Consider the following 72,089-nt stretch of genomic DNA (forward strand, 5'->3'; position numbering starts at 1 on the left):
AAGAAAACATAGCACAATAAAATATAGGAGGATGAATTTTCATTTGCATCTTATACTGTATTCTTTTAAAAGCAAAATAGTAGAGAGGAAAATCCAGCCAAATGAGTGAAGACTCCTTAATAAGGTTCTGGTAGCCAAATTAACAGTTAGTGAAAAACAACTGCTATTCAAATTCTCTAAGAATATGATCAAATAAGTAAAGACTCATTTAAGACAAATCAAAAATTTCAATGCCTTAACGGACAATGCTCGAACAATTTGTAACTGTCACGTGAAAACCATTCTTTGGTCAGATACAATTTGTCAAAATCAAATGTTAGTATAGTTTAAAAATTAATTAATATGATAAAGACACATTTGAAAAATATTGAAAAAATTAAATATAAAAAAAAAATATAGATACTATTTTGAACACTTTTTTTAGATTGTACCAAATTCATTTTTTCAACAATTTTATTTTTTACGTTTTTAATTGTTTATAGTTTAAAATATGAATATGATAAGCTGATTTTTTTAATTTGCTAACGTGGAAATGCCTTGTCATTTATTGGTGACGAAATTTTGATTTTCTCTTGAGTTGTACTTTCTAATTTACACATAGTTCTATTATATTAATAACATAAAAATAGGGGTGTTCAGGAAAACCGAAAAATCAAACCAAACTGAAAATCGAATCAAACCGAAGAAAAAAAACCCAACACTTTTTGGTTTGATTTGATTTCGGTTTTTCTTTATAAACCATTTTTTTTTTATTTTAAGCAAAAAATAACCGAACCAAACCGATAATATAAATATCTATCTAAAAATTATAGATGCACACACACACACACACACACACACACACACACATATATATATATATATATATATATATATATATATATATATATATATATATATATATATATATATATATATATATATATATATGTATGTATGTATATTTTTATAGAAGTTTTTTGAAATTTTACGATATTAATCTTTTGGACTCTTGATTCATAATCTAGGTTTTTGCCTTTATATTAATCCAATTTTTGTATTTACTTTCCAGTTTGATTTGTTATTTTTATTTTTATAATTCTAATAAAATATTTCATGTTCAAAGTAACTTATTTTTGAGCCCTTTAATTATTCATCAAGATATCTTGGTATATCAAAATTAGATCATTAATTTATTGCACAAAAATAAATTCATTGTAAGAACTTTTTTTTTTATGTTCCTTGAAAATGGCTAAATTCTGAGATGACGCATACAAATTTTTGGAGAAAGTACATATATAATTTGATTAGGTTTATATTTCTTTCCTTTCTCAGATAGGAGTAATTGATTTGGTAGTGTTATTCTAGAAAATAGTCAATTTAATATGTGCCTGAACATATATTGTCATATATTTAAATAAAAACCAACAAAAAATCAAAAAATCCGACAAAACCGACAAAAACCGAAGCAATGAAAAACCGACTTAATTGATTTGATTTGATTCTAACATTTGAAAAACCGACTAAGTTGATTTGATCATTTTTAGAGGATAACCGACTCAAATTGAGCCATGAACACCCCTATATAAAAATAAAATTTGTAGCTTTCCTAACACAAACGGCAAAGTTCAAAATTTTAATGAGAAAAAAAAAAAGCTTTCAACTTTATTAAAAGATAAACTCTAGCGACTTTAATTTAATAACACAAAAATATATAGTTGTGTGATACAACGGGTTAAGTTCAATTTCTACTATTCACTACTTCGCTATGTTTGAGCCAACAACACCCAACTCTAGCTTCATTCTACACATGCTATCACACATACATTAATATATGATACACCTTTTTAATCATTACTATTACTTGCTATTAGTTTTCCTTCTAAATTAAAGTCAATTAAATTATATTTGTCAAAGAAATATTGGTCCACACTATGTGGAAGTCTTATTAGAAATATAAATAGAAGCGATGCTGATATTAATTTTTAAAGGAAATTAATTGTTTTTAGAAAGAAATAGTAAATGTATTGGCGACTTATTTTCTCTAATTATTGTTCCTTAATCAGTCCAATTTCACATGTTGGATTGTGTAGAAACTATACAATCTTGACTTGTTCCATTCATTCACCAAGAGAGAATATATATAGGATACAGTCTTGAACCCTAGTGAAATAAGGAAACTAAGATCCTAGTGAAACAAGGAAACTAACTAATATATGGTAATTAGTGAAACAAGGAAACTAACTAATATATGGTAATTATCTCCCTACAAATATGCTACCAAATAATATCAAATAATATAAAGATATTATACCGCAATACCCCCCCTCAAGTTGGAGCATGAGAATAAAAAATGTCCAACTTGGAAAGCAAGAAGTCAAACTGAGTTTTGCTGAGAGCTTTGGTAAAAATGTCTGCCAATTGTGAAGATGTTGAAACGTGTGACGGAGAAATCAAACCTTCATTAATTGCATCACGAACAAAGTGACAATCTACCTCAATGTGCTTTGTTCGTTCATGGAAAACCGGATTTTTTGCGATGTGTAAAGCGGACTGACTATCACAAAACAATTTGATCGCCTTGGGATGTTGTATACCTAAACTCAACAACAGACCTCTCAGCCACTTCAACTCACAAGTGACCTCAGCCATGGACCTATATTCAGTCTCTGCAGAAGATCTAGAAACTGTGTGTTGCTTCTTTGTCTTCCAAGAGATGGGAGATTGACCTAGAAATACTAGCCAACCTGTCAACGAACGACGAGTAAGCGGACAAGCCGCCCAATCAGAATCACACCATCCCTGCAAAGTCAACTCACTGTCGGCACGTAACAAAATACCCTGTCCTGGTGTGTCTTTCAAATAACGGACCACTCGTAAAGCCGTTTCCCAATGTTCAATCCGGGGTTCTTGCATGAATTGAGACAAAATATGAACAGAATATGCCAAGTCCGGTCGAGTGACCCCCAAATAAATCAAACGCCCGACTAATCTACGGTAGACCTCCGAATCCGACAACAAATCTCCATTTGCAAGGCCAAGTTTATGATTTTGCTCAATAGGGAACCCACTTGGCTTTGCACCTAACAATCCTGCTTCAGAGATAATATCAAGAGTATACTTGCGTTGACACAAAAACAACCCTGATGAACTACGAGCTACTTCAATACCCAAAAAATATTTGAGAGACCCAAGGTCTTTCATTTTGAAACAATCACTCAAATAGGCTTTGAAAGTTGCAAGTGCAGCGGAATCATTCCCAGAAATAATAAGATCATCAACATAAACCAAGATATTAATCTGAATATTCCCTGTAGTAAATGTAAAAAGAGAATAATCAGCATAAGATTGAAGGAAACCGTACCCTTTCAAAGCAGTTACCAATTTCGCAAACCAACATCTAGGGGCTTGTTTCAACCCATACAACGATTTGCGCAAACGACACACCAACGTAGGATCTGGACTTTCAAACCCGGGAGGGAGCTTCATATACACCTCCTCATCAAGGTCACCATGTAAAAAGGCATTATGAACATCCATTTGGTGAAGTTCCCAATTTTTGGATGCTGCAATGGCTAGGAAGGCTCGAACAATAGTCATCTTGGCGACCGGAGAAAAAATTTCATTGTAGTCAATCCCCGCTTGTTGATGATTTCCCAACACAACCAAGCGCGATTTGAGCCGTTCCACATCTCCATTTGATAAAAACTTGGTCTTGTACACCCACTGATTATCAAGTGCTTTCTTACCCGGAGGAAGATGTTCCAAAGTCCATGTACCATTGTCTTCCAATGCATGTATCTCTTCTTTCATTGAATGTCTCCAACCTTCGTGTTTCATGGCTTCTTTGAAGGTCTTAGGATCCTTACCCGAAATAATAGCTGCAAGAAACTTTCGATAATTTACAGAAAAATTGTCACAATTAATATAGTGTGCCAAAGGATAGGGAGTACCTGAGGATTGATTGGTAACAGGAGTTGTAGGGGACGGACTATTAGCAAAAACTGAGTGTGTCACATAATCACGAAGCACAACAGAGGAAAATTTCTCCCGAAAACCATGCTCCAAGCCACCTTCCATATTCGTGACTGGGGTATGGTGTTGCTGCCCCCCCCCCTAGCTGCCAGCGGGCGCTGGGTTCCCAGCGGGCTGTGCAGTGGCTGTTGGCAGCCGCTCAGCCTCGCTGCCAGCTGGCGCTGGGTTCCCAGCGGGCTGGACAGTGGTCGCTGGCTGCAGCTCGGCCTGGCTGCCAGTAGGCGCTTGTTGGGCAGTGATTTGCGGCTGCTGTTCGGCAGCCTCCGAACTATCAACTTCACCCCCTAATTCATCCCCGTACACCATAAAATCACGATCAATTTCGGCATCCTCATCAAAAATACTAGACGAAATATTAACATCTTTCGGACAAGCAAAAGGAAACACATCCTCCACAAACTTTACATCACAAGAGACAAAAAATTCCTTCGTATCAAGATCAAACAACCGCCACCCCTTCTTACCAAATGGATATCCCACAAACAAACACTTTCTGCTCCGACTAGCAAATTTGTCACCTTGAGTTTTTTGATTATGAGCAAAGCACAAACACCCAAAAGTACGAATAGCATCAAAAGAAGGAGGTTTATTGAATAAAATTTCAAAAGGTGTTTTATTTTCCAATTTGGGTGTGGGGGTACGATTTATGAGATGAGATGCAGCAAGAACACATTTACCCCAGAAAAAAATAGGCAAATTGGCCCGAAATCTGAGAGCCCTCGCAACATTCAACACATGTTTATGCTTCCTCTCTACCCTCCCATTCTGTTGCGGAGTACCCACACAAGAGGTTTGAAACAAAATACCAGTGGCGAAAAAATAATCGATCAAACAATTAAATTCTGTACCATTATCACTTTGTACAACTTTAATTGTTTGATTAAATTGTCGATCAACCATAGTAACAAAAGCCATAAACATCGAAAACACTTCTGTTTTATCAACCAACAAGTAAATCCAAACAGCTCGGGAAAAATCATCAACAATTGTTAAAAAATAACGAGGTCCGCACGACGAAACATGGCGATATGGGCCCCACAAATCACAATGTATTTTCTCAAATATTCTAGATGCATTATTATCACTTAAAGGAAATTTGTCTCTAGGATGCTTAGCACGTAAACATACTTCACAATCCTTTGCTAAACTACTCTTATCACTACTGACATGAGGAAGCAACTTAACTACTCTCTCGGAAGGATGCCCCAATCGTCGATGCCACAATTCCAATGCGGACGTTGCCACGACAGTAGACACATGTTGCACCACGTCCGGTTTGCTAAAATAGTATAGTCCGTCCCTCCTAACTCCCGTTCCAATCAGTTCCTTCAGTGGGTCATGAATAGCACACATATAAGAATTAAAAGAGACAATAGTATGTAAATTATCAGTAAGTTGGGGGACGGAGAGTAAGTTGCAACGTAAATAAGGCACATAAAGGACATGATGTAAGGTGATTTTATCTGACAGTCGAACAGAACCTTCCAAAGAAGCAAGCACCTTTTCACCATTAGGCAAACCAATAGGACAATCAACAGTATGGACATCAAACAACCAAGATTTCTCACCGGTAACATGATGAGTAGCACCAGTGTCAATAATGCAAGAAAAAACATCAAACTTACCATTCAAGCGATTTTCGGGAATTGTAGCATTACCAAAAAATCCCGTAATAGCCTTCCATTGTTAGGAAGTAAAGTGCTGACCGACGGCAACGTTATTTGATGCGCCCTTAAAACGAGTAGGCGTGATATAGTCCTCGGGTCGATCTTGAGGACCGAGAAAATAGGGAGAATTAGACTCAATGTTGGGTGGTGGTGGAGGAGGTACGGCGTCACCGGCCATGGAAATTTACGATGAAGAGAAGAAAAAACCGTGTGGCTCTGATTCGATGTAGAAACTATACAATCTTGACTTGTTCCATTCATTCACCAAGAGAGAATATATATAGGATACAGTCTTGAACCCTAGTGAAACAAGGAAACTAAGATCCTAGTGAAACAAGGAAACTAAGATCCTAGTGAAACAAGGAAACTAACTAATATATGGTAATTATCTCCCTACAAATATGCTACCAAATAATATCAAATAATATAAAGATATATATCGCAATAGATTGTTAGCGACTTAGCATTAAACGAAAAAAAAAAAAAAAAAAACCGGGATAGATCACAATATTTTGTGTTACCAATGTACTGGTTCTGATCCTCCTTCTGACTTAAATTTTTAATTTTTCGGTTGGACCAACCTAACTTCAATAAGATGTTAAGGATTGCTGGAAGAAGCAGAGTCCGAAAAACGCAATGTATTCTCTTTATAGAAAACTCAAGAAACTCACTCATTGTCTTGGTATATGATCCAGTGAAAGCAATAAAATGTTTATGATAAAGTGGAGAAGGTTAAAAAGAAAGTAGAAGAGCTTGAGAACACTGATATCAGGATGACTCTAATTTTAATAGAATTTTAAAATCGGCTTAATGCATATGCGCCTCCTAAACTTGTCCCTTTTTTCCATTTTGGCATCTCAACTATGTGTTGTTCCTATTGAACCCCTGAATTTGTTCTCAAGTGTGTCTATCAAACCCTCTAAATCTGATTTTTATTAGAAGCAAAAATTAAATTGTGGTAATGAAGGTGAAGTAATATTTTAGACGTGTGGTAAGTTATTCTTTAGGTCGTGGATGTGTCGGTTTCTGCTGGTTCTACTCTTCCACTGCCAACTTAATTAAGAGCTTATTCTTTTTTTCCCTCTCAATTGCTGCTAATCTTAGCTAAAAGATAGCATAATTAAATTAGAATATATATTAGCATGTTGCTACATTAAAGATAGAATACTATGTAAGTCAGCTTGTGTTTGATACACACTTGAAAACGAGTTCAGGAGTTCATTAGGAACAACACTTAATTAAGGTGTCAAAATGAAAAAAAGAGACAAGTTCAGGGGGCTGCATGCGCATTAAGCCTTTAAAATGAGTGAATATACAAGATACTATCCTCAAACAGAAAGTCAATGACTCTAATAGTATTCTATTGTTTAGTACGTAGGGGAGATGCTGGTTCTGTTCAACTTCTATATGTCTGCTCCAGGAAGTTCTCAGCATCCTCATGACTAATAGCAAATGAGGGGAAGAGCTCAGTCTTTTTTAGAGGAGTTGATCCATTGGTGCAGCTGGAAATTGTGGGTATACTGGAATTTGCTAGAGGAGATCTCCCTATTAGATATCTAGGAGTCTCATTGATTAGTAAGAGACTCACCACACCAGCATGCAATGTAAGTCCCTTATTGAGAAGATGATAGGCAGAATTACCATTTGAACATCAAAGTTACTTTCATATGCAGCTTGATTACAATTAATAAAAAATGTCATCTTTAGTATATTAAGTATTTGGGTCCCAATTTTCTGTATTGTCAAAGAAAATAGTCTAAATGATTGAAACCATATGTACGACATTTGTATGAACAGGAGACACGTGAACTTCAAGGAAAGCTACACTAGCCTGAGAAACACTTTGTTTTCCGAAAGCTGCAGGAGGCTTAATTGTATTAATTGGATATACTGGAATTGAGTAGCAATATAAGCTTTAGAATGTATGCAAGAAAAAACAAAAAGACAAGTTATTCTATGGATTCATGAGTACTATGGGAAGAAAGGCCTTCCATGGGTAGATATAACCCTAAGCAGACATCTTGGATGTTAGGAAAATACTCAATGCTAAACAATATGTTATTCAAGCAGGGAGTAGCATGGAGGAACTACAAAGCAGACAACATTCTCTATTCATGATATGTACAAAAATCTGAGAGGTGTATTTAGTAAAGTATTTTAGAGGCCGTTTATTTGTAACATCATGGAAGTCCAAAATGAATTTCATCCTACTCTTAGCTGCACATAAAAGACTAAATACATACACTACTCAACTGAAAATAATTGATCACTTTTTTTTGACTTGTTCTTGGACTAGCAGGGTATGTGCAAAGATGCTGTAATGGATGGGAATTGATAGGCCTGTAGATTAGACGCAGAAGTTGATATGGGCTGTAATTCATATAAGGGCAAGGATGCAACTACTAATATCTATAGAATGGCATTGGCATGCACAATTTACCATATGTTGCTCACAAGAAATGAGAAGATTTTCCAAGGGGAGTTGAAAGAACCAAGACTATTAATCAGTCAGATCATATAGGAAATTACTTTCAGGGGTTTTCAGAAGATAGAACTAAGAAGCAAGATATTGAAACTGATTTTTTATCCTAACTGAAGCTGTGTCGAGGATTGACAGATGGTTGTACTGATGTTTTCAGGTGCCTAGGGAGCTTATAGATCAGATTAGGTGTTTAGTTTCTTTTAGATGTATCTTAGCATCGGGATTGTCTAGTGCTAATAATAATTCTACTAATATCTGTAGATAACGTTTAATTGGTAATAAAAAAAATTATTTACCGAAAGAAACATTTTTAAAAAGAAAGATGTCTTACTCGTACAGGACAAAAGATGAGCATGGATAATGAATTCAAGTTCATGATAAGATTGTTTAGGCTACTATTTCCCCACTTCAGTAAGTTGTTTTCACAACTTTCTCTAACATTTTTATGACGAGAATAGTTAGAGTTAGCACTAAGGATGATAATGCGTTCATCTTATAACGTCCCTCAAATGAAGAGGTTAAGAATGCTACTTCATCCTGATAGTGCAGTCAATTTGGATGAATATAATGATAAGTTTTATCGGGCATGTTACCATATTATATCTTAGGACGTATATAAAAATGAATAGAGAACTTTTTGGTGGTAGCAGCATCTCTAAAATTTTCATCATTACATATTTGGTCTTAATTGTAAAGTTGATTCTTCATCTACTTTCTCTCCAACTCACCTATCAATTTGAGTAGTATATCAAAGAAGATCATTTTAAATATTGTTTGTAACAATTGATTTGTTCAAAATTATTTCGAAATATTGAATTAGCTTTTATTAAAAGGGAGACTCATCACTAAAAATATCATGTTAACAAAAGAAATTATCTGTGATATCAAGTATAAAAATTAGAAAGATAATGTGATGATTACATTGGACATGACTAAGACTTATGATAAAGTATCAGGTTCTTTCTCACATTTGTCTTAGATGTCTTAACTTAAATAAGTTATTTATCGTCATGATTTATAGGCTCATTTATAATATTTGGTATTTAATTTTTATCGATAATACTAGATATATTTTCTTTCTCACCTCTAGAGGACTGAAACAAGGAGATCTTTTATCCTCATGTATCTTTATTATTACTGCAGAAGCTCTTACAAAGCTTTGAATCTATCTTCATGATAAAAGAAAATATATTAGATACTCTATCGTTAATAGAAGGTATATAATTAATCATCTAGCTTATGATTATGACCTAATTTTTTTTTTTTTTTAATAAAAGTCCACTAGGCTTTTGGCCTAGGGCTAATTTTATAAATTTTATCAAAAAATCCAGAAGTTTGTACAACTCTAGCCAAAAGGCTAATGAAAATACAAAATTTAAACTAATGATCAAATTAAGACTTATAACTTGTCTTAATTTGATATTACAAATTGTTAAAAAAAATTACTAATAGAATGAAATTTGAAATAATTGCTCCATAAAGAACTTCTGTTTCTATATCTCACATGCTCTATATTTGGCCTTCTCTATGCACCAAGGCAGTACATTTTCTAACTAATGACCAGTTCTCAGTAGGATGAGCATCCCGGGGTGCTAATACCACCAACTAAGAAACAACCACTAACTAGAAACTGTATGCCCATGTGTACTCAAGAGGTCTGTTGTGTTCCATGTGCTCAATCATTTGGAGCAGTAATTCCACTTCATGTCATTTGTCAAAAGTGCCTCCAACCAGTTGCAATTTATGCTGGTAAAACTTCTCAACATCCTGATTACATTGTGTTTCGCTGCTTGTTGGTATTCCTTCAGTGTGGTTGTTCTGTGGTACCTGTTGAATTAAAATCCTCCATTTATGTTAGTTTGTGTACCTGCAACCATTAGCAAACAGTTAGTGTAAACCAAATCCTTCACATTCTCCTCCCAAAGGATTTGAGTGTGAGGACCTCCTTTTCTCCCACCTTCCCCCTATATTCAGTCTCCTTAACATGATCTAATTCTTAGACAGGGCAGCTGTAATTTGTCACTGTTCACAATTCTTTTACAGTGGCTCTCCATGTCATGAAAGGAATTGAATTGTATGTCCCCTGTGTCCAAAGCTAAATTAGCCAAGTGATCTGCTAATTTGTTTCCTTCCCTATAAATATGCTCTATCACCACCACTTTTTCCTCACTTATTCTCCAAATTTCTTCCACCATAGTAATGATTTGCCAAGGAATTTCCCATGTCCTTTGAATAGAGTTCTTCAGCAAAAGTGAATCTGTCTCTATCCTTATTTGATCCCATTGACTGTCTTTTAAATACCTGAGAGCCTGTAAAATGGCTAGGGCCTCTGCCTCGGTGTTGGTGCTTTGAAGATCCTCTATTTCTCTAGCCTGTGCTTGTATCACATCTCCCCTTTCATCCCTTACACAAAAGGCCCATGAACTCCTACCCGGGTTTCCTCTTGAGGCTCCATCAGTATTGACTTTTATCCATCCAATATCTGGAGTTCTCCAAGTCACCGGTGTTACTCTTATCTTTGGAGAATATCTCTGTAATGCCTCAACAATCACACTCCAACTATATGGTGCATACCTAAAATTTCTCCTTCTCACCTTCATGAATTGAATCAAAGTATGCATCACCTGGTAAATGAGTTTTGTGATTGACACCTTCCCTTCATGTCTCATAGTGTTTCTCCTCTTCCAGAGTTCCCAAATAATAATAGCAGGGACAGCTTGGTTGATGCATTTGGCATGTAGTCTACTAGGCATATCCCACCATCTGTTAATTATTTGGGTAACTTGCAAATTCTCAGTATTTATTCCCACTGGTTCACAAAAATACTTCCAGATGGCTTGAGCTGTTGGTGAGTGTAAAAAGACATGGGAGGTATCTTCCACTTTTGGATGTTGACAACAATAGCATCTGGAAGGGAATTGGTGTCCCCATTTCTTCAACTTATCATCCAATGGTAGCTTGAACTTCCAAAATCTCCACATAAAAAAAGATATCTTTATTGGTAGTCCTTTGATCCACATCTGCTTATACAAATTACTGGGGTCTTTTCTTTGTCTGAGCAATTGAAATGCAGACCCAACTGTGAATTTCCCCCTCGAATCTAATTTCCAGAAAGCCTTATCTGCTTGGCCATTTTCATTTGGTGGATTAATGTGCTGCACAATATGGTCTGCTAGATCCTCAGGAAGGATTCTTCTTAGCAACTGTTCATCCCATTGCCCCACTTCTGCAGTTTCTTTTACAAGGATGATTGTGGGATCACACTCAAAATCTGGTGGAGTAATATGGTATAGGGCTCCCAGTCCTGTCCAATTATCAAACCAAAAATAAGAATTACCTTGTTGAAGCTTCCACCATATCTCATGTTCCATCTCATCTCGGTATTTAATCATCTTCTTCCACACATAAGTACCTGATCCGCTAGGGGCTATCACAGCATGAAACTTCTTTAAGTACTTATTACTCATGAAAGTTCTCCATAAGGATTGTTTGGTTCTCATGTTCCACCACAGTTTAGCAAAGAGGGCTTTAAATATATCTTGTAGGCTTCTAAACCCCATGCCACCTTCTTCTTGTGGGTGACATAAGGTTGTCCAAGTTGCCCAATGCTTACTTGAATTTCCCACAGAGTTGCTCCAAAAGAACTTAGCAAACAATCTATGAATCTGAGCAAGTATAGCACTAGGAGGGTCACAAGCGGATAGTAGGTGTATAGGCATGCTCTGTAAAACATGTTTAATCAGTGTTGTCCTTCCTCCAATAGATAACAGCTTACCAGTCCATGAACTCAGTCTATTCTGAATCTTTTCTATTATCTCCTTGTAGTGAATGTTCCTTCTTCTCCCATAGTAGATTGGTACACCCAAATATGTGAATGGAAAATCCTTTTTAGGAATCTGGGTGACAGAAAATACCAGCTCCTTAATGTTATGAGATGTCAAATGATGCATATAAACAGCACTTTTCTGCTTGTTGATCTTCTGACCACTCACCTTCTCATAATTACTCAAAGTCTTCATCACTAATCTCATAGACTGTTCATTAGTAGAGGTGAAAATGATAGTATCATCTGCATATGCCAAATGATTGACATATGGACTCCATTTTGGCATCCCATATTCCTTGTACTCATCCTCAGTATGCAGTGTATTGAGAGCCCTAGACAAACATTCTGCAGCCAAAATGAATAAAGTAGGGGACAGTGGATCTCCTTGCTTTACTCCTCTAGATGATTTGAAGAATCCATGAGGTTGCCCATTAATCAGAATGGAATACCAATTATTTGAGATAACTCTAAACACCAGATCAATAGTAAATTCACCAAACCCCATTCTCCTCAGGACTTTAGTTAGAAATAACCATGATACTCTGTCATAAGCCTTTTCCATGTCAAGCTTAATGACAACATTTGCAGGCTTTCCTCTAATCCTAATATCATGTACAATTTCCTGAGCCAACAGAATGTTTTCTACAATACTCCTGCCTTTAACAAATCCTGATTGCTGAGGTGAAATGATCTCAGGTAGCAGATATATCAGTCTTTCATGAATGATTCTTGAAATAACTTTGCTAGTGATGTTACTCAAGCTGATTGGCCTCATATCAGAAAATGTATTAATTTCTTTCTTCTTTGGTATCAAAACCAAATTGGTACAAGTTACATACCTTGGGAGTTCATGCCCACAGAAGAATGATCTCACCATGGTCACCAAGTCATTTGCAATAATTTCCTAACAAGCTTGGAAAAATCTTCCTGTGAAACCATCAGGACCCCCTGCACTGTCTCCATTTAAACCAAAAACTGCTCTTTTCACCTCTGCTTCATCTGGCATTTCATAGAGTTGTTGATTTTGTTCTTCTGTAACCATTTTAGGAATCTTATCAAGCATAGAGAAATCTGTAGGGATATTTTCCTCTTTGAATTGGTCTGAGAAAAATCTGATTGCTTCCTGTGCAATCTCCTCTTCAGTGTCCAGCCATGTACCTGTATGATCTTGAATTCTCTGTAATTGTAGCTTTCTTCTCTTTCCATTGACATGAGCATGAAAGAATTTTGTGTTCCTATCTCCATCCTGAAACCACAACATCCCTGCTTTTTGTCTCCAAAATTTTTCTTCAATAGCATAAAACCTTATCAGATCAGCTTGTACCCTTTGTAGCCTTTCCCTGTTAAGCCCTGTAGGATTCTGTTCAAATTCTTGCTCATGCACCTGTACCACTTCCTCCAGAGTTGCAATTTGCTTGAAGATATCACCATAAGTGTCCCTACTCCACTTAGAGAGAGCTCTTCCCACCTTTTTTAACTTATTATGGAAGTTAAAGAAGGGGTTTGAGCCATAAGATTCCACCCAATTTTCTTTGATTACATCTAGAAAAGATTCATGCTCCACCCAAAAATTAAGAAACCTGAAAGATTTCCTAATTGGTCTACTATCTGCTCTCATATTTACCAGCAAGGGTGAGTGGTCAGAACCTTGTTTAATGAGATGCTCTACCTCCAAATTAGGAAAACAATTCTGCAGAGCCTGATTTCCCAAACATCTGTCCAGTCTTTTAAATATACAAGCCTCATCCGATCTCCCATTCCACCATGTGAACATACTTCCAGTAAAACCAAGATCCATCAGTTGACAAATGTCTATACATTGTCTAAAATCCTCTGTTTCTGCAAACTGTACAGGAAGACCCCCAAATTTCTCAATGTCATCTGTAATGACATTAAAATCCCCACCCACAAGCCATGGGATGGTGATGTGTGAAGACATGTCATATAGATCCTCCCATAGAGCTATTCTCCCAGTTCTATCAGTACTCGCATAAACAACTGTAAGCACCAACTCTTGCCCATCACCCAAATGAGTGAATCTACAGGATAACAGTTGTTCTGTATCTCTCATTATTTCTACTTGAATTTCTGCATCCACAAAAATCCAAATCTTCCCATTCACATTATGCCATGATGTCCCCATATTTAACCACAATTTGTACATGTCAATATGTCTAACATGCTGGAAAGGCTCTAGTAAGGCAACATAATTAAAATGTTTCTGTCTATGCAATAGTACTACCCTCTCAAAGGCCTGTTGAGTGTTTACAGACCTTATATTCCATATTAATGAGCTATTCATTGAGAAACTCCTTTAGAACATGCCATCCTTGTTTGTACTCCTCCCATTGTCTTGGGAGGAACACTTTTATCTCTTGGCTTGTGACCTTTTTTAGTTTTTGTCAAGTGTTTAGGGGAAATATCTCCTTTATTGTTGCCCTCCATTAAATCAGAACTAATAGTTTCACCTGCTTCCTCCTCTCCAATATCTATTTTATTCTGATTCACTTCTTCTTGTGTTGTGTTTTCATGATCTTTGGCTACCAGTTGATACTTATGATTTCCTGAAATTTCCTGCATTTCTATGGCTGTATCTCTGTTGTTTTGATCTCTCTGATCCCTTGCTTGTGTTTCTCTTTCATTATTTTGTTCCTTATTTGCAGATGATGCTGTATCTCCTTCACCCATATTGTTTGTATGAGGAGGCTCTTCCGGTAAGTCCTTAATTTGATCCACTTGTTGTCTAGCTGATTCCACTTGCTGATATGAGCTTGAATTAACACTGTCATGTACTTATATGGGTTGAAGTACGTCTTGGCCTTCAGTAATCTGTTTGTTATCATCTTCTTTTTTGTTATCATTTTCCACGATATCTGTAATTGTTCTTTCTGAATCTTGTATGGCTATCTCCTCTGACTGATTATCCCCTACCCCTTTCTCATTCTTATTATCTTGCTCTTGTCTGCTATCTATCTTTCCCTGCTCTTTCATAACTTTGTTATTTTCTGTTTGTTTCCCAAAGGCAGCATCCACCCATGGCCTAGCTGTCTCTTTAACAGGATTACTACTATGTGTGCTTCCTTCTTGTGTTTCATTTTGTTTTTCTTGTTCCTCCTCCAAGTCCACCAAAGTGTTAAATTTGTTGCATGTAGCAGTGACTGTTGTCTCTTTCTGTTTGCTATGATTTGCACTTCCCTTCTCAGCATTGAAGTTTCTGTTGTCTTTGATGGGATTCCAATTTCCCGAATTTCCTAACACTCTTCCACCTGCCAACACTCTAGCAGAATAATTGTATAAATTATTGTATCCTCTATAATTGTATTTTCCATAATTCTTTTTCCCTTCATATCCTTGTTGGTTTCCATCCTCTTGCTTTTGTTTGCCTTTGTCATTAGTCTGCTTTTTATTATGTTGTTCCTCTGCTTGTAATCTCTTGGCCTTTTTTGCTTCAATTTCTTTATCCTCTTGGAGATCTTTATTGCTTTCCTTACTATTGTGCACTTCATCAGAGCTTTTATGAGGTTTTGTCTTGCCATTCTCCTTTGGCATTTCCTCCCTTTCATTGTCATACTGAACACGCTCTGGATTTATAATTCTACAATCATATTCATCATGTCCCTGTAATTTACATTCCTTGCAATACTTAGGGAGGTAATCATAATGAATCTGAACATTAACAGTCCTTATTGCTCCTGTTTTTTCATTTTCAATATCCATCCTCACCGTTTTGGGTAAATCCGCTACCAGATCTACTAAAACCTTGACCCTAGCACAACTAGGTCTAGTCTTGTTAATCGTAGCCATATCCAATTGTATAGGAATACCCACTGCAGATGCAATTGAAAAAAGAGTTTCCTTCACAAAGTATGTAGGCAATAACTTTGGGAAGGAAATCCATGCCATTGTCTTTGATGTTTCTTCATCAACCTTGAAATTCGAATCATAGATCAGTGTTCTCATTTGGTACGAGTATCCCTCTCTATCTTGAATGTAGTATACAGGCTTTGATGTGAAATTCACAAAGTCTTCAAAAAGACTTAATCTGATAAGCATATGGCGGTTTCTTAGAAAACCTGTTCTACACTCACCTTTTATTTCACATTGTGTAGGGATTATGAGACGAAGTTGTTCAATATCTGGTTGGCCATATGAGAACTTTCCTACCACAGCATACTGAAGATTTTCAATGATATTCATCTGATCAACTTCTACTTCAGTGTATTTAATGTATGGCACCCCGTGTAGGTAAGTTACTGGTTTCATTGAAATTTGGGGCAGTGATTGGATCTGACTATGTAATGTATCATTCAAGGTTGTTGGTTTGAACAGATTTGAATATTGTAATGGATTAGGATTGGTTTTTGGAATAGTCGTATTTAGTGAGGGTTGGCCAGCCTCCATTGTGGACTGGCCACCGGCCATCACTTATTCCACAATTGAGACGGAAAGTGATGCAAAGTACCAATCTTTAAGGGTAAAATTGATTCAGATCTTGAGTAAATCTAAAAATAAAAATTGATTGCACAAGAGAAATAGCTAAAGAATTGTACCACTAAACAGAGAAAGAGTCAGATCTGATAAATTTGCAAATAATCTAAAAGAAAGAAGGTAGGTGTACCTTCAGATCTGTTTTTTCGGACAGTTTGAATTTTTAGTAATCCATTTTGCTTTGAATTTTCAACTTCATGAATAGACTTCTTTTCCAAGACCTTAAGGATCTGAATTCCAGCTTTCCAAATCTCAAATAGCAGATAGCACAAAATCTGTTAATGCATCAGAGACAGGGACGAAGCATATCTCAGAGGTTGGTGAGAAATCTTCTCCAAATGCTAAACTCAGATATCGATGAACATCATAACTGAAATCAGCCTGCTTTTAGCTGAAATCGAGCTTGTACTGCTATTGCGAAGGAATTTCAGCTGGATCTTTCAATGAGGAGGACGATCGGGCTTTTCTTGTAAATACTACTGATTATGACCTAATTAACTTCACCTCAGAAAAAAGAAAATAAATACATTTTTAATCAGGTTATGAAGATCTTGACACAGCATGAGAATGCTTCAGGGCAGGAGATTATTAAGGATAAAATTTTCTTCTTTACTTTTAGCCATTATGCCGAGAATAGGAAAAATATGCTGAATAAAAAAAATTGGTTATCACTATTACTCGTTCCCTTAAAGCATTTCTTTTTGCTCTAACAGAAAAATACATTCTATTACTCTGATTTGGTTAAAAGAGACATGTCTAAAATTAGTGGCTCGCATTGTTATTTATTATCTTCAGAAGGTAAAGCCATTTAAATTAAGCATGTTTTTCAAGTTCATGAGTGAAATGAATTGAAGGTACTATGAGTGAAATGCAATGGATAAATTATCAAAGTTCATACATATTTATCCTGCCAAACTTAGATAAAAATGTTTGAAGTTTGGAACTGTCAAACCAAACTTCAGATAAATGTCCGAAGCTTAATTGCACAAGAGATATGTCAAACTTCAGACATTTATCTAAAGTTAGGCTTTGACAAGCCTAACTTCAAACGCTAGACACTGAATTTTTCAACTTGAGTCTTGTAAGTCTGAAGTCGATTCTGAAGCGATTAAACTTACAAATATTTATGAACCTCGCCTATGTCTTAAATAACGGTCCTCAAATCTGCTACTCGCGCACTTGTTCCAACAAATATGTGGTTGAGGCCCAATGCACAAAGCCCAAAAAGAAAGCCCATTATCATAAGGCGAAGCGTCAAAGGTGGTCTGATGTTGTGTATACTACGTTGTTTTCCCCAAAAACAGCTCCTTCCTTCCAAGAAACTATAAACATTTGTTTCTATAAAAAAAATACAGAAAGCTCTTTTTTTTTTTTCTTTTTCTTTCTTCCTTTTATATTTCAATTTGTGTCAGTTTCAAAGTTTCTCTGCTATTTCAAGAAAATGCAAGTAATACATAGATGGCGTAACGTTTTGATGGTGAAGGATGCACTTATTCAATCAACAAGAATTGTTGCTTCTACACAATCACAAAATACCCATTTGGCTTCTTTCCATTCTACTTCAATTTGCTCCCAAAAATGGAAAAACAAGTTTAATTCTGTGAGTTCTCTTTGCCTTTTACTTTTTTTTTTTTTGTTTTTTTTTTTGTTTTGTTGCTAGTATTCTTTGGACCATAGTTTTTGCAGAGAACAATGAAACTAAGGGTTGTTTGCTTGTTTTTTAGGCAGCATTGTAGGTTCTTGGTTCTGTAATTGTTGTTTAAATTTAGATATGAGACACTAATGGATAAAAGTTTGATCTTTAATTGTTGTAACTAATAGCTGCACAAGTATTTGTTTATTTGAATTGTTGTTGCCTCATAAATATATTAAAAGTAGCCTATTGATTGAAGTTGATATAATTGGAGTATAATGTGAGGGAAAGTGGGGTTTCATCTTTTTCCACTATTGGTCAAAGTATTTACTAATTGACTAATGAATCTTGAATTGAGGAAAGAAGGAAGATATATAGGTTCCGAATAGTGAAAAAGAGATTAACTTGTTGGTTTCTTGATTATTTTGTTGGAAACTATTTTCATTTTTTTATGACAAGGGAACACACCGGGTAAACCCCGCTCATGTGCAATATCCCGCAAATCACACAAGAAAGATAACCTTCACTAGGTAAGCCCCGTGCGACGAGCTCGACCTATAAGGCAAATCTGTAGAGAAATATAGCAGAAGAAAACTAAATCGAAGAAACCTTCTGCTAGCCCAAGATCGTTAACTAAGATCGGAAGATTCAACTAAAGAAGAGGAAGCTTTGGAAAGGAGAACTTTTTAATGGAAGAAGACTCTCTTGAATTGGCTTGAATGACTTACAATTAGGTTAGGTTGGCTTGGCTTGATTACAAATGTTCAAGGTCACCCCTATTTATACTTGTCTAGGGATGGTTTTAGATATTAATCTGGATACATCCATAACAAAAATCTAGTTACTCTTATCTCCTACCACTATTCTAGACTATCATGATATTATTTTAGATACAAAAGGATCTAGATAATTCTACCCTCAACTACAAATATCTAAGTGTCTAGAATTTCTAGACATTTCCTAAGTATATATATCAAAGATATTACAATATAACTTTCTAGAAACTCTTCTAAATATCTATGATATTTATTCTTCCAAAAAATATTTCTAGACATTTCCTAAGTATATATATCAAAGATATTACAATATAACTTTCTAGAAACTCTTCTAAATATCTATGATATTTATTCTTCTAAAAAATTAACTTTAATTTTTCACACTCCCCCTTAAAGTAATTTTTTGGAAGCTATCCTGAACTCGTCGTGGAAGAACTCAGACAAAACTTTTGAGCGCGCCATGGTGAAGATCTCAACAATATTTTGTCAACACTTCTTCCTTCTTCAAATGATGATGATTTTCCGCTAATAATTGGGCCTCCAAAGAAACATGAATATGTCTTGATAAAATTTTCATGTCTATAGCGGACAAACTTGCCACTATTTCTTTTTGGCCTTTGTGAACCACGTGAATCATCTTCATGTTGAATTTCACATTCTTGAGTTTCTAGACTCCCCCTTTCTCTTAGCTCCTTAACAATTGTGTTATCTGGAGAAGCACCTGAGTCGGTGACGATCTGACCACGAATTTCCTTCAAAGCCTCAATACCAGCATAGGATCCACCACTAGATTCCCTTTCCAACTCCTCGATAAACTGTTTGGCAGCTTCAGAGCTTTCAAAAATCATACTGCTTGTATCTTCATATGAAATTGAGCCTTCAAGGTCAATCTCTTCATTTATTTGACCGTCGGATTTTCCATCTGCTTCCAGTATTACGGCAGATGATTGATTAGAGACTTCAACTTCCACTACAACTCCCTCAATGCTTTCTCCGGAATGGTCACCATTACTATATATAGTTTCAGACACTGCCTGCTCAGGTTCTACTTCAACATCCCTCACGTCCAGACTTTTATTACCAGCTTCAGGATCTGCTTCGTTGATTTCCTCGATAGCAGTTACCGTGTCACTAGTCTGAAAGTCTTTGGAATCTGCTTGCTTTTTGTTGATGACACCAATGCCTTCCTTCTCCACGTAATGGACTGTATTATCTCTTGAATCCACGATCCGGTCTTTTTTGAAATTGAGGGAGGCTAAGGCATCTACTGCTCGAGTCTCAGCTACGAAGCACCTTCCCCAGTCTTCTTCTTCTTCAGCAACTTTCTCAGTTTGAGCCATGTTGCTTTTTTTGGCTCGGCAAAATCTTTTTATGTGTCCTACTTCACCACATCGGTAACATTTAATAGACTTCTTACCATAATGATTAGAAGAATCCTCCTTTTGTCTTGACGAGCTTGGACCCTCATGGAATTGAGAATGTGTCATATCTCTTGAGCCACTTCGCTTTTGTCTTCCTTTAAATTTCCTCTTGTTAGCTATAAGAGCATTTCCTTCCCTTTCTTTAAAACATACACTAGCCATCTGTTTGGCTAGTAGCTCCTGTGATGACAATAAATTCTCAAACTCCTCCAAGGATGGTTGTTGAGCCCATCCTTGATGTAACAAAAGGAATATATTCTGACTTCAAACCACGAATGATAGTTCTTCTCATTCGTGTTTCGGAGATAGCCTCATCCGGATTTATTAAAGAGATCTCTGAACATGAATTCTTAATCCTCAAAAAGTACTCGGCAATAGAAAGATTACCTTGAGTGGTGTTCGCCAATTCATTCTCCAATATTTGTAGCCGGGCTTCATCCTTCTTGTTGAACAAACGATCAAGAGTCCTCCAAATTTCATGAGCTGATTTGCACCTTATAATATGATCAAACAAGTTGTGCGAGATGGACCTCTTTAGGATGAACTCCGCCTTCGCATTAATCTGCTTCCACTTCTTGTATGCGCTGCTATTTTTCGGTCCGTCAGTAGGAGGACTTGTGTAACTACCATTAACAACATCCCACAAATCCTCTCCCACAAGGTATGACTCCATGCATGTCTTCCATACCTTGTAATTGGACTGATTCAACAACTCCATCCCAAGTCCATTAACACAGCCGCTCAAATCCATTTAGAGAAACCAGTTGAATCTACCACTAACTCGATCTTGAAATAAAATTCAAAAGCCAACTACGGCTATGGCTCTGATACCATGTAGAGAAATATAGCAGAAGAAAACTAAATCGGAGAAACCTTCTGCTAGCCCAAGATCGTTAACTAAAATCGAAAGAGTCAACTAAAGAAGAGGAAGCTTTGGAAAGGAGAACTTTTTAATGGAAGAAGACTCTTGAATTGGTTTGAATGACTTACAATTGGGTTGGCTTGACTTGATTACAAATGTTCAAGGTCACCCCTATTTATACTTGTCTAGGGATGGTTCTAGATATTATTCTAGATACATCCATAAGAAAAATCTAGTTACTCTTATCTCCTACCACTATTCTAGACTATCATGATATTATTCTAGATACAAAAGAATCTAGATAATTCTACCCTCAACTACAAATATCTAAGTGTCTAGAATTTCTAGACATTTCCTAAATATATATATCAAAGATATTACAATGTAACTTTCTAGAAACTCTTCTAAATATCTATGATATTTATTCTTCCAAAAAATTAACTTTAATTTTTCACAAAATTCCCTCCTGTCGTAGGCGGGAGATTTCGAACCTGAGACTTCCATTATGGAAGCCCCATGCTTATTTTGTTAGCCCAATGATTGATAAATTACTAAATCGAAGAGGATTAATTGGCAATAGCTTTAGCCATTTCTATCTAGTCCCGTCTCTCGATTGGAAGTAGGATTTGCAAATTTGTGTAATTGTATATGGGGTTCAATAGTGTATACATACTGGAAAACAGGTGCTTGAGGGTCATTTAGTGTAGCTGTTCCGCATTATATGCTTATCCTAATATTATGTGACAAAGTGAGATTTCAAAGCGAGTAGTTTCCTTCTGTTAGCACTTTCGTGGACGGTGCCATTCGTGCTTATAAATTTTCATTTGCAAAAAGACAGTAACTTTTTCAGCCTGTGTGTCCTGTACGTGTACAATACTTTTTTCCATTTTAATTTAGATAACCATTATTCAGAAGTTTTGGAGTGCGCATAAGCTCTTACTTCTTAACAGGTTTAGACCTAGGAAATGAGCAATTAAACAGTTTATTTTCACGTGAAGGTATCCTAAGATGACTTGAGAGTTAACGGCTTGTAGTGGAAGTAGTTAATGAAGTTTTTCTAGTCTTCAAAAGTGTTCTTTTGGAACGACTTCAGCAGGATCTGAAATTTTTGTCTGTAAAAAGCAGTTAAATATATTTGAAATAGTTCAGTATTTGACATGCTACATATGCCTTTCTTTCACCACTCATCTTTAGTGGCTTTACCCACACCTCTTAGCCAGAGGCGGATCCAGAATTTGAATTTTAGGGGTTCTGGATTGTAGGAGAACAAACTCAAGTGCTAAGTAACTGGTTCTGAATTTAATTTTTGTATATATTTAGTGTATTTCTTAATACATGCAGTGTGTATGCCAAAGCTATTGGGTTCTATCAAACCCAGTAGTGGAGGCAAGATTTTTGCCAAGGAGATCCAAAAAAAAAAAAAGTTAAGCATACACCTAAAGATAAAAAGACTAGAAACTGTGGTTTGCAAGAATTGAACTTGTGTCCTCTAAGAGAATTTGTTTGAACTCCCTTTACTGTTGTGCTGAGCTTTTAGCTTGTGTCAAGGAGATTCAACATTTAATATATATACATAAAACAAAAATTTAACCCTATATACACAGTGTAATTTTCCGAGGAAGGGGATTCGGACCACTTCCTTCTTCGTAGATCCACCCATGGTCAAACCCATATCTTAATGCCTACATCCGCCCCTGCACTTAGCCATTAAATATCTACCAGGTTGGATCCAATTGATCTTCTTATAGATAATAATTGTCTGATTCTATTCCTGCACCAACAGACAAGCCCTGCTACGTGCGAGCAAAGATATGGAGGTCTAAGCATCTGCATAAAATTTAGAAATATTTTTATGAAATTCCAGAATATTTTATGCATGCCACAAAGGAAAAGGCCTTGGGAACGGTCTATGAATCTGCCTATTTTCCTTCTCTTAAGTCAACAATGCCTATGGTGTCAATTTATCATGGTCTAGACAATCTGTTTGTTACCTTGGTAGGCGTAGTGGTTTAAGAAAAATCTGCTTAAAATTCCACCAAGAATTGAGAGCATACTTCTTCCTCCTCTATGTTTCCTTGAGTTTGGGGGGAGGATGGTGTTTATGTTCTGTGTTTGCTTGTATATTAAGTGTCAATGTGCTCCCTTATCCTCCCAAAAAAAAGTTCCAATACTCTCGTTCATCGAGACTGGTAAATATAAGGAATTTATTGTGTTTCTGCACTCAGTTTTAGCATTCTTTTCTCATTCACAATGTATTTCCAGCTTGTTACTTCAAAATTCAAGCAATATCTTTCTACAGTTTGCATTTGTGACTTTCATAAATTGTTCTTGCAGGAATTTAGAGGAAGTCAGCCGCCAACTAAGGTAAATATCTTTACCAGTTTCCAGTATTATAGTGAGTGAAATTGCCTAGGATTGGAGATATCCTCGTGAATTTTTTTGCTTAGTTTTCTCTGGTCAGTTAGGTATTCTTTTTTCCTGTTCATTTCTTTTTCTTTCCATGTAATATATCTATTAACTTCTCTTTTCCTCCTCTTTTTCTTATTTATCATCCAACATTTCCATTATTTTTCAGGATTATATCAGATATGCAACACGTCAAAAGCGTGCTGACTCAAAAAAAGCTTTGAAAAATCTTCTTTTTTATGGGGCATCTGGAAACTCTTTTGAGGTAAATATTTAATCCTCTTTCCTTTCATAGATGAGGTAAATCTTAATCTTAGTCATAACAGATCAACTATTACTGTCTTTGACTTAGTTTTTCTTTCTTGTTATGGAGTGACAAAAAATGCTTTTCATTTAAAGTAATTTCTTCGGATTAGTTTGCATCTTGAATTATTTTCCGGTGTTTGGTTGGACATAAGGTAGGTGACCTGAGGCAACAATAGAAGTGGTACAGGGTGTCATTTTGGTAATCGTCTTGGGTATTGAAGGTTGAGAGTAATATTTACTTGGTAGTTGAAGCAAGTGATATGAAATAAAGTTGAAATATTTGCACATGAGACGACATACGCTCTCATTTTCCCGTTTTGGTGTATGTTAATTTTCTTTGTTGAAAAACAGTTTTAGCATAAGAAAATAACCAAACGCTACAAGTTTATCAAGGACAACATCTTCCAAAAAGACATGAATACATCCTAGATTGCTATTACAGACCTCAATCATTGAATGCAAGGTCATTTTTGTATCTTGGGAACACTGAAAATTAGTTCTGTTATTTTTATGTTTCTTGTCCCTCCTTTATCTGCCTGTCCTTTTCCAATCGGAGTTTCTATGTTTTCCATCTTTTACCAAAGGCAGGCTAATAGATTGTATATATTGATAGATAAAATTTGTGATATTATTAGCTTATCACCAAGGTTGCATTCGCATGTGTGCCGGTGTTGTATGAAATAAACAATTACTACCACAGTGCAATGCTAGGAGCCAGTTCCTCCAAAAAGTGAACTAAAGCAAAAGTCAACTGAGAGAATCAACTAAAGAAAGAAATGTCTTCCAAGAAGCTAATGGCATCATCATATAAGGAAGAAACTTCTTTGCACCAAACAAAGTGTTCTCACAACCAGAAAAATACTATGCTTCAATCGCGAGCTAGTCGGATCGGCTATATGAATCCTCATTATCCATTCTTTGCCATTTGGACCGATTTCTTTCCATTATTCAATAACTTAAGAGGTTCTCCAACACTAGAGGTCTAAACTGACTAAAAGGACTCCTAACAAACATTGAACCTAATGCGCCTGCTTGGCCAAACTTCTAAAATCTGCTTATTTTAAGTAGTGTTTTTTATCTAAAGTATCTTTCAAGTAAGTACTTTTGAAGAGTGACAGTTTGTGTTTGAGTAATCTAGTTCAAGAGCACTTTTTCCAATATTATAGAAATACTTTGTGCTTGATCAAGTTTCCAAAAGTGCTTCCCGGGAGAAGCTACTTTTTAGCTTCTGAAAAATAGCTTTTGCTACTACTCAAAAAGTACTTATTTTTTCATAAAAGCTTGGCCAAACACCTCAACTATCTAAACTAAGTTTTTTTTTTTTTTTTTTTTAAAAAAAAAAAAAATGAGCACATTTGGCTTCCCTGAACTTTAGCCAAACAGGCCTTAATCCATTGATATGTCCTATTTCTTTCCAGCTATATACTCCAAACGTGAATTTAGAAATTTTCCCCTCTTCCTTTGTGGTATCGGCTCCAGTAGCAAATAACTTATCACTAGTAAAAGGTGTCAGTGGTGCAATTCCGCAACTGTCAAAAGAAAAATTGAGCAAGCAGCAGCCCTGCCCCGGCACATTCTCTTTCCAATTATCCCCATGAAAATACTAACCTACTTTCCAAATGAACTGAGGGAGAAGTCCGAGACCTATTCATATGTGTTCCTTTTATTTCTTCTCTTTTCTTCTTCTAGAACGTATCCGCTTCCCCGCCCCACCCCAACCCAACCCAACGAAAGCTGCTTTATGTCTGCTTCCCAATGTGACACTTGAAGTCTCTGTTCATGTAGCCTAAGAGCCTCTGCTAATCAACCACAGAAACTTCAGTCTTTGTCAAGGATCCTCACTTGTCCTATGTCAGCTTTGAAGTGAATGAGTAATCTCTTAGAAGGATAAAAGGAAGATCTATTCAGAAACTCCTTATTTGTGCAATTTTAGCATCTACTGATATAATGATTAAAGAATAAAGGTATCAAGGCTTAACTAGGATAGAACAAGTTCAGTTTAGCAAGATGAATAACCTAGTAAATAGAGGAAAAGATGGAGAAAACATAAGCAGTGATGAAATTTTCACTTATACCTATCCCATGTATACTTTTGTCGTAGTTCTTTATTGCTTCGTCTTTCTCCCCCATTGCATCTTATCTCTGTTCAAAAGTACCTGATCAATTCCATGCAAGTTCTCTGTTTATATTAAATTCTATTCTAATGTCACCATTTTTCACCTCAAGTTTATTATACTTATTGACAATATGCTATTTTCCTGTTGAATAATTTACTAGAGTGAATCTTCAACAATAGATGATAGATGGGATGTGGATCGAGATGATCGTTCAGAGAAGAAAAGTGAATATAAGTCTGCTGCTCGTCGTAGAGATCGCTTAAGGAGAAGGATGCGTAAGTTTGTACTCTCATTTGACTATTGGTTTCTCTACTTCAACTAGCACTGTCTAATGAAAATTCTTATGTCATGCTGAAAAATATCAGTGTGTTTCAACCTTTGGCCCCTAGAAAACTCCAGATGTAACTGAATCATATATTGCTATTTGATTTTGGTGGTTTGACCTAATTTGTTAGGTTCCTTTTTGGAGCTGGGTTAGTATTTTCTATAGCTCTGTTATTGCTCACCAGCTAGCTGGACTAGTGGGGTGCCTATCAGGAATCATACTGAAAACAATGCCTTAAAAAAGGTTTATTGGCTGTGAGTTGGTAGCTATAGTGCTGCCTAAATGGGATGAACGTGCCTTGCTTTGCGTTTAATCCATGTAGGAGTTGTATTGCAAGGCTTTGAGCCACTCAAAGTAACATTTGAATTAATGCTTCTGTAAAGAATGGAAATTGGACTTGTTATGCCTGTCACAAAGTTACAAATGTCATAACTTCAGATAATCTTCTGCTATGCTTTGTGATTGTTAATCTCTACTCTTTAAATGGCTGATGGTGATACGATACAGAGCTTATTTACTAAAGGATGCAGGTAACCTCTATTGACCTGCTAATTATATTTTTTTAGGAAAAATGAAGAAACGGAGATTATCGGAAGACTTCGAGGAATATCCCGAGACAGTATTCCAAGCAACTTTTGGTAATAAGCGGTACACTTGGTGTTCTAGGCCTGGTAAATCGTCTCCTTTTGAAGATCTATTCTCCCGAAGACAAGAAACAGACTGGTCAGAACAAAGGCATTGCAGATGGGATAATGAAACTGAAAACGAGACACAGACAGAATCCAACTACGAATCTTTTAATGTAGGGTCTTACTCTGAAAGAACAATTCTTGGTTTACCCCCAAGGGGTCCTCTGAAGATTGAGGATGTCAAGAATGCGTAAGTTCTAGAAGTTTTGTGTTGTCCATACTCTATATATATATATATATTGAAGACTAATGTGAGACACTATGATTGTCCTTGCAGTTTCCGTTTATCAGCTCTGAAGTGGCATCCTGATAAGCATCAAGGCCCTTCACAGGTTAGCCTGTAGTTATTCCTTTGTTTGTCCGCTTAGCATTTGTCAAGTGAGAAGCATTGATTAGGAGATAGGAAGTATATTTTGAAAATGTATAAAATGGTCATAAAAATCATCTTGCTGTTCATGGTTCTGGCTAGTAAAAACCCCTAGGGTGAGCCATAGAATGCGTTCTTTCTGTCTTTTAGTTTCAAGATATGCTAGTCGGGTTCATTGATAGAGAAACATGTCATTAGGATCTAGCAACATATATAGCAGCTATTTGACACTCCGTGGCCGATGGTGGATCTGAGTAAAAGACAATCTGGAAGGGAGTTACTCTGTTGTTCCTTTGTCTTAATTATGGTGAGAGTGGGCTACAGAGCTCATCCCGATGTCTCTCTAGTTCAAGGAAGAATCAGATTTGACATGTGAACAGAGACATTAGCATGGTTGGTATTTCTAATAAATTTACTCTTGTAAATACTTGAAATAAGTATTGACATTTTCGACATATAAGCAATTGTAAGCCAGAGGAAAGGAGGAAGTCGACACTGTTGATTTTGGATGTGATTTGATTTGTATGAAAGATTTATCTTCTACAGTGGCAATACATTAGCCTATCCTTCTCTTTCGGTGTCAATGCCTTTATTGAAACTCTGTGTTCTGGAATTCTATGTTACTCGGACTTTCCAAAATGCTTTTGTTCCCATGTCGGGTCCTCCAAAAATGCACTACTTTTGGAGGATTTGACACGCACCCGGCAGCATTCTTGAAGAGTCCGAGCAACATAGCTGGAATTTAGCTACTCATATTTGTATTCTAGGAGCCCTCCTCACCAGATGAGTCGTTGTATCTGTGCAGGCAGCAGCAGAAGAGAAATTCAAATCCTGCGTCACTGCATACAAGTCATTGTGCAACGTGCTCTCCCCAGCTTAACCTTTATCTGTTCTTACTCTTCTTGTATCTGACGTATCCATGGCTTCTTTTGTTCGAGTTTCAGAAGCCAAAATCATCATTCATATTAATAATAAATAGCTCAGTCTTATGTATTTTAATTTAGTTCTGTATCATAACTTCCTTCAGTCTGGTGAATGGCGATAGAGGGCCCTGTCTTTCCTATCAGAGCCATGAAAATGGACTTAATAAAACTTTGTCTTAGTATACATACAATCAAATAAAACTTTCCTAATCTGGTTGCTTAGTTTCTGATAGGAAGAAAGATACCAAGTAAGATCATTTATAATTTACCAACTTTTCTTACGCCGTGTCTCCTAAAGATAGTTTTTTGTCCTGTGTTTGCTTGGTTGCTTTGCATTCTTATTATGGTTATTTTTTTGGCTTTATTTATTGATTGCATGGTTACAGCAAGGACACGAGACTTATGGCCAGATTATCATAGACAAAACATACAACTTTATTAAAATTTAGTTTTTTTTTTTTTTTTTTTTTAAAGGATTCTATACGAACTTGGACTGATATAGGCTTAAATGGTAAAAAACACATGACTAGTGAGGATTTATATGCGTAATTGATTTTAACTTGCGATTGAGACATGAGTGTTCTTGTCAGATATAATAATTACTTTGTTTTTATATATATGAGGATGAGGATCTTTGTTTTATTACACAGATTTTAGATGTTTTTTTCAGGTATAATAATTATTTTGTTTTTACATATGAGGATCATTGTTTTATTACACAAAGATTTTTAGAAAAAAGTCTGGCTTATCTTTGAAATTATTTTGAATGACACAATCCTCGGGTTCAAAATCTTTGGATTCTCTAGAGTGGTGGGAAAGGGTTATTACTTTAATAATTGTGAAAGTCATAGATGGCTTGGATGTAATGATGCTTCAGTTCTTCTTTAAGACGAAGAAATTCCAGAATTATAATGGCGCACGGTTTGGAATTGGATGACTAATGAATTTCGGAAATACTCTCTCTATCTCCGCCAGGTAAAGTATAAAGGTAAGGTTTGCATACATAGTCTCTCCAAATCTCATTTGTGCGATTACACTGGTATATTGTTCTTTTTTACACAATAATATAAAAAAATAATGATTAAAAACACACCTCAAGCATCACTTTTTTATGAGTTTCCTACCCGAACTATCAGTGTTTGTGTTTCCTACCTAAACTATCATCAATAGTTTATCAAAACATACCTCGACTAGTATCTGATAGTGCGTGGTGTACATTCTCTTTTTTCTGTGTTTAAAAATGGTGTCAAATGACACTCCACGCAGATAATTAAAGGAAATAATTGAAAAATTAAGGGATAATGGTAAAAAAACACATCTGAAGTATCACATTTTTTTTGCAAGTTTCCAGCACCATCAAATACTAGTCGAGATGTTATATGATAAATAGTTGGTGATAATTCAGGTAGAAAACGCAAACACTTGATAGTTCATATGTGTTTTAATAAATAGTTGTTGATAGTTCAATAGAAAACTCAAAAAACTGATGCTTAGAAGTGTGTTTTTTACCATTATCTCTTACATAAATTGGTAACGGAAAAGGGCCTAAAATACCCTTGAACTATTGAATTTGGTGCAAAAATACCCTTCATCCACCTTTTGGGGTCTAAAATACCCTTGACGTTAACCTTTGAGCCCTAAAATACCCCTGACGTTAACCTTTGGGGCCTAAAATACTCTTATTTTTTAACGGACCCATTTCATTTATTACGTGGCGCCCTTTGATTGGTTGACAATTTAATTAACTTAAACTAATTAATCTCCGCATCTAACCCGATCCAACAAATAAAACTCGACCAGCCCCAATTAAATCCCCATTCCACTGTATAAAAAAAACATACAAACCCAGGTCATTACAAACCATATAAATAAAACCACGAACCCATTCCATCACAAATCATGAATTGTGGTGCTTCAATTATGATGGTTCATTTTTTATCTAAATTATTTATGATTTTCGGCATTTCACTCTGCATATCAGTTGTATTCTTGATCGGCCTTGTTATTTATGTGACTCTGATATATATATTTTTGCTGATGATACCACATCACCCAAAATTATGTGAATTTTCAGTTCCATGACTTTTATCTTCATCTTCTGTTACTGCTTATGATGAGTTGTGATATTGTGAAGCCAATTACCATACCCGTGTACCCTATGAAGTAAGGTTTTAATAAACGTCATGAATGTGGACATTATTGAGCTTAACATGTCAAAATTTGAGTAGAAATTATGGTTTGCTCTCTTTGGGTTCACGATTTGTAATGAAATGGGTTCGTGGATTTTTTTGATATAGTTTGTAATGACCTGGGTTCGTATATTTTTTTTGATACGGCTGAATAGGGATTTAATTGGGGCGGGTTGGGTTTTATTTGTTGGATCGGGTTAAATCGGGGGATTAATTAGTTTAAGTTAATTAAATTGTCAACCAATCAAAGGGTGTCATGTAATAAATGAAATGGATCCGTTAAAAATAAGGGTATTTTAGGCCCCAAAGGTTAACGTTAGGGATATTTTAAACCCCAAAGGTTAACGTCAAGGGTATTCTAGATCCCAAAGATGAATGAAGGGTATTTTTGCACCAAATTCAATAGTTCAAGGATATTTTAGGCCTTTTTCCGAATTGGTAAACAGTTACTTTACTTCTTTTGCACAAATATAATTCGGTAAACAGTCACTACTTTTTATTAAATGCATTAACTTGCCTTACCAATAATAAGAAGGTCATGAAAGAGACTGAAAGGGAGATTCTTCTACAAGGAGAAATAAGGAGCACATTCTGGCTGGCCTTTATTGTAGCTAGACTAGAAATGGAACTAACGGAAATGTGTTAATCTGTCACCTCGCAGCTTTCATCACTAAATTCATTTCCTTTCGCATTTAACCGTGTATTGAATAAAGCTACCTAAAAAGAATGTACACATTGATTACATATTCAAAAAGACTAAAAAGAATAGACAGAATAAAGTACTGGCAAACGTTGGAAAACACATCCAATTAGATATCCAAAAATTAAACAAAATTTAGCAAGTTGGGTTAAACTTCAACATTTAATTATTTTAAAAGTGTATTTTATCGGATGTATTTTAAAAAAAAATACGTTTCAAGAGGAGAGGTTTGCATTTGACTAATGAATTTGAAAATAACTTTCATCTGTTTGGTCAAGATTTCAAAAGTAATCCCAGTGAAAAACTTTTTTTAATTTTTTTTATTACATACGGGCAGGGGAAGAGAAAATGCGGAAGAGCATATCTAAGGCAGAGAATTGAACTTTCACCCATTACGGTGGAATCGGTGAAACTCTAAAAGGCAGTCAACAGAGCTACTAAGATTTTTTATTTTTATTGCCTAGAGTGGATTTTTTCAACTTCTATATTGCTCAAAAACACTTAATTTTTTCCTATAAAATACTTGATTAAACACCTCATTCTCTAAAATAAATATTGTTTTAAAAAAAAATGATTCCTCAAATGTTCGGACAAATAGGTTAAATGTAATGTAAAATGCAACAATAGACAAACATAACAAAATTCCCCTTCACCATTTGTTTCTCTTCTTATATTGGAATTCAAATTTTCAGACGATTTTAATAATATTTATACGATCATTTTATTTATATAATAAATTACATGCAAATCTCTTTGTTAAATATATGGTAATATGATTAAGAAAAAAGTAACCAAACCTATAACGTAGTATGCTATCCTGATGTCACGAGAGAAAATCCAGAAATACAAACATAAAAAGCAAAAATGTACATGTACAGTTGTACACATCCACAATTTTGAATGAACATACCGAAAGAATCAAAAACCATAACTTCAACCAATTTTGCTAAGTTCCAAAAATATTTTCCAATTAAATCCTCAAAATGGGTCCTCCCAACCTAACAAAATATTTCAACAAATCTACCCTAGAAAATTGAGTGGAGTTCACTCTTACAGATCTCAACAAAAAACCCCTTTAGAAACAAAGGATTACAACAGATGAAGAAATCATAAAACCATAAATAAAAATCAAGAACCCAAAATGCAAAGCCCAATTCCTCTTAAACTTACCAAAATAACTCTCTGGTGGTTCTTGATAATGTATCTCAAATTCATCACCAATTTCTTCAACCCCACCATTACCAATTCTCATTTTCAATTGCCTAAGTCTCTCAGTAGCCAAACCTAATGTCAACTTATGACATCTCCTTTGATACTTAAAACCATTAATACATCTCAAAGTTTGTGCCACAGATAGATAAAAAATTAAATGGGCTAAAGAAAGAAGCCCAATGGGTATCCAACAATGTCTACATTGAAGCTTAGGTGAAAGAGCTTGGCCTAAAAAGATTAATGATAAGAAAAGAAAGAAATGTTGGAACATTTTCCATAGTTCTTTTTTTTGAAAGTCTATAGCTCTTTTTTTCTCTAGGGTTTTTTCGAAATGGAGTTGGATTATGGTGTTGATGGCTTGTAAAGCTGTTTCTTTTTGGATTAGATTTGGGTGGTTGGTTGGGCCATCGTAATCTGCCATTGGAGAAAGCTTGGAAGAGTTTAGAGGAAAAAATATATAAAAAAGTGGGGGGTTTGGCTTTAATGTTGTTTTTTGTGACTGTGACAGCACGGGGTACAGTGGTCACTTGTTTTAATGTTTAGAATATCAAGGTGGTGAGAGGTATTATCTGATACTGATATTTCTGCTTATTGTTACAGCGGCAGGGAAACGGAGTCCGAAATTTTTTTAATCTAAAAAATAACATTTGGAACCAAATTAACTTTTAAAAAAACAATCAAACTTAAACTTAAATATAACAAGTTTTCAAACTTACTTCGAAGCACTTTACAACCCCTAAAACGGTGATCCAAATGTATATGTATACTTCATGTAATGAGCCGATATTATTGTACGCTAAAAAAAATATTAAGTTTTATATAAAATATTTATATTCCGACGTTTTGAAACGTGACTAATCTTCAGTCAAAGTACGAAAAAAAACTTAAAAATAATAAGTTTCTAAACTTACTTTGAGGCACTTTGCAACCCCTAAAATGATGATTCAAACATATATGTATACTTGATGTAATGAGCCGAGATTATTTTACGCTAAAAAAATATTTAGTTCTATATAAAATATTTATATTCCGGTGTTTTGAAATGTGACTAATCTTCGGTCAAAGTACGGAGAAAAGCTTAATTTAGAGTTTGATTTCCAAAGAATAAAGGTTGGGGTCAGGGGAAAGAGGATTTCACGCACAGATTCTGTGCGTGAAGCCTAGTTTGGCTCTTTTTTTTTTTTTTTAAAGGATTAATTTAGTTCCAAAAGTTATTTTTTGGGTTAAAAAAGTTCCGGGCTCCAGGGAAACGTGATGGGGTGGGCTTCGGGGGCGAATTTATATGCTAAATTTAGGGCATGTGAACTCAGAGTCTTCTTCGTAAAATTAAGACTGAAGGTGCACTTTGTTGAAGATTAAGTTATTTACTTAGAGCATTAAGGATCAATTTACACTTAATACATTTTTAAGTGTATTAAGTAAGAAAGAGAAAAAGAAAGAAGAAAGAAAAAATATAAGCAAAAATGAATTAACACGTGTCAAGCAAATATTGGTGTGTGGTTAATAAATTTTTCAAAAAATTAGAGTTGATCGAAAAAGGAGATAATAATATCGGTTTGAAGTTGTATGATCCCCACAAAGTTTAAGTATCTTATTGGAAAAAGGTGTCAAATTGAGGGGGGGTCCGATGTATTCTCTCATTTTTATATATACCAAATTTTTTGTCCTATAAATTTTGATTCATTTTCTCAAACACCAAGGCCATATTCAGGAATGCTACCAAATTAAAGTATTTATTAAAAAAATATATATAAAATTTAAAATTATATTAAAAAAATTATTACTCCTATTAATTTTGGTTTTACTCCATATCAAAGTGGAAAACTGGATTTGAAAATATTAACCAAAAGCTATTTAGACAACTTCCAAGAAACGAAAAATATTACTGTACCGTTTCATAACAATGGGAACATTGTAGTACAGTTATATTGTAATCGTGAAGTGATCCGTGACTTAAACACAAGCCCGGGGGGGGGGTTGAATTGTAGTTCTTTTTAAATTAAGTTAGTCGACTGTTTGAATAGTTAGTCGACTGTCTGAATAGTTAGTCAACTTCCCTGCAAAGACTGAAACACTGGTTAGCGAACAAATAATAGTAAACAGTAGAGAACAGAAAGTAATGAGACACAGATTTTTATACTACTTCGGATCACCGGTGTGGTGCCTAATCCAGTCCCCTTGGGTTATAAGGGTTTCCTTAGAGCCTTGGTGGTAACTTGATTACAGCAGTGGTTCGTTTTGAACCGCAGATCCTATTTTGGACAGTTTTCCAATTGTCCTCTAGTGACAGTCTCTACCTGTATAGCTATCTATTCTCTTTTTTTTTTTTCTAACACTCACAGACTTTTAGAAGTTATTATGCTTTTTACAAGATGAAGAATGAATAGATGTTTTTGCTCAAGTGAAGTTGTGATCATCTTTGGCTTGTGATGTCTCTCTTTATAGTTGGCTTCTCGTCTGGAGATTTTGGCAATGAATCAATCTTTCTTTGGATTGATTTTGATTTGGCTCGCTCTAAGGTAACCCAAGGCAGTTTATCCTCAATTAGGGATTTGAGTGATTTCCAGATTGATCTTCGGATCTTCTTTGTTGGTCTTCTTTCCTTTGTGTCCGCGATGTGAATCTGCTCTGCCTGTCTTCTTTCCTTTGTAACAATTATGTGATTTGCCTTGAAATCTTGCTGGTCTTCTTTCCTTTGTGTCCGAGATTTGAATCTGCTCTGCTGGTCTTCTTTCCTTTGTGACAGTGATGTAACTTGCAGTAAAATCTTGCTGACCTTCTTTCCTTGTGACCGAGATAAATCTTCCTTTGTTAACCTTCAGATCTTGTATAGTATTGTCTTGTTGATTTTACTTCTTTCCATATACGTCTTTTTGATTGGCTAGATTAGATCTTGACCCACGTATACTTCTTCTCTGATTGATGTCTTGGAATATATTTTCCTTTTTTGTGATCTCGATTGGTATGGCTGAGTTAGTCCTTCACAGCTTTCGATTTCCTTTTTGGTTCCTGCATAATACAATGTCATCATTAAAACAATTACTTGCTTTTAACCTTCAGGGCTAACACGTGCTTCGCGCAATAGTGAAAAACTTAGGTAAAACGATGAAATAATGCCTCATATACTAATTGAACAAAATATATTTTCGATTGCAAATAAAAATATTTTCGTTGTAATTGCGTGACACATTGGCTTCCGAAAAAATTACAGTTCGATCAGATTGTATGGTCTGGTGTGCGAAACGTAAACTAATGAGTTAAGATGTCCATACTCAATATTACGAATATAAAACTCACCTTTCTCTATTCTCTTATGGGCAAGAAATCCAATTAAATACATTACCAAGATCATAACATCAATCAGTTTCTTTCACTTGAATGGGATTATCTCATTTCTAATCACTTTGTCCTATCTCATAGAAGTGACTAATTCTTTATTTAAGGAGATCTGGTATTTTTCTCTAAAGCCTAAAGGTGAAAATTTGCATATTTCTCTTTGTTTTGTTCACATGTAGTTTCTTCATAACAATGATGTTTTCATTTTCCAACAAACCCAGATTCCGTTTTCACTTGGAAATCTTGTAAAGTGTAAAAAAAAAAAAAAAAAAAAAAAAAAAAAAGGTCGTGATTCCTTTTTTATTTTTTTGGACTTAACATTACAAAACAGCTTAATAGAGACTAAAAGATAATCTAATCTATATCTTTCAAAACTCTAGTCAGCATGCAATGTGTAATGTATACAATATGTGTTTATACTGATCATACTTTAGTTATACACTCCGCATACACCAACAACAGCTACAAGTCATTACAACTAGGCAGGCAAAAACTTTTTTAGCCGGCTGGCTAAAATTATTGTCCTTATTTTTAAGTAGAAAAAGTTACATATAACTTTCTGTTCATTCTTCCTATTGTCTGGATAATTATACATATATATTATACGGAAAACAACACAAATTTCCCTTAAAAACAAAATATTTACCCGAATTACCCCCGGGAATTTTTTAATTACTATGCTGCCTATATGGACTAAAATAATTACCCGCATACCTCCCATCTTGAATTGCGGCGGGCATCTCGGCGGCTTCAATTGGGGCTGTGTCTCTGCCTCCTTTCCTTTTTCATTTTAATTTCCTTTCTTTTTTCTATTTTGTTTTTCAACACTTTCTCTTTTGTTTTGTTTGGTTTTCCGATTTGAGTAGTTTATCTTTTTTTTTTAGTGTTTCCTTTCTCTATTTTTGTTTAAAGATAAAAAAAAAACATTAATTAATCATTTTTACATTAATACAAATATGGAATTAAATAATTTATCTACAATAAGAAATAATTAAAACTACTAACGTAACTAGCTTATTTATATAAATATATTAATAAAATATATTTTTATATTAAAAAAAAGTGCAAATGAAAATTAAAAATTTATCTAAAATAGACTATATTATTTTATTTTTTTCACAAATTAAATTTGCTAATAATGATATAAAAACTAGAGTATCTAAATTAAGCTTAAACTCTATTTTTTGTACTTATTTAAAAATTCTTTTTTTCTTTTGAAGGAATGAACATGTCCTTTGTGATACTCCGTCAGTATATGATGTATACCATGTGAGTATCATAAAAGACTGAAGATTTTTTTGAAGGAATGACACCGTCAATATATGATATATACTATGTGAGTATCATAGAGGACTGAGAAATACATGTTTTTGTTTGATAAGGAATGAATTAGTCTCTATGATACCATATCAATATATGATATTTACCCTGTGGGTATCATAGAGGATTAAGTTGTGTTTTTCTTGAACAAATGAATCAATCTCTGTGATACCATATCAGTTTATGATATATACCCTGTGGGTATCATAGAGGATTGAGTTGTGTTTTTATCTTGAAGGAACAAATCAATTTCTATAATACCTTGTTGATATATGATATATACCATGTGGGTATCATAGAGGATTGAGTTGTCTTTTTCTTGAAGGGATGAATCAATCCTCTATGATACTCTGTCAGTATACAATATATACCAGATTGGTATCATGGAGGACTGAGAAATATTTTTTATATTTGATAAGGAATGCATTAGTCCCTATGATACTGTTACATCTCGTGGTTTTGTACATTGCGATTCGTAATGTGTTAGTGGTTCTAGTCTTGGACCCCGGGGTTATCAAGGTTAAACGAAATTAGAAATATTTATCTTATAGTTATAAGGGGTTAAGTTCATGTTTAGCAGATATTGGAAGGATTAGAGGCTCAATCAATTGACGAGAATACGTTTCAACAAAAGTTGGGATTTACGGACCATATATATTATACGGACCGTAAATTCCATGATTACCACCGTAGAATTGAATCAGTGGTTGGTGTTTCTGTTGGGGATTTACGGTCCAAATGTACGATCCGTATATTGGACCGTATATCTGAGGCGGTGGCAGATTTTTTTTTTTATGTTATATACTCGACACTTATTCATTTTAGCTCATTTCCAACATTTCCCAAGTCCATGAAAGCTCAAGAATCTTCCTCTAAACATATACAACCAAACCCAAGTGAAATCAAAGATTAAAACGCACAAATCAAGAGATTCAAGTGTTGAAGGCTCACTAGGGTTTTTAGGGTCTAAGAATTCCTTTGGTGTTAAAGTTGGAGGTTTCACTCAAGTGGAATAATTTGATCCAAAGCTTGCTCTTGTGTGATTAAGGTAAGTTTCCACATCTATTGCATGTTGTTGAGGATGTTAAATTGTTATACAACTTGATTGAGGAAAGAAAGAAAAAAAGGAATTTCGAATATGAATTTAAGGATATTTTGAGTAGTAAATTAACTTGAGTTATAATTATTAGAATGCTTTAAGTATAATCTTCTTATAAGGGGTAATGATGATGGGGAAGTGTTGTATACAAGTGTATAAGGGATTGTGTTGAAGTTGTGTTACAAATTGATTATGAGAATAAGTTTTGGGGATTGTATTGGATATAATATGAATGAAAACTCTTAATCATGGTATTGTTGAAGTGGTCATTTTTGTTTGGGAGTTGATTTGGAATATGGTGGAAGTAGGTGAAATAGGGGAAGTGTTGCCCAATTTTCGCTAGTTTATTAATTATTCTGGTTTGGACTTATGAGTATTTCCAAGACTTGACGTTAGTGTGAATCCTTTTGAATGTAGATTTGTGAACTTGGAAGGAGAAACCTTAAGTAGTTGAGGAGATGAAAAGGTGTGTAAGGCTAACCCTTTCTTTCGAAAGGCATGATTCTTTTATTGTGAACCCATACATGATATCCATAATGTCCTATTTCCTAGAAACGCTAGAAGCTCATAATTCTCAAGGTTCTCATGACATTGTAGACAAATATTCTCTATTTTGATGATGATGATAATGATGATGATGTTGATTCTATTTCTAAAGATACCAAAGCCTGTAGCTCTTAATGTTTTCATAATATTATTGAGTTATTCCATGATCATTAATTTTACTCATTGTTGTTGATCTCATCTTATAGTATTTGTTCTTTCAAGGTGAGATATAGCGATGATGATGGTTCCATAATAGAAACAGAGGTTTATTAACCTTACGTCACTCCGATAGAGTTGCAACGCTTTATTTAGGCTCTCATGCATGCTTTATATATATGTATATATTTTCTCACACTGCGCCGCGCTATAGTCGGTCGGGCAGGCACGTAGATGTGCACACCACTGCAGTGGGCATATTATGATGTTATCCCGGATGCGGGATAACCCGGACGCGGGATGATATGATATATGGATTGGGTTGCACTTTCCGCAGCAATATGTATATGTATGAAAAATGTTTTTTTGAAAATCTAAGCATGGATGATATCCGTCTTAAGAGGCAATCAGATGTACATGTTATCTCTCTTACCTCATGTTTCTACATTTCTTTATTATGTTGTTATTCATGCCTTACATACTCAGTACATTATTCGTACTAACGTACTTTTGTTTGTGGACGATGCGTTCATGCCCGCAGGTAGGCAGGGAGATGGATCAGATCCCTAGGTGCTTCATCAGCGATTACCCAGGAGCACTTTATTTGCTTCCGAGCTGTAGTCTAGTCGTATTATTCTTTTGTGTACATATTTGGGCACGACGGGGTTCTGTCCCGTACTTAGAAGTTCATGTACTCCATGTAGAGGCTCGTAGACAAATGTATATAGCTGGATATCCTATAACCTTAAGGGTTCATATTTTTGTATATCATTTTGACAGCCTTGTCGACTCATGTACATATATATATGCATGGGCATAGTTGATGATGATCATATAGATGAGCTAATATTTTTGTGGATTCATACCCTTGTAGATTATGATAGTTATAAGTAGCCATGTGGTACACCTAGATATGAGTATAAGAAGTATGATAAGAGGTGTTCGGTAGGTTAGCTCCGGGTACCCGTCATGGCCATCTGGTTGGGTCATGACAGATACCCTGTAAGTATATGATACATACCATACAAGTATCATAGAGGACTGAGTTGTGTTTTTCTTGAAGGAATGAATCAATTACTGTGATACCTTATCAATATAAGATATATACCATGTGGGTATCATAGAGGATTGAGCTGTGTTTTTCTTGAACGAATGAATCAATATCTATGATACCCTATAAGTATATGATATATACCATGTGAGTATCATAGACGATTAAACTATTTTTCTTGAAAAATGAGTCAGTCCTCTATGATATGTTGTCAGTATATGATAGATCATGTGATTCATTCATCCGTGATACCTTGTGAGTATATGATATATATATATATATATATATATATATATATATATATATATATATATATATATATATATATATCATGTAGATATCAATCTTCTATGATACCCTGTCAGTGTATGATATATATACCATGTGGGTATCATAGAGGATTGAGTTGTGTTTTTATTGAAAGGATGAATTAGTCCTTAATGATACTCTATCAATATATGATATATACCAGGTTGGTATCATAGAGGACTCAGAGTTTTTCTTGAAAGAATGAACCGTCAGTCCTGTATGATACCTTGTTAGTATATGAAATATACCATATGGGTATCATAGTATATTGCAACAGCATACTTCAACTGCTACTGATTTGATATACTATATGCTAGAATAAATTATTGATGTGCTGGGAATTTTGGAGTGTTTTGCTTGAAAAAACCAACATGTCCTCTATAATACCCTCTCAGTATATTATATATCCCATAAGGGTATCATAAAGGACTTAGTAGTGTTTTTCTTGAAAAAACGAATCATTCCTCTATGATACATTGTCAGTATATGATTTATACCATGTGAGCATTATAAAGGACTGAGTAGTGTTGAATGAATCTGTCATCTATGATACCCTATCAGTATATGATATCTATTATGTTGGTATCATAGAGGGCTAAGTGTTTTTCTTGAAGGAATGAACTGTCAGTTCTCTATGATACCTGTCAGTATATGATATACTATTTGGGTATCATGAGTGCTGAGTAGTATTTTCTTGAAAGAATGAATCAATCTTCTATGATACCCTGTCAGTGTATGATATATATACCATGTGGGTATCATAGAGGATTGAGTTGTGTTTTTATTGAAAGGATGAATTAGTCCTTAATGATACTCTATCAATATATGATATATACCAGGTTGGTATCATAGAGGACTCAGAGTTTTTCTTGAAAGAATGAACCGTCAGTCCTGTATGATACCTTGTTAGTATATGAAATATACCATATGAGTATCATAGTATATTGCAACAGCATACTTCAACTGCTACTGATTTGATATACTATATGCTAGAATAAATTATTGATGTGCTGGGAATTTTGGCACATCTAATGCTTTTTAACTCTAAGTTTTACTTGTTTTCGAGCAAGTTTGTGTTAGTTTGATGTGTTTTGTGTGTTGTGCAGGTATTTTGAAGTTAGAATGCTCGGAAAGCGAAAAAACGAAGAAAAGATACAATCTGTTCTGATAAGCATAAGGACAGACCGTGAACATGCTCGACTGCCCGTCGAGTTGCCTCGTCGATAAGTTCCTGCGAAGTGACAATTCATCATATTATCATCAGATCGTCGACTAGCACAGTCGACATGATCGACGGTCCGTCGAAATGCTTCGACGATGGAGTTCCTACAGAGCTATAAAAGTATACCCATATCGTCGAGTTGGTCGTCGAGCATGTCGACGACCGTCGAAGTGCAAGCCGAGATGGAACAGGACTGGGATTGATTATTCCGAGTTTTGATTTGTATAAATACCTGTTTAGGTTTTAGTTTTCAGACATCTGGAGTTTTAGACTTGTAGTAATTACTTTTGAGTTGTTATTGCTTTTGAAGGCTTCCAGACGATTACATTCATTACTTTCAAGTATTATTCGTCAGTTCAATACAGTAATTCAATTATGCAATCTTCAATCTTTTATTGTTTTCTTGTTGCCATGAGTAGCTAAACACCTTTACTAAGGCTGTGAACCCAAGGATGGGTGTTTTGTGATTGAGGATCGTGAAAGATATTCACATAATGGATTGTTAAGGTTTATTTGTTCTTCGTTTTCATCATATAGTTAGTGGTTGCAAACATTAGCTCGCGCCATAAACTTTAGTTTATTTGGGAAAATAGCTAGGGTTAGGTAAGAACAAATAACAAGAACTCAGGGCTTTAAACCTTGTTTAATAAATTTACTTAGGAATAAGAGGAATTTACTCGGCATAATTAACCGTTCTTCATGCATACTTTTTCATCTTTGGAAAAAGCATAGAAAGAAATAATCTTTTCTTATTGGGAAATAGTTTAGATTCACATAGAGGTTAAGTGCATCCATACAAACAGTCCATTAGAAGTATATCAAGATCGATACCCATGATCATGCACTTTATCTGACGGGGACACAACCTTGGTTATTTTTACCCATATATTTACAACTTTAAATTTCCAGTCACTTTAAAGTGGTCCACAAACCAAATCAACTATAAAACCCTTTTCTGGAATACACCAGGACCGCAAGATTAGTACGATATACTTGTTTAGTAAACTTTTCACACCATATTCTCTGTAGGATTCGACCCCAACCTCGTTGGGTTACTATATTTGACAACGTCCGCGTTATACCATTATAGGTGTAATTTGAGCGTATCAAATTTTGGCGCCGCTGCCGGGGAATACGGTTTTTGAAATTACTAAATAGTTTTTACTCTTCTTAAAGTCTTTGTCATAATCCAATACACCTCGTTTGCTACCTTGTAAACCAGGTAATCATGGCAAAAAACGAACTTCTAGTCGAGAATGTTTTTGCCGATGAACCAGAAGCAGATGAACACTTTGCATCCGCAATCGTTCATCCGAGGGTGACTGATACTACTATCAAGTTTGATAATTCCCTCTATCATATGCTCAAACAAGAGGGATACTTTCGGAATGCAGTCGATGATGACCCTCACCAACATATAACAAACTTTCTGGATGTGTGCTTGTCACGACCCGACTAGGGGGCCGCGACGAGCACCCGGTGCTAGCCCACCCGGGCACCCTCTTATCTTACTCTTATACTTACATCTAGGTGAGCCACATAATTAGACATACATTTCCATTCATTCGTCAAAGTAGTCTCATTGGACGACATTACCATAATATCATAATTGGCATTTATGCCACATCAATGTACATTGGCCAACGTGGCCGACAAAATGATATACAAAACATAGGCCAACAAGCCAACCATGTCTAAACTTATACACGTGACTACGAGCCTCTAAGAGAGTATGACATATCGCATGAGCGGGACAGGACCCCGCAATGCCCATAATTATATACACAAAAGATTAAGTACCCAAAAGCTACGGCTCCGGAAGAAATGGAGCTCTGCTATGCAATCTCCGAATAAGCAACTATGGATCAAGTCTATCTCCCTGTGCACCTGCGGGCATGACGCAGCGTCCACAAACAAAAGGACGTCAGTACGAAGAATGTACTGAGTATGTAAAGCATGATCAACATCAACATGAAAGCATAATAGACAACATATGAAGTAGCATAGAAGGGGAGACAATATTATCATCGTCATAGCACTTACTTACCTTTCATAGGGACTTTCCATTTCTCATACGTATTTGTACACATACGTCATCGTCCGTATTTCATAATAGTACTCGTACCATACTTGTGCTCGTATTCGTATACATGTCCTTATTCATATTCATATACATAGTCTTATCACATTCATATTCATATTATATACTTAGTCATTTCATATACATAGTGTTTACATAGCGTACCCGACCACATAGGATCGGTGTTTCATACATATCCTTACATAACATACCCGACCATATAGGTTCGGTGTTTCATGCATACCTGGCCAACCAAGGCTCAGTGTTACACGTACCTGGCCCTACCAAGGCTTCAGGGTTATCCGTACCATCTGCAGATGTGTGCGCGCGTTTCGTAATCGTATACATACTCTATACATATTCATATACATATATTCTACCCGGCGTTATAAGCTCGGGGGGGGGGGGGGGGTCATTATAGCCCTTCATAGGCACATATAAGTATAATAGCCCGTAGGCACCTTTAGCACCATTATTATCATCCTTATCATTACTTCTATATCATAGGCCTACTCGTCGTATGAGGTGCGTAGTACAATCGTAGTACATATCGAGGGTCGTGAGCTTAGGAGCTCAGAATATCAATCATTGGAGACAACATACTCAGTTAGAGGATTTAAGAGTTTGGCCAAGAAACCATGCCTTATGAAAGAAGGGTTAGCCTCACATACCTTTTCGTCGAACTATTCTACACTTGCACGTTTCCTTCCAATGCTAGCGTTTATACCTTCATTAATATCATAACAATGGCCATTAGTCATTCACATTGTCCACATTATCTAGAATCCTCAATTTGCCTCTAATTCACCCATAATTATGGTCATAACATCCAACTTCGTCCATTCGTCTAAAGTGTCGAGCTCATGATCTTAATACCATTTATAGCACATTCATATCACAACGCAACAACATTCATAATGCAATTCAAACTATCCCTCAAAATGCCACTATTCATCATTCATGACCTAGTTGACCATATTTTCTACAATCCATGTATTTTAATTCTCCAACACCTTTAACATCATGTAAAAATCACGAATCTTACCTTAGAAGTTGTAGGGACAAGCTTTGGTTGATAATACTCCACCTTGAGCAAAACCCTAGTTTATCTCCATTTGGATTTCTTGACTTGGATGATCTTTGATGATGTTATTACTCTTGATTCACCTTGTTTTATGTTATTGATGTCATATAATACTTGAAAACTCATATAATAAATGTAGAGAGAAGTTTTAGAGAGAAGTGGTGTAATGTAGTAATGAAATAAAACAAGTGTTGGTCCCTTTATTTAATGACTTGTAAAATCTGTGCTGAGGTGAACAGTGGTCGTCCATCGTGGTTTACGGCCCGTATTCCACTATACGGTTCGTCCACCAAGGGCGTATTTAACCATTTCCAGAACCAGAAGCTTTGGCTGCATGCATGGTGGTTTACGACCATGGTACGGGCCGTAAATCACTTTACGGTCCGTAAACCTGGTCGTATTTTACCATTTCTCGACTGGGCAGAAAGTTGAAACCTTGCATGGCAATTTACGACTGCCAGTTTACGGACCGTATACCAATTTACGGTCCGTATTTTGCACTTTACGACCACTGGGCAGTTGCAATTCTGCAACTTCCCATATTTCTTAGACTTCTCATTTCAATCACCCACGTTCATGCACATGCATTACTCACCTTATATCTCATCTTAACTTAGCCAACTTTCTCGTCTCACATCGGATACTTTCGAAATCTCGCCTAAGGTCATCAAACGTCGTTTCTTGCTCATGGACATCATGCACTCATATTCATTACTAGTTCATTCTCTTGCGTACCAACGGAAAATTTTCCGAGGTGTAACATTCTTCCCCCCTTAAGAACATTCGTCCTCGAATGTTAAAGTCTTCGGGGATTCTATAAAAATTTCTCCAGAGTTTCCCCTACATTAGGGCACTACCATCCTGCCACAACAACCCATAATATCGATGCCACACAGAGCCACAACACAATAGCATACAAATCTGGCCACACACGACCCAAAAGCATAAAAGGAAAACATACGTACCTTATGATCTTGACGTCTCATTTTGGACTTCTTCCAAGGGCTGAAATAGATGTGGGTACTTGGACCGCACTCTCTCTTCTGCTTCCCACGTCATCTCCTCTCGTTTACGGCTTCTCCATAGAACTTTAACTGAGGCCACTTCTTTGTTTCTAAGCCTCTGTACTTGCCTATCTAATATGGCAATGGGTACTTCTTCGTAAGACAACTTTTCCGTCACTTGTACATCATTTACCGGGACGATCCTTGTAGGATCTCCGACACATTTTCGAAGCATCGAGACGTGGAATACTGGATGGACTGACTCCAACTCGGGAGGTAGATCTAACTCGTAGGCCACTTTGCCTATTTTGCGCACAATCTCATATGGTCCAATATACCGGGGACTAAGTTTCCCCTTTTTGCCAAATCTCATAACGCCCTTCATTGGCGACACTTTCAAGAACACCCAATCTTTCACTTCGAACTCCAAGTCTCTTCGACGATTATCCGCATAGGACTTTTGACGACTTTGGGTTGTTAACAACCGATCTTGTATGAGCTTAACTTTCTCTATAGCTTGCTGGACCAAGTCTGGACCTATCAACTTAGTTTCTCCGGTTTCAAACCACCCAATCGGGGATCTACACTTCCGCCCATATAAAGCTTCATAAGGTGCCATTTGAATACTAGAATGATAACTGTTATTGTAAGCAAATTCAATGAGTGGCAAATGGACTTCCCAATTTCCTCCAAAGTCTATCATACATGCTCGTAACATATTCTCAAGGGTCTGAATAGTACGTTCAGCTTGCCCATCAGCCTGTGGGTGAAATGCCGTGCTAAGGCGCACTTGGGTCCCTAGACCCTCTTGGAAAGACCTCCAAAATTTAGTTGTAAACTGAGTCCCTCTATCGGAGATGATAGACACTGGAACGGCATGAAGTCTTACTATCTCCTTAAGGTAAAGCCTCGCATAATCTTCTGCCTCATAGGTCGTCCTGACCGGTAAGAAATGAGCTGACTTGATGAGTCTATCCACAATAACCCATATGGAATCATACTTGCGTCGAGAACGGGGCAACCCTGTAATGAAGTCCATATTAATCACTTCCCACTTCCACGTTGGGATTTCTATAGCTTGGAACAATCCACCTGGCTTTTGGTGCTCGATTTTCACTTGTTGACAATTAGGACACTGAGCTACAAACTCCGCTATATGTTTCTTCATCCCATTCCACCAATATATAGGCTTAAGGTCGTGATACATCTTCGTCGCTTCGGGGTGAACAGAGTATCGAGAACAATGAGCTTCTCTCAAAATCTGGTGGCGTAGACTTGCCACATCAGGGACACATAATCTGCCTCGGTATCGGAGAACCCCGTCTCCTGAAATATCAAACGATGACTCCTCTTTCTGAGGGAGTGTATCTCTGTACTGCATTAGCATGGGATCCTCATACTGTCGCTCTTTCACTTCCGCTACTAGCGACGAAACTGCTGAATTCTGAATAGTAGCTCCGCCGCTACCTGAGTCCACTACTCGGACTCCTAGGTTAGCTAACTGTTGGAGCTCACGGGCCATTTCTTTCTTTCCTGGTCATATATCACTTAGACTTCCCATCGATCTACGGCTAAGAGCATCAGCCACAACATTTGCTTTTCTGGGGTGGTACAAGATGTCAACATCAGAGTCTTTTAGCAATTCTAACCATCGTCGTTGCCGCAAATTCAACTCTCTCTGCTTGAAGATATACTGAAGACTCTTATGATCCGTATAAATATCCACATGGACACCATATAGATAATGTCTCCATATCTTTAATGCATGGACCACCGCGGCCAATTCTAGATCATGGGTAGGATAATTCTGCTCATGTTTCCGCAATTGCCTTGAAGCATACGCAATCACCTTGCCATGTTGCATCAATACACAGCCTAGCCCAACACCTGAAGCATCGCAATAAACAACATATCCTTCCAATCCCTCTGGAAGTGTCAGAACTGGGGCAGAAGTCAATCTACTCTTTAACTCTTGGAAACTACACTCGCAAGCATCTGTCCACTGAAACTTTGCCGATTTTTGGGTCAACTTTGTGAGAGGTGCAGAAATAGAAGAAAATCCCTCAACGAATCTCCTGTAATAACCTGTTAAGCCCAGAAAGCTACGAATTTCTGTAGGAGTTGTGGGCTTTGGCCAAGTCTTCACGGCCTCAATCTTTTGACTATCCACTCGAATACCATCGGCGGCAACAATATGCCCTAAAAATGCCACTGAGTTCAACCAGAACTGACATTTGGAAAACTTTGCAAATAACTCTCGAGTTCGAAGAACTCCAAGGACTATACGCAAATGATATGCATGTTGCGCCTCGGATCTGGAATACACCAAGATATCATCGATAAACACTATCACAAATAAATCCAGGAAGGGTCTGAACACATTATTCATTAGATCCATAAATACAGCTGGCGCATTAGTTAATCCAAATGACATTACCCGGAATTCAAAATGACCATATCTTGTTCTGAAGGCTGTCTTAGGGATATCTTTCTTCCTAACTCTCACTTGGTGATACCCGAATCTCAAATCGATCTTCGAAAACCATTTGGCACCTTGCAATTGATCAAATAAATCGTCAATCCTCAGGAAAGGATATTTATTCTTAATCATCACTTTATTCAATTGTCTATAATCAATGCACATTCTCAAGGAGCCATCTTTCTTTCGGACAAACAACACGGGCGCTCCCCACGGGGATGAACTAGGCCTAATGAAGCCTTTATCAAGCAAGTCTTTCAATTGCTCTTTCAATTCTTTCAGTTCTGCGGGTGCCATTCTGTATGGAGGAATAGATATAGATTTAGTGTCTGGCAACACATCAATAGCAAAGTCAATCTCCCGCTCAAGAGGAAGGGCTGGAAGCTCTTCCGGGAACACATCCGGAAATTCATTCACTACAGGAACTGACTGAAGGGTTGGCGAATCAGCTTCTACATCTTGAACTCGCACTAGATGATAAATACATCCTTTCGTGATCATCTTCCTTGCCTTTAGATAGGAAATAAACCTACCCTTTGGTGACGCCGTATTACCTTTCCATTCTAGAACTGGTTCTCCCGAAAACCGAAAACGAACCATTTTCATTCTACAATCGACATTGGCGTAACAAGAAGCCAACCAATCCATCCCCATAATGACATTAAAATCTACCATTTCTAGCTCATGCAAATCAATCATGGTACGACGATCACAAATCATAACTACACAATCTCTATACACTCGGCTAGCTATTACCGATTCACCCACGGGTGTAGACACCTCAAAAGGTTTGATCGACTCCGGCTCAACTATAAATTGACCCGCAATATAAGGAGTAACATATGATAATGTGGAGCCCGGATCAATCAAAGCATGTACATCATAAGAGAATACCGATAATATACCTGTGACCACGTCAGGAGAAGACTCAAGGTCTTGGCGTCCAGCCAAAGCACAAATACGGTGCTGAGGACCGCTACTACTGGGAGCTCTCCCTCTGCCTCTACCATGGCCAACTAAAACATGTGAACCTGGCCCCGTAGGGCGTACAGATGCCGAAGATCCGGCTGTCGACCCTGAAGGCTGGGTCCTACCTCTACCCTGTACTGAGGGGAAATCGCGCATAATATGACCTGGTCGGCCACATGAATAGAAACCATCTGTACCTGATCGGCACTGACCCCAATGCAACTTCCCACACTGGGAACATCATGGCACGGGTGGCCTCGACTGGCCTGAATCACCCCTAAACTGGGACCCCGAATAACTCTGACCCGTCCCGGAATGAGTAGATCTATCAAATCTCTGGACTAGAAACCGTGGAGGTGCACTGGTCATAGAATAGCCTGAATATCTAGGGAACTGCTGCCTGTGTCCGCCTCTGGACTCACTCATTGGGCCTGAAGATCTGGCCCTCTTGCTATGTCCCCGATCTTGCTCACGCTCACTTCTCCGCTGATGTAGGCTTTCTTCTAAGTTTTGAGCATGTGTCTGAATGTGTGCAATATCCATACCGTCCTGAAGAGACGCAGTCAAGCATTTATCCATCAAGTGTGGTCCTAGGCCCTTTACAAATAGGTGTACCTTGTCGCCCATATCCGCTACCATGGCCGAAGCATACCTAGCCAAGGAATTGAAGCGGAGACTATACTCTAGGGCACTCATACTACCCTGCCTCAAGCTCAAAAATTTATCGGCCCTAGCTCGCCGAACTTCTGGGGGCATATAATGACGGAGAAAAGCATCGACAAACTCTTGCCATACCGGGGGAGGTGCATTGGCTCCCCGTGAAGCTATCCATACCGTATACCACTGGATCGAGACATCTCTCAATCTGTATGATGCTAACTCTACCGACTCGGTGTCTGAAGCATGTATCAATCGGAGCGTCCTTAGCATACCATCAATAAAGTCCTGAGGATCCTCCTCCGGTTTTGACCCAAAGAACTCCGGAGGGTTTAAAGTAATAAAATCACGGACCCTTGTACTAACAGCCCTATCACCATGCCCTGAATTCTGCCTCTGAGTCTGGGCCGCAACTAGCTGAGTCAACAAATTAATAGCCTCTTTCACATCTTGGCCAGAAGCATTTGGTGGAGGAGCTAGAGGTGCTGGAGCTGGGGCCGAGGCTCCCTCACGCTCCTCTGTAATAGGAAATGTCCGGGAGGACTGAGATCGAGCTGCACCCTGGGACTCACTTTCCTCTACTACCGGTGGCGGTGCTTTCTTAGCCCGATTCTCTGCCACCATCTTGCCCTTTTGGGCTGCCACAGTCTTTCCCTTTTTAGGCATCTCTGAAATACACAACACACGATTTAGGAGCAAGAATTCCCTACATCATAGCTCTATCGCACAATTCTTATGAAGAAAAAAGGTCATTCATTCCTAAAATGTCCATACCTTCTCGTTTATAAGTGTGGCGCGCAACACACCCATAACCAAGACTCTACTAGACATGGCTCGTAGACATACCCTAGGACTGAACTGCTGTGATACCACTTTTGTCACGACCCGACTAGGGGGCCGCGACGAGCACCCGGTGCTAGCCCACCCGGGCACCCTCTTAGCTTACTCTTATACTTACATCTAGGTGAGCCACATAATTAGACATACATTTCCATTCATTCGTCAAACTAGTCTCATTGGAAGACATTACCACAATATCATAATTGGCATTTATGCCACATCAATGTACATGGGCCAACGTGGCCGACAAAATGATATACAAAACATAGGCCAACAAGCCAACCATGTCTAAACTTATACACTTGACTACGAGCCTCTAAGAGAGTATGACATATCGCATGAGCGGGACAGGACCCCGCAATGCCCATAATTATATACACAAAAGATTAAGTACCCAAAAGCTACGGCTCCGGAAGAAATGGAGCTCTGCTATGCAATCTCCGAATAAGCAACTATGGATCAAGTCTATCTCCCTGTGCACCTGCGGGCATGACGCAGCGTCCACAAACAAAAGGACGTCAGTACGAAGAATGTACTGAGTATGTAAAGCATGATCAACATCAATATGAAAGCATAATAGACAACATATGAAGTAGCATAGAAGGGGAGACAATAATATCATCGTCATAGCACTTACTTACCATTCATAGGGACTTTTCATTTCTCATACGTATTTGTACACATACGTCATCGTCCGTATTTCATAATAGTACTCGTACCATACTTGTGCTCGTATTCGTATACATGTCCTTATTCGTATTCATATACATAGTCTTATCACATTCATATTCATATTATATACTTAGTCATTTCATATACATAGTGTTTACATAGCGTACCCGACCACATAGGATCGGTGTTTCATACATATCCTTACATAACATACCCGACCATATAGGTTCGGTGTTTCATACATACCTGGCCAGCAAAGGCTCAGTGTTACACGTACCTGGCCCTACCAAGGCTTCAGGGTTATCCGTACCATCTGCAGATGTGTGCGCGCGTTTCGTAATCGTATACATACTCTATACATATTCATATACATATATTCTACCCGGCGTTATAAGCTCGGGGGGGGGGGGGGGTCATTATAGCCCTTCATAGGCACATATAAGTATAATAGCCCGTAGGCACCTTTAGCACCATTATTATCATCCTTATCATTACTTCTATATCATAGGCCTACTCGTCGTATGAGGTGCGTAGTACAATCGTAGTACATATCGAGGGTCGTGAGCTTAGGAGCTCAGAATATCAATCATTGGAGACAACATACTCAGTTAGAGGATTTAAGAGTTTGGCCAAGAAACCATGCCTTATGAAAGAAGGGTTAGCCTCACATACCTTTTCGTCGAACTATTCTACACTTGCACGTTTCCTTCCAATGCTAGCGTTTATACCTTCATTAATATCATAACAATGGCCATTAGTCATTCACATTGTCCACATTATCTAGAATCCTCAATTTGCCTCTAATTCACCCATAATTATGGTCATAACATCCAACTTCGTCCATTCGTCTAAAGTGTCGAGCTCATGATCTTAATACCATTTATAGCACATTCATATCACAACGCAACAACATTCATAATGCAATTCAAACTATCCCTCAAAATGCCACTATTCATCATTCATGACCTAGTTGACCATATTTTCTACAATCCATGTATTTTAATTCTCCAACACCTTTAACATCATGTAAAAATCACGAATCTTACCTTAGAAGTTGTAGGGACAAGCTTTGGTTGATAATACTCCACCTTGAGCAAAACCCTAGTTTATCTCCATTTGGATTTCTTGACTTGGATGATCTTTGATGATGTTATTACTCTTGATTCACCTTGTTTTATGTTATTGATGTCTTATAATACTTGAAAACTCATATAATAAATGTAGAGAGAAGTTTTAGAGAGAAGTGGTGTAATGTAGTAATGAAATAAAACAAGTGTTGGTCCCTTTATTTAATGACTTGTAAAATCTGTGCTGAGGTGAACAGTGGTCGTCCATCGTGGTTTACGGCCCGTATTCCACTATACGGTTCGTCCACCAAGGGCGTATTTAACCATTTCCAGAACCAGAAGCTTTGGCTGCATGCATGGTGGTTTACGACCATGGTTTACGGGCCGTAAATCACTTTACGGTCCGTAAACCTGGTCGTATTTTACCATTTCTCGACTGGGCAGAAAGTTGAAACCTTGCATGGCAATTTACGACTGCCAGTTTATGGACCGTATACCAATTTACGGTCCGTATTTTGCACTTTACGACCACTGGGCAGTTGCAATTCTGCAACTTCCCATATTTCTTAGACTTCTCATTTCAATCACCCACGTCCATGCACATGCATTACTCACCTTATATCTCATCTTAACTCAGCCAACTTTCTCGTCTCACATCGGATACTTACGAAATCTCGCCTAAGGTCATCAAACGTCGTTTCTTGCTCATGGACATCATGCACTCATATTCATTACTAGTTCATTCTCTTGCGTACCAACGGAAAAATTTTCGAGGTGTAACAGTGCTCTCAGCATATCCAACGGAGTGTGACTCAAGAAGCAGTCCGGCTGAAACTCTTCAAATATTCGTTAGCCGGAGAAGCAAGAAAATGGTTCACAAAGCTGGCCCGGAACTCTATTGCTACATGGGAAGAGATGGTCAGGGTTTTTCTCAGGAAGTGGTACCCCCCCCCCCCCCCCAGTAAAAGGGCTGAAATTTGTGATTAGATTTACGAATTCAAACAACGTAATGGGGAACAACTTTTTGAAGCTTGGGTGAGGTACAAGGAATATTTGGATAGGAGTCCAAACCATGGTTTTCCAGAATAGATTTTGAAGGAGAAGTTTTACAGAGGTTTGGATCCTATGACCCAAGCAATAGCCAATAATGCTGCCAGCGGGTGTTTCATGAATAAGTCCTATGCTACTATTGCTGATATACTTAACCGATTGACTACCCACAGCCAAGCATGGCATTCAAGTAATTCTGATGGACTATCACTTGGAACACCGTTGATTCAAAACATTGTGAAAGATAGCCAGGAAACGTAACAGACATTGGCACAATTGGCCACTAGCCTCTCTTTACTGACAAAGAGGCTTGATGAGAGAGAAGCAAAGAAGGTGAACGTATGTGAAAATGTCACGACCCAACCCCGTAGGCCGCGACTAGTGTCCGTGCTGGACACCCGTACATACCCAATAACCCAAACCAGTAAATAAGCAGAATATACAGATACAGAAGTCGAATGACGTTACTAACTGTTGTAGTAAAACAGATATAGCGCGTGGAAGCCGATGAGGCTATCCTAAAACATAGCGACCCAAAACATATACACAACCCACATGTATGTCTACAGACCTCTACGAACAACAAGCAAATCATTAGACGGGACAGGGCCCCGTCATACCCCTGAATAACATACATATGTGCAACAGAAGAGTCTGTACCCAAAATATAGGCTCCAGACAAAGGAGCACTCCAAGATAGCAGAATAGAATCCTAAGCGGGCGGATCAGCAAATCGATCGTCTGTACCTGCGTGGCATGAAACGCAGCCCCCGAAGAAAGGGGGTCAGTACGGAATATGTACTGAATATGTAAAGCCTGAAGTACAGAAACAAAATCATAGTCGAAACAGAACTTGCAGAAAATGAGTGTAATATCCAGATTATCAAATGCATATTTCCAAAACATAAAGAACGTATGCAGAAACATATACCATATCATATCCGGCCCCCGTCAAGGGACACGGTGAACAGAACGTGGTCGCCACCCCGACACTGGCGCCACAACACATCATGCTCCAGAATAGGGAATAACTCCGTATCATAACATATCATATCAGATGGCCATATCAAATCATATCATGTCATATCAGAATGTGTGTACATGGCACAACATACTCCACAACCCATGTACAAGTAAACCTGCCCCCTCACATCGAGGCACGGCGAACAATGCAGTGGAATACGCTTGACAACATATCCTGGCCCGGGCTCAGTGAAGGAAACGTTAAGGCATCCACGAATGGAGTAGTGAGAAACTAATGCAAAATAAAATATAGCACATTTACGGAGACTCAGTAGCATAATTCAGATGACAAACCATATGACAGAAGCAGAGCAGTAATCATAGTGTATGCATTTCGGATATCCCAATAGCATATGTCAAAATAAGCTTTTTGTAATCATTTTCATGTTTCAAAATACATTATGGGGCTTATCAAAATAATTCAAACGAATGTCATATATTTCCAGAGACTCAATAAGACCTATCGGATGACAAATCGAAATAATGAAATCGGACAGAATCATAGTGAGTGTATTTCGGAGGTCATAATGGATTCCGGAGAAATAACCTTTCTACGATTGTTTCCACGTTCCAAAATAGTTTATAAGACTTAAGGGAGCATTTAAAACAATTTTTTATTTAGTAGTTAGAAGAGTAGTTAAAATATTTCCTTTAGAACCGCTCGAAGACAAATCATAGATACAAAAGGGTAAAATCGGAAATAGTGGTCCACCTCGGGACAACCGAAGCGAAGGGCTCGAATTACGTATATTATGCCTATGGAATCACCTATAGAGGTCCTAGGGACATTCCATAACTTTCTAGACAATTTGTAAAAGTTTACATAATTCTTTCAACCAAAATATCCTTAAAGGATTCAATTCCATTGAATGATAAAGGGGCATTTTTGAACGCGGATTCCGATGAATAGAACGCTTCCCGAGATTCAAATCCGATCCTAGTACACCTAGGACATGCCAAAAGAAGAATAGGGGTAGCTTTACATACCTTATTCGCTCCTTACGCCTCTCCAAATTTAAATCCCGTTTCGTCCAAAATCTACATTTGGTCACATTTACCAAATATTAATCATAAGGCTTAAGAGTCCAATTTTAACCAATACTTGTCTACAGAAATTTGGGCAGCATCTCCCCTATACATAAGGCATCCCCGAGATTTAACTCGACTCCAAATGTCAACAACCATATCAACAACAATACCAACAACATCAACAATCGAATTAAAACGCATTCTAGCATGAATAGTATTCTTTTCTACATTGTGCGACAACTTCCAATCTAACTTCGCACTTCCAAACCAATATCAATGTTTTCATATTCATTTGCTAATCAAGATCATTCCAACACAATTAGGAAGCATTTCATATCATTCTACAAAATATACAAAAATTCCACCAAAATCATAATTCATCCGAAACCTCTAATTTTCGACATAAATATCCATAACACATTTTCATCCTCCAATTTCATTAACAATAATCATAATTCGTGCCTTAACAATTTCATTTTTCATAATTACATAAATTTACCATAAAATCACAAAACTTCCCATAACAACTTAACAACCAATCTTTCATGCTAATATGGACTAGCATCCTTCTAAATTCACCAACCAACATAACAATTCACATATAGCTATTTCATAATTTTTATTTCCGTAATGAAGTCGAAATTAATACTAACAACCTCAATAGCAACATCCTCCACATTCTACAAGTTAACTACATTTATTTTCATCCAAAATTCTCTTCAAATCTCATTCCATAATTCACAATACCAACGGACGAATTTATATCGCTATTTTTCCCGTTCTAATCCGTTAAAACTTTAAATAAACTTGTTAGCAATGAAAAGGAGCCTTATCCATACCTTAAGAATTCAGCCACCACGTTATCACCCTCCTCCTTGGTTGTTTTTTACCTTAAATTGAAGACAACGCGACATACAACACTTTTGTCTTCATGGGCTTCGGGGCTCGGATTTTGATCAAAATTGATTTTTCTTCTTTCTAATACTCTTTTCTCTCTCTCTCCAAAACTTTCTGGTCTTATTTGTATGAATAATGAGGAGAAAGACCTGAAATTTCATTTAAAAGGGTGTGGGTAATGGGCCTAACCCGGTTGGGCCCGAGTTGGGCCTAGCCCACTGACCTTTCGACCTTAAAACGTTCATATCTCCTTGTACCGACGTCACCTGGGAACCCACGACCTATGGTTGGAAAGATAATTCAATTATCTACAACTTCTATTTCTTGGTATTTTTTCAAATTCCAAACTTATAATACCGTTTTTTCCCCCCAAAGTCAGGTCACCCGAAAACGTTTTCTTAAAAATAGAAGGGGGAGATTCCCGGGCCAATTGAGAGATACTGGCGACCCCAACATGAGACAGTGAATTTAACTCATCGAGTGAGTTCAATTATCGCTTCCACTACAGTTCAGAAGAAGGGAGACCCAGGGGCGTTCACTATTCCGTGCAATATTGGGCTTCATGCAATCGCCCATGCTCTGTCTGATAATGGGGCGAATATTAATTTGATGCCCCTTGCTATTTTCAAACAATCTGGATTGGGGACTCCTAGACCGACTTCTATGCGATTACAGATGGTAGACAGATCTATCAAGAAGCCAATTGGAGTTATAGATGATGTGTTGGTGCAAGTGGGTAAGTTCATGTTGCCTGCTGATTTCGTGATTCTGGATTGTGCGGTAGATAGAGATATGCCCATTATCTTGGGAAGACCGTTCCTTGCTACGGGAAGAGCGTTTATGGATTTATTGAAAAGAATGAAATTAAGTTCCGAGTGAATGATGAAGAAGTAACTTTCCAAGCAAGCAAGCGGATGAAGTTGCCAAGCGCTTATGAGAGTATCTCGGTTATTGATTCGTTTGATGGGATTGATGATGCTGTTGAACATAAAATGGAAGAAGAAAGTCTGGGAGAAGCTCTCGCTGCAGTTGTGATAAATTTTGATGCTTGTGATATGGAAGGCTACGTGGAAACTATAAACGCGCTTGAGGGTCGAGGTTCCTACACTTATCACCCAAGAAAGCTTGATCTTGATCTTGCAAATAGAACTACTCCACCAGCTAAGCCTTCTATTGTCGAGCCTCCAATGCTTGAGCTCAAGCAGCTTCCATCACATTTGAGGTATGAGTTCCTTGGTCCGAACAAGACATTGCCGGTAATTATTTCAGCATTATTGACTGAGGAAAAAATTAAGCGTTTGGTGGAGATTTTGCGCGAGTACAGACGTGCTATTAGGTGGACCATAGCAGACATTCAGGGTATTCCTTCTGGCATCTGTGAGCATAAAATTCAGCTAGAGGAGGACAGCAAGCCGAGTGTTGAGCATCAGCAGAGATTGTACCAGAACATGCAAGAGGTCGTGAAGAAGGAGATCATAAAGTGGTTAGATGTTGGGTTAGTGTATCCGATTACAGACAGCAAGTGGGTAAGTCCTGTTCAATGTGTACCAAAGAAAGGAGGTATCACTGTGGTGCCTAATACAAAGAATGAGCTAATTCCCACTCGTACAGTTACTAGGTGGCATGTTTTCATGGATTATAGGAAGCTGAATACTGCTACGTATAAAGACCATTTTCCCATGCCTTTCATCAATCGATCAGATGCTGGATAGGCTGGCTGGGAGGTCTTACTATTTCTTCCTAGGTGGATACTCGGACTATAATCAGATCAACATTGCCTTGGAAGATCAAGAGAAGACGACTTTTACTTGTCCGTGTTGACACCTAATTTTGGCTCGACGTGCTTAAAATTAACGTTTTGGGGGGTCCTGATTCGTTAAAGAGCGCGAAATACATTTTTTACACATTTTTACATTTTTTCGACAATTTATTGATGATTATCCTTATTTTAGGAATTTTATCAATTTATTGTCATTTTTCAAAAATCATTATTTTGCACATGTACAGCGTAATACTACCATTTTTGTGCAATTAATAATTGTCTCTTTATTTTATAGCAATACATGTTTATATCTTATACATTAACGTTTATATTTTATACTTACATTATTATTTATACATGTATTAATTAACTATATTTTAGTACAGTTCGTCAGTGCAGAGAAAATCGGAGCAATTAATTTTTAAATGCAGAGCAAAAATTCGATCAAGTCAAGGTCTCGTCACCTTTTAAAAAGTTGACATTTGAGGTGATGGGTTGGGTTCTTGATCCATTGGTTAATGCATTTTTAAACATGGGTTACAAAGGGTAAGGGGACAAGGGGGGGGAGTTCTTTTATTTTTTGGACAAAAGAGGGTGTTTATTGATATTATAAAGAAAAGAAAGGGGCCTTTTATTCCACAATACAAAATATTTTCAGATTTTTTACTCCTCCCACTTCTAAAAAAAACTAAACATTTTTCTCCCTCTCCTCACTTCTCTCTAAAAACTGCCGCCGCCACCACGCCAGAGCTCGGAGCTTTGGCGACACACCAAACCACCCCCACACGCCGACAAGCCTCCACACCTCCACCACTTCATCTCCATCTTCTCCCACCACGTCATCCCTCTCTCTGGCCATTAACGCCACCCCCACGCGGCCCTTCCCCATTTTTCCCTTTAGACCACCACCCTCATTGCCACCGCCTTTACCTCCAACCATAACCACGAACCACCAGCCCACAACACCACCATTTTCATCTCCAGCACAACCCCACTGCCCGAGTGCACCGACGAAGCTCACCGGAACTCCGGCGGATCTATCTCCACAACACCACGAACCAAACGACCCCCCAAACAGCCCCCCCCCCCCCTTTTGCCTTCTTTACTGCTCCGGCGACGAGCTTTATGCTCCGGTGAACCGGAGCAGCCAACCACGACGCCACCATCTCCCACTTCGCTTCCCTGCCTCACTACTTCTTCCTCCTTCACTTTACAGCCCCCCTCGCCACCGCTGCTCCGACCAAACCACGCCGGAGCAGCCAACAAACACCTCACTCAACCAAATGCCACCAACCAATGACCCTTTGCTCTGTTTTTTTTTTAATTTATTTATCTTTGCATTGCTATTGTTGCTAACTTGGTTATTGGTTGGATTTTAAATTTTTCTGATTTGTTCTTGGCTTTGATAGCCAGAATTGATAAGTTTTAGGTAACTATTTGTTACACCCCGGAAAAATTTTGCATTACCAAAAACTGTAGACGGCTTAGAATGGGCCAAAGGGCCAATACAGCGCGAACGCGCCCCAACGTAGCGCGAACGCGCTGAACAAAAATTTGAAAATCAATTTCAGAATGAAGGTTGTGTTATAAGAAGGTAATAATAGCATATATATGACATTTGGAGACCATATGGTGTAAATTAGTTCATATGTTAATTGACGAAAAGCCCTCGTTGCTGCAAGCTAAGTGGGGCCCACATGTCAAAGTTTTATAAAGGACATATGAAGATACATACGAGTAGTATATGGAAAGTTGAGCAAGTCCTAAGAAGGACCCATAAGCCAAAAATGGGCATAAGCCTTCCAAAAGGACAATTTAAGGAAACGTTTTCGGATGATCTGACTTGAAAGGGAAAAAACGGCATTATAAGTTTGGAATTTGGGAAAACCCCCAGAAATAAAAGTTGTAGATAATTGAAAGAGCTTTCTAACCATAGGTCGTGGGTCCTCATAAGATATCGGGATCAAGAGTTATGACCGTTTTACTGAACGAACATCCAGTCAGAAAATTTAAGGGGGCGCGAACGCGCCCAAAGAGGGCGCGAACGCGCAGAAGGAATTTATTTAACCCTGCGCGATCGCGCTGAGCATTTTTCCAGTCGTTTCTGGCAGCTTCTAAACATCATAAAAAAGGGGGAAACCCCCCTCATTTTCAGTTGAAGGGCACGAAAAACACCCCCAAAAACTCTCCAAAAATCTGGAGAGTTCTCCCCAACTCTCCACCAAATTTTGCCCAAACCAGGTATAAATTCCAAATTCCAGTCCGGGTAGCGTATAATTATTGGTGGAGAATCATATAACAGTGTGTGGTGGCCTAAATTTAGCGTGGAAAAGTGGAGATTAAGCAATATTAAAGGTATGAATCTCTTTCTATTTGTGTTAATACCGGTTTATTTACGAAGAATACGCGATTAAATAATTGTATACTGAGTTAATTAGTTATGAAAGTTGGAAAACAGCGTGTAGGCTGTTTTATGAGATATTTTGGAGTTGAAAACATTATAATTGATGTTGGTATTGTTGTTGTTGTTGTTGGCTGCTGAATTAAAAATTCGGGCTAGGCATATAAACAGGGGAGATGCTGCCCGATTTTCGGCAGAATATAAAATAGTATAATTTGAAATATGGTACAAGTGTACGATGAAAAGGCTAACATTATTGTGAATTATCTTAAATGTAGACTTACAAGCTCGGACACATAAGCGTAGCTAATAGGACGTGGAACAGGTATGTTAAGGCTCGTCCCTTTCTTTCAAAGGCATGATTCCTAACATTATGAATTTATAGATGTTCCATATTTTCCTTGTTTTTAAAGGTTAGAAGTCTATGGTCCCAAGGCAATGATTATTTTTCCGATAACCCGTCAATGTTTTCTCTTAACGCTACTCTTTATTGATAGCCTCGCCTTATAATTTTAGTTCCTTCAAGGTGAGACATGGCGATTATGATTATTCCATAATATAATCGGAGGTTACCGACCTTACGTCACCCCGATAGACTTATAGCATTTCTTGGGCTCTCCTGCATGTTGCTCACATGATATATGTATATGGTATATGTATATGTATATGGAAAAAGGGCCAGAGCGCTATAGACGCTGACATATGTACATGATACACGTATATGTATATGGGAAAAAGGGGCCAGAGCGCTATAGACGCTGATATATGAACATGATACATGTATATGTATATGGGAAAAAGGGTCCAGAGCGCTATAGACGCTGATATATGAACATGATACATGTATATGTATATGAGGTAAGGGGAAAGGTAAGGCGCTATAGACGCACAGCCACCTGATCAGTTGGGGTATGATACATGATATCGTCCCGGACGCGGGATATATGGGCGAGCCGACGTATTTCGGCGCTATGACATGATATGATATGATATGAAATGATATGATATGATATGACCAGATAAGTATGCATGGCATCCGCCTAAGCGGCACTCATATGTACAGGTTACTCTTTTATCTTATGACATGTTCTATGTTCCATACAGTTATTATTCATGCCTTACATACTCAGTACATTGCTCGTACTGACCCCCTCTTTCTTCGGGGGCTGCGTTTCATGCCGCGCAGGTACACCCAGATGAGTTGAAGCTAATATAGAAGATATTCCAGCAGATTTGGCAAGCTCCACTTGTTCCTGGAGTGCTACCGAGTCAGAGTACATGTGCTACGACGTTTGATAAATGTTAGAGACTTTGCAGACAGAGTCGTGGGTATAGAGTGTCGGTTCTGTCAGCAGCCTATGTGTCATTTTATGTTATGATATAAAGTCCATATGATCACAGATTATATTTGATTTGAGTACGATGGAAAAAAAAATTGAAAGCTTTACTATGTTTTCCACTCCTTATTGATGTAAGAGTCCTAAGAGGTTAAGTATGTAATAAGAGTCAGCGGGTTCGCTCGGCTCCGAATATGGGGTCGGGTGCCCATCACACCCCAGTAAGATCGGGGTGTGACACTATTGTTATGCTCTTGATCTCTGCATCGTGATGCTACTGGTTTGGCCACTGTTTGGTCTAGTTTTGTATCATTTTTGGTGTCTCTTGTGATTCGTACACCTCTCTGGCCACTTTTGATTTTCTCTAGTGGTCTTGGCCGGATCCTCTAATGTTTTGCTGATGTTCGGACTGATGTTTTACATTCTATAAAAATTGGGATTGAACGGATACTACACCTTGGCCGATGAAGAAATTTCCGTCGATTTCCAAGGCCTCCCATGTACAAAAGACGGGTTTTTATTTTAAGTTTATTTATCATTTCTTTAATTCATTAGATAGTTATTTATTCTCTTACTAACACTTTTACTAAGTGTTTATACAGGTACCCGGAGATACATCCGAAGACGACACTCGGAAAGAATTCGAAGACTTCATCGAATCACTGTTTGTATTTACTTTCCGCATTTTTTTTATAACTGTACAAAACATAAACTCATCGTATTGTGGAAACTTTATTTTTGGAATGACGGGTTGATATATTTATTTACTTATCGCCTTGTTCGTTGAACTTAAAATTCCCATTCGCTTTAGGCAAGACTTAGGCCGTCAATACTTTCATAACTATATTAAATTGACTTGGTATAAATACTTTGTTAAATAAATTCACACTTTTGACGTTTAGGCAAAAAATACTAGTCCATCCTTTATTTTATATTATTTATACACTCTTACTACAACTTACATTTTATATTGTTTCGTGTACATTAATACATATTTTAATTAAGTTAAATTCACATTTTGACGCTAGGCAAATATTAAGTCTTCTATTCACAAATCTTTTATTCTTTAGAGGCATTACACATTTTCACTCATTTTTTATCCACAATTCCTTATACTTATTTTTTACCAATACTTTTTACAATTATTTTGTTCCTTATTCTTTTGATAGGATATTCATTAAACAAACACTCTTTTTAACTAAAACGGTAGAAACAAATCAAATCAACTTCACTTTTCTGAATAATTTCGTCATATAAAATCTTTACACGAATGAATATTCATAAATTATTTTTTTTCTTTATGCACTAATATACCTAGTTATACAATTCTTTATACATTTTAGGTTTAACGTACATTCTTTTACACTTGAAATATGTTGTTTATATGTTTAATATACATACATTCTTTTAATATACATAGACGCACATTACATAGATGCACATTCTTTATATCCTTGATATATTTATTTTTACAGTCTTACATTTTTTTTTATATATATTCTTAATATAGTTATACATTCTTTACACTAACATATATACACTATTTATATTAACAGATACACTTTTATACTTACAAGGTACATTCTCTTATACTCTTTTATATATTCTTTTTTACTATACATTCTTTATGAATACTTGATACTTGATATAAATTCATTTTTATACACTGTATATACTTAGTATATTATCACCTAGTGTAGCTTTTCATGAAGTCATAACATTTTGAAAACAAGTAATAATAATTATAAACAGATAAATAATCCCCTCTAGTGTTCAGTTAAACTAAGTTTAAGGACTGTCTTCGGACGGGCTCTGAGGGATGCTTAATACCTTCCCCTCGGGTTAAATAAAACTCTTATCTAGAAACTTATATGTTTCGTGGACTAAAATGGAGTAGACACACAAATATATATAGGTTTCCTGATTTTCCTAAAAAATAAGGTGGCGACTCTAACCCTTTTAAAACCTGTTAGAATAACCGGGAATTTGCAAACTATCTTGGACTCGTTCAAAATAGGGCGTAACAGTCCATATGGGACGTTTGTGTTCAGCCGAATGCCATTTGGGTTATGTAATGCACCAGCCACATTTCAGAAGTGCATGATGTCGATCTTTTCTGACATGGTAGAGGACGTCTTGGAGGTATTTATGGATGATTTCTCTGTTGTGGGTGATTTATTTGATGATTGTTTTGACCATCTGGGTCAAGTGTTGAAAAGATGTGAGTAGACGAATCTAGTGCTAAATTGAGAGAAGTGTCACTTTATGGTAAAGGAAGGGATCGTCCTCGGTCACAAAATCTCTGAAAAGGGAATTGAGGTCGATCAAGTGAAGATAGATGTGATTGCAAAACTTCCTCCACCCATCTCCGTCAAAGGAGTCTGAAGTTTCTTAGGACATGCTGGGTTCTACAGGCGCTTCATCAAGGATTTCTCCAAGATTGCTAACCCGATGTGCAAGCTTCTTGAAAAAAAGGCTAAGTTTGTGTTTGATGACAAGTGCCGAAAGACGTTTGATGAATTGAAGGAGCGCCTCACTACTGCTTCTGTAATTGTTACTCCAGATTGGTCATTACCTTTTGAGTTGATGTGTGATGCTAGTGGGTTTGCACTAGGTGTTTTGCTTGGTCAGAGGCACAATAAAATTATGCACCCAATCTACTATGCTAGTAGGACACTTAATGTTGCGCAGATGAACTACACGGTGACCGAGCAAGAACTACTTGCAAAAGTTTATGCTTTTGAGAAGTTTCGGTCCTATTTGTTGGGGTCCAAGGTTGTGGTGTACACTGACCATGCTGCGTTGAGGTATTTGATGGCAAAGAAGGAAGCTAAGCCGCGACTGATTCGTTGGGTCCTTCTGTTAAAAGAGTTTGATTTCGAAGTAAAAGATCAAAAGGGATCCGAAAATCAAGTCGCAGATCATCTCTCTAGGCTTGAAGAAACTGGGGTGCCAGCAGAAGAACTTGACATTGAAGATGCGTTTCCAGATGAGCAAGTTTTGGCGGTGTCTATGCAGGTGGAACCTTGGTTTGCCAATTTTGCTAACTACTTGGTAACTGGTAGCATTCCCGACGAGATAAAATTGTATCAGAAGAAGACGTTTTTACGGGATGTTCGTCAATACTATTGGGATGAACCATACTTATTCAGAACTTGCGCTGATAACATTATTCGGCGTTGTGTCCCAGAGAGTGAGGTATTGGAGATTTTAAAGGCGTGCCACGCCTCTCCAGTTGGGGGACATCATAGTGGTACGAGGACTGCTGCAAAGGTCCTCGAATGTGGTTATTATTGGCCTACTATCTTTCATGATGCTAATCTGATGGTGCGTTCTTGTGATCAGTACCAAAGGCAGGGGAATATTGGTAGGAGGCAAGAGATGCCTATGAACTTCGTAATGGAAGTTGAAGTGTTCGATGTTTGGGGAATTGATTTTATGGGTTCCTTTGTAAGCTCTTGTGGCATGAAATACATCTTAGTGGTTGTTGATTATGTCTCCAAATGGGTAGAAGTGGTGGCTTTACCTAATAATGAAGCCAAGAGTGTCATGAGATTCTTGAAAAAGAAGATATTCACTCGTTTTGGTACCCCAAAGGCAATAATCAGTGATGGTGGTTCTCACTTTTGCAATAAAGCCTTTGCGGGATTGATGGAGAAGTATGGAGTCAAGCATAGGATGGCAACCCCGTATCATCCTCAAACAAGCAGGCAAGTTGAAGTCTCTAATCGGGAAATAAAGAGTATTTTAGCAAAGACGGTGAATGCAAACAGAACTGATTGGGCCCGCAAGCTCGATGATACTCTATGGGCTTACCGGACTGCCTTCAAGACTCCGATTGGGACCTCACCCTTCAAGATAGTTTTCGGAAAGGCATGTCACCTGCCAGTTGAACTTGAACATAAGGCCATGTGGGCCTTGAAGAAGCTGAACATGAATTGGGAAGAAGCGACCAAACTCAGGTTGTTTCAGCTCAATGAGATGGATGAGTTCCGCTATCAGGCATATGAAAGTGCAGCGCTATACAAAGAGAGGATGAAGCAATATCTTGACAAGAAATTTCTGAAGCGGGAATTCTACAAGGGTGACCCCGTCTTGCTGTTTAATTCTAGATTGAAGCTGCTTCTGGGCAAATTGAAATCACGGTGGTCAGGCCCCTTTGAAGTGGTAAGTGTCTCACCCCATAGAGCTATTGAATTGAAGTCCGAACACGAAACTCGGACATTTATGGTGAACGGGCAGAGGGTGAAGCACTACCATGGTACGATTGACGGAGATAGAATTGTGGACCGATATCGGTTGAAGCACCTTGGGACGAATGCTGTAGCGGCGAGTCCCGACCAAGAGTAAACTGATAACACTGTCATGCTGCGACGTTAAATTAAGCGCTTCTTGGGAGGCAACCCAAGTTTAAAATTCTGTAATTTTGTTTTTGTAGGTTTTTTATTTTTTACAGGTGTCGAGAGCGCGAGAACTGAAACTCGGAAAAACCAGCAAAGTTACAACATTTGTAGATTGAGTTTGTTAGTTGACTTGCTTGAGGACAAGCAAAGACTTTAAGTTGGGGTGTTGATGTGCCGGGAATTTTGGCACATCTAATGCTTTTTAACTCTAAGTTTTACTTGTTTCCGAGCAAGTTTGTGTTAGTTTGATGTGTTTTGTGTGTTGTGCAGGTATTTTGAAGTTAGAATGCTCGGAAAGCGAAAAAACGAGGAAAAGATACAATCTGTTCTGATAAGCATAAGGACGGAGCGTCAACATGCTCGACGGACCGTCGAGTTGCCTTGTCGATAAGTTCCTGCGAAGTGACAATTCATTATATCATCATCAGATCGTCGACTTGCATCGTCGACATGATCGACGGTCCGTCGAAATGCTTCGACGATGGAGTTCCTGCAGAGTGATAAAAGTATACTCAGATCATCGAGTTGGGTTACTATATTTGACAACGTCCGTGTTATACCATTATAGGTGTAATTTGAGCGTATCAATTATTTTTTCAGATATGAAAAAAATAAAAAAGATAATATATCAGTTATACTTTTTATTGATATAAAAAATAAAAAATAAAAAAAAAATAAAAAAAAAAGAGCCAAAAGGTGTGTATGATTAGATTATGAAAAAAGAAAAGGAAAAAAATAATTTTGAAAAAATGAAATTAGAAAAGGAGAAAAAAATCGTAAATGAAAATCACTAGAAATTAAAAAAGAAGAATAAATAAAAATAGCAAAAAAAGTGAATGAAATTAGATTATGGAGATAAAAAAGAAAGAGAAAATACACAAATACCCCCCCCCCCCCCCAACGTATACCTGGATTAATTATGACGCACCCAACCTTTGCGGGAGACCTATTACCCCTCTGACCTTACTTTTTTTGTATTTTTGTACCCTTTTTCGGCTGACATGGCACAAAAAAAAATTGATGCCCAGTTGCACGGCGGAGAGTGTTGCACACTATCCGCCACGTCAGCGCCACGTCACTGCCACATTGGTACCAACTTTCCTTTCTTTTTTTTTCATTTGATTTTTCTTTTATTAATTATATTTACACTAATTAACCTCTAATTAACCATTAAACCTTCCATTAATTTTATCTTCTTCATCACTAAACCTTTCTTCTTCTTCTTCTTCTTCTTCTTCTTCTTCTTCATTTCAAGAAATCAATCAACCCATATTCTTCCTCCATTAGCACACACACATTCAACCCATTTTCTTCCTCCATTAACACACACACATTCAACTCATTTTCTTCCTCCATTAACACACATACATTCAATTTCTTTCATCAATCATAAATATTTTTTCAAGAAATCAACCAACCCATTTTCTTCCTCCATTAATACACACACACACACACATTCAACCCATTTTCTTCATCCATTAACATACACACATTCAACTCATTTTCTTCCTCCATTAACACACACACATTCAATTTCTTTCATCAATCATAAATATTTTTTCAAGAAATCAACCAACCCATTTTCTTCCTCCATTAACACACACACACATTCAACCCATTTTCTTCCTCCATTAACATACACGTTCAATTTCTTTCATCAATCATAAATATTTTTTCAAGAAATCAACCAACCCATTTTCTTCCTCCATCAACACACACACATTCAATTTCATCATCAATCATACATATCTTTTCAAGAAATCAACCTCTTTGGGTTCAAGAATTTCTCTTCCACGGGGCTGCTTCTTCTCTTTTCTTAAAAAACACCAACTTTCGGTGGCGGTGGTAGGGCAGTGGCCGCTCATCGGTGGTGGTAGTGGCGCGGGAGGGAGAGAAGGAGACGAAGGAAGGGGGAGGGGTCATTGGCGCAGTGATGCGAGGATTGGAGAGAAGGAGATGAAGGAAGGGGGGTCGTTGAGGCAGTGGCCGCTTGCTAGAAAAAAATCTGGCGGCGACGGCGGCAAGGCTGAGATAGAAAAAATGAGATAGAAAAAAAAAGGCCGGGGGGGGGGGGGGGGGGGGTAATAGGTCGCCCGCAAAGGTTGGTTGCGTCATAATTAATCCGAGTATACGTTGGGGGGGTATTTTTGTATTTTCTCAAAAAGAAAAGAAATAAATGAAATAAAAAAGGAACGAAAAATAAAGAAATTTAAAAAAATAGACAAAAAATGAAAACAAAGAAGCTACAATTAAATATGGAATAGATTATGGTGAAAAAGAAAATAAAATATAGTATGATTTGGGGGGAAAAATTTATAAAAAAGGAGAAAAAAATAAGAGAAGAAAAGAAAGAAAAGAAGATAAGAGGTAGATAAATAAAAAAGAATAGAAAGAAAAAAGAGACAATTACCTATAAAAGGGTATTAGGGTAAATAGTTTTGAGGTATTAAAGTAAGGGGGATGAAAGGGTAATAATTTTGTGTGTAAAAGGTATCGATGTTCTTTCCCCATTATATGATGTAACAATAGGTTGGTTGTTGCTAGATGAACTTTTGGACCACCTATAAGGTATTACTTGGGCTAGTCTTGAGTTTTGGGTCTTGTGAGGCATTTCATGTACCCACTTTATTATGATTTAGCCCAATGTAGCCCAACTATGGAGGGAAAATAATACAGGGTTATTGTTGTTGTTGTTTCCAAAATAGGTCACTGACTTTGGCGTCGGCGTTTCATTTGATCGATTTTCAATTTTAGTACAAATTAAATGGACATATGAAAAACAGGGATAACTCCATATTAGCATTGCTGGGTGTGAAAAAATTCTTTGTAGGAAACGCTTCTCTCGAATGGGCCTTACGCTGCGAAAATGAATTAATCGGGCTCCGATACGAGTACATTACTGCATGTGAAGTCTACATTTTTCATTTGTTTTGGTGGTTAGTCGTAATGTATTTAATAGGCACATTTTTAATAGATATTAGAGTGTAGCCTCATTTGTTTTCATTAAGATTAAGATGTCTGAATTTAAATATTAAGATGTACATTCAGATTTAGATATGTGAATCTGAATTGTTAAGATGTTGTATTAAAATCTGAATGTTAGATAATTAAGACTGTTTTTTTTTAACACTGTTTTTTTTTAACACCTGAATGAACAAAATTGTCTTTATTTAAAATTAATAAATTTAAAATTTAAAAATATTTAAATTAATCTAATATTATATATTAATAAAAAATTTAAAATATACATGATTGGTAGTGGTGATGGTTAGCAGTGGTAGTTGTGAATGTCTTTGGGATAATGTCGATTAATGTGGGGTGCACGTAGTAGCTAGTGGTAATGGTGTTGGCAGTAAAAGTCAATAATGGTAGCTGGTGGTGACAGTTGACAGTTGTGAGGTATGATAGCAATAGCTAATAATGGTAGTGAACAATGACGGTGGTTGGCGATATATGACGCGATAATGAATGTTATAAATGGTGGCTAGTGGTAGTACTAGCTGATTATAGTGATTGGCAGTAATAATGGTTGTGGCTGAAGATGGGTAGTTGGTGGTGGTGCGTGGTGACATAAAATTAATAGTGGTGGACAACAATGTTCGTAGTAAATAATGATGGACGGTCACGGTAATGATGAATGGATGAAATTCGTAAATTACCATTTTCGTGAAAATCTTTAAATAAATATGTCAATGATATTAACATTTTACAGATCTTATCATTCGGATCTATTCAAACCTATTAAGTGATTGAAACATAAAAAAATAAATGCACTTAATAATTAAAATCCAAATGTAAAAAACAAACAAACTTTATGACTAAAATTTTAATAATTAAAATTAGAATATTCACTAAATAAATAAGGCCAAAATAAGTACTTCCTCCGTCTCATATTAGTAGTCCACATTACTTATTAAATATTCATCTTAAAATATCTGTTCATTTACAAAATCAACATAGAATTAATTAATTTTTTCTACTTTGTCCTTTACATTAATTGTTTTTAATAGTTATCAATATTAATTAGAGTGTAATTTATTGGATGGAGACAACAGTAATATAATAAACAGAAAAAGTCCAAATATACCCTTATACTAATGGAAAAGGGCCAAATATACACCTCATTATACTTTGAGTCCAAATACACTCCTGACGTTATACATACTAATTCTAATATACCCCTTTTCATGCTACGTGTCAATGTCATTTGATGAGGCGAGTGCTACGTGGTATGCCACCTCAGCGCTCCTAACTCATTTTGTCTCTCTTTATTTATTCTTCCACCATTAAAATTTTCTTCTCCTCCATCACCGTTGTATTGACCCTTACCAATAGAATTATACTTTTTTTAATGAGCGTGTAAAAAAAAAAAGAACAATAATATGAGATGGAGGGAGTACTTTAGTAAAAGCGTGTAAATGAGAACACTCAGTAACAACTTAAGGGGCTGGCACTTATGTGTCTGCCCAAAAAGAAAAATCAGCACCGTTTCGTTAAATCATTCGGACTCTAAACACTTCTGCAACAATTTTTCACGCTTTCCCACAAATCCCTTCTTTGCCCACCCATAAAAAGAAAAAAAAAGGAACAGATCCAGTGAATTACCGAAATCATATTGTGACAAACTTGCAGAAGTATATTCTCAATTCATACAAACACAATCAACTATTTTAAACTATTACACACATGGGGGATGGTGCGGAAACCAAAGCCTCAAAAGAAGAAAATGTATACTTTACTATATAGTCTAAAATCTAAATCACACCAAAGCTAAACTATTCCTTCTCTCACACTATCTACCTAACAAGGAATTATATATAAGTAGAAAGAAAAGATGCCACTCCTTTGGGTGTGCATTTTTAGTAGTAAAAAATAACTTTGCAATTGAAAGGTCCTCCCTCACACTTAATGGAATCTCGACCCACATTTCCAAGGGACATTAACTCCAATGATTTTGCCCCACTTCTCAAAAATGGTACACTGTCCACAAAGCAAAAAAGAAAAATCCATTATTATTATTATTCGAGAAGGGTTTGTTGGCAACTATTTCATATAAATCTTCATTGTCATCCTCTTCTTCTTCATCCTTCTCATTATTTTATTGACTTTGTTCAACATTCTGCTGCTGCTGCTGTTGTTGTTGTTGGTTTATTATTTGCATTAGTATCTCTCCAGCCTTCATATTGGAACCTGGATTTTCTGAGAAAGGCAATTGTTTCTTGGACTTGTTCTGATAGATAGAATCCAACAGATGAAAATAAGGACATGTTTTTGAATCTTCAGGCCTCTTCTTTTGGCTTTCTTTAACTCTCCTATAATACTTGTTTATGTTCTCCCATTTCTCTTTACACCTCTTTGCATTTCTATCATATCCAAGTTTCTTCATACCTGATGAAATATCCTCCCATAAAGACCCTTTTGATGATCCATTGTCTTGATATTGCACGTCGACGTTCGTTCTTAACCTGATTAATGCTTCGACTTCTGCTTTAGGCCATCGAGAAGAACTTGTTTGAAACGAATTCGAATTCTCACCAGCACTGTCAATCTCTTGTTTGTCAATATTGTTTTTCTCCAACATGTCATCCTCCTTGTCACTCTCCGGTTCCTCGGCATGTTTCTGGGGTACTTGGGGTAAGTCCATTGGCATCTGTAACTGAACGTTTTGCTCCGACATTTTCTGCAAGAAAGCAATCACCGCTGCGTCTTTGGCAGCTGAAATTGCTCTTTCATTGGCTAGTGCTTCTTGTTCTTTCTTTAATCTCGCGATTTCCTGCATTTTCCAAGCTTCATCCCTCGCTATCCGATCCTTCTCACATTTTTCTATTGCTTCTAGGAACTTGTTTTGCAAGTCCTCTTGCTTGTCCAACACTTCCTTCATCAACCTCTCAAA

General features: G+C 37.1%; 4 protein-coding genes across 5 annotated transcripts in view; 1 reads left to right on the forward strand and 3 right to left on the reverse strand.

Moving 5' to 3' along the window:
• Nucleotides 1-7,077: 7,077 nt before the first annotated feature.
• On the reverse strand, nucleotides 7,078-14,132 carry LOC132612790 (uncharacterized). The gene is made up of 5 exons (XM_060326880.1): nucleotides 13,200-14,132; nucleotides 12,531-12,665; nucleotides 11,777-12,197; nucleotides 7,462-7,571; nucleotides 7,078-7,293 (listed from the first exon to the last, which is right to left on the reverse strand). Exons 1-5 carry the CDS (start codon nucleotides 14,130-14,132, stop codon nucleotides 7,078-7,080), a joined length of 1,815 nt encoding a protein of 604 aa, XP_060182863.1.
• A 3,626-nt stretch (nucleotides 14,133-17,758) lies between these two features.
• Nucleotides 17,759-28,471, forward strand: LOC132614811 (uncharacterized). 2 transcript variants are annotated; one of them, XM_060329357.1, is made up of 7 exons: nucleotides 17,759-18,077; nucleotides 23,504-23,533; nucleotides 23,745-23,840; nucleotides 26,159-26,273; nucleotides 26,890-27,202; nucleotides 27,290-27,344; nucleotides 27,578-28,150. In XM_060329357.1, exons 1-7 carry the CDS (start codon nucleotides 17,919-17,921, stop codon nucleotides 27,605-27,607), a joined length of 798 nt encoding a protein of 265 aa, XP_060185340.1. In that variant the 5' UTR covers nucleotides 17,759-17,918; the 3' UTR covers nucleotides 27,608-28,150. The 2 variants fall into 2 exon arrangements, with proteins under 2 accessions (XP_060185340.1, XP_060185339.1); XM_060329356.1 differs by lacking the exon at nucleotides 27,578-28,150 and adding an exon at nucleotides 28,185-28,471 and having other exon boundaries at nucleotides 17,761-18,077.
• A 3,635-nt stretch (nucleotides 28,472-32,106) lies between these two features.
• LOC132614131 (uncharacterized) lies at nucleotides 32,107-32,941 on the reverse strand. The gene has a single exon (XM_060328498.1). The coding sequence runs from the start codon at nucleotides 32,822-32,824 to the stop codon at nucleotides 32,267-32,269; it is 558 nt and encodes a 185-aa protein (XP_060184481.1). The 5' UTR covers nucleotides 32,825-32,941; the 3' UTR covers nucleotides 32,107-32,266.
• A 37,847-nt stretch (nucleotides 32,942-70,788) lies between these two features.
• Nucleotides 70,789-72,089, reverse strand: part of LOC132613648 (trihelix transcription factor DF1-like) — a 2,685-nt gene continuing 1,384 nt past the window's right edge. The window contains exon 2 of the mRNA XM_060327770.1: nucleotides 70,789-72,089. This exon is cut by the window's right edge and continues 421 nt beyond it. Within this exon, the coding sequence (XP_060183753.1) occupies nucleotides 71,295-72,089 (795 nt within the window). The 3' untranslated portion in view covers nucleotides 70,789-71,294.

Source organism: Lycium barbarum, chromosome 10, assembly GCF_019175385.1.
Source record: "Lycium barbarum isolate Lr01 chromosome 10, ASM1917538v2, whole genome shotgun sequence".
Lineage (NCBI taxonomy): Eukaryota > Viridiplantae > Streptophyta > Magnoliopsida > Solanales > Solanaceae > Lycium > Lycium barbarum.

Coding starts and splice junctions, on each gene's coding strand:
- LOC132612790 (XM_060326880.1), bottom strand. CDS start 14,132: ATGGGGACATCATGGCATAATGTGAATGGGAAGATTTGGATTTTTGTG. Junction 12,666..13,199: donor CAAAATTCTTTCATGCTCAT/GTCAATGGAAAG, acceptor ATTTCACCTCAG/CAATCAGGATTTGTTAAAGG. Junction 7,572..11,776: donor CAACTCTGTGGGAAATTCAA/GTAAGCATTGGG, acceptor ACTCAATTCCAG/TATATCCAATTAATACAATT.
- LOC132614811 (XM_060329356.1), top strand. CDS start 17,919: ATGCAAGTAATACATAGATGGCGTAACGTTTTGATGGTGAAGGATGCA. Junction 18,078..23,503: donor GGAAAAACAAGTTTAATTCT/GTGAGTTCTCTT, acceptor TTGTTCTTGCAG/GAATTTAGAGGAAGTCAGCC. Junction 27,203..27,289: donor ATTGAGGATGTCAAGAATGC/GTAAGTTCTAGA, acceptor TTGTCCTTGCAG/TTTCCGTTTATCAGCTCTGA.
- LOC132614131 (XM_060328498.1), bottom strand. CDS start 32,824: ATGGCAGATTACGATGGCCCAACCAACCACCCAAATCTAATCCAAAAA.